General features: G+C 33.3%; 2 protein-coding genes and 1 long non-coding RNA gene across 3 annotated transcripts; 1 reads left to right on the top strand and 2 right to left on the bottom strand.

Annotated features, from left to right (window-relative positions):
- The first annotated feature begins 26,330 nt into the window (after window positions 1–26,330).
- Window positions 26,331–28,218, top strand: aos (protein argos). The gene is made up of 4 exons (XM_040717000.2): window positions 26,331–26,785; window positions 26,888–27,061; window positions 27,125–27,331; window positions 27,398–28,218. Exons 1-4 carry the CDS (start codon window positions 26,579–26,581, stop codon window positions 27,605–27,607), a joined length of 798 nt encoding a protein of 265 aa, XP_040572934.1. The 5' UTR covers window positions 26,331–26,578; the 3' UTR covers window positions 27,608–28,218.
- A 14,132-nt stretch (window positions 28,219–42,350) lies between these two features.
- LOC139905949 (uncharacterized) lies at window positions 42,351–42,618 on the bottom strand. The gene is made up of 2 exons (XR_011781112.1): window positions 42,568–42,618; window positions 42,351–42,508 (listed from the first exon to the last, which is right to left on the bottom strand). It is a non-coding gene; the product is annotated as an uncharacterized lncRNA (long non-coding RNA).
- A 6,554-nt stretch (window positions 42,619–49,172) lies between these two features.
- LOC121121836 (C-signal) lies at window positions 49,173–50,186 on the bottom strand. The gene has a single exon (XM_040716831.2). The coding sequence runs from the start codon at window positions 50,086–50,088 to the stop codon at window positions 49,321–49,323; it is 768 nt and encodes a 255-aa protein (XP_040572765.1). The 5' UTR covers window positions 50,089–50,186; the 3' UTR covers window positions 49,173–49,320.
- Between the last annotated feature and the right edge of the window lie 21,903 nt (window positions 50,187–72,089).

Below are 72,089 nucleotides of genomic sequence, written 5' to 3'. Positions count from 1 at the left end.
ACGTTCAAGTCCCACTTTCTCAATTTGAATGTCATCAAAAGATCTCAGGTTTGTTTTGTTTTGTAACTAATTATTTATGCTTTAATATATAGAAATATGACTTAATTTCAATAACTCAACTTTGATTAATTATTGAGTTAGTGAGGTCTCAGACTTCGATGGACCACTCGGTATACCTACCTACAGACCAATTTTTCATGCTAATATTTAAATCCATTATAGGACTTTTGTTCTAACATATTGGATTACTTAGAAAAACTAAAGTATTTAAGCCATAGATGAGAATATTTATATTATTAACGAGACTTAGATGATGCAACCTCTATTTTACAGCCAACACGTGGTTTTTTTCCTTCTCTTTGATGGTTCCGGACACCTCTGGTGCTGAGGTTATTATGTATTCCCCTCTGAAAAAAGCTCTGACCTCATTTTGTGATGAACACGATTATCAGGTTTTTTATAATCACATCCAGAATCTTCACGTTCCTTTCCGACTCTTCATACAAAAGACCTATCTAGGCTTAAGAAGTTTGCTATCTCAACTGTTGCGGATCCCAACAAGGACACTCTGCCTTTTCCACGATTTTGGAATAAATACTTTGTGGATCGATGCCACACTTCTGACTGGCTGTCAGAAACAAAAAACAACAACAACGTCATAACTGCTCATGCAAAGCTGATGCAGGGGCTCAAAAATCATTATTAAATAACAGCTATTCACTGCATATAGACCCCGATATCGTTTTTCAAATAAAAACTATTAATTGTTTGTTTATTTATTGTAACGACTAATTTTGGCATCTTCAAGTGCAATTTACAGCTCCTTCAACGACCTATTAAGAATAATTTGTTTATATAAATGGACACTAATTTGTCGAAGAAAACAACGTTCAACTTTGAGAAAAATCCTTTTGGTTTCCTTTTGTGTTTACGGGTCGCAAATTTTGTACACATGACGTAAAGTAAATGAAGTAAAAATTGACGTATTTTGAAGTTATCTCCAATTCTTTGGTAATAAATTATTATTTTTTGAGAAAATAAATGCAATACAATATGTCCACAAATTGATGATGGTATTAAAAATATCCGTTTTATAGTAAAAAAGAAAAAATTTGGTCGGAATAAATTTAAATTTGGCTGATACAATCATTAGACAATATTGAATTTTTCTGATACATCAGTATATAAGGGCTCAAAAAACACCACAGGATGTTAGTTGAAATTCAATACCGAAATGGTGAGAGGGCACTCTTGGGAGACAAGGGCCAAGGCTGTTGGCATGATAGAGGGTGGATCAAGCCAGTGAGACGTTGCTCAAAGGTTACAGATTCCTCTCAGGACCATTGAGAATTTGGTGTAAGAAAAATAAGGATGGACAACCCGTTGAAAATCAGAAGGGTTGAGGAAGGAAGAAAAAAATTAGCCAAGTTCCGCAACTGGTGATTTCAAAATCTTTGACCAAAAAGAGGCAATCCACAAGGAAACTTGCAGCAAGATTGACTTCAAAGGGCTATCCAATATTTAAGTAATCTATCCACAACTACTTAATGAACTCTTTGAATGCTTTGGCATACAAACCTCCTCTGCACCCCAAACTTTCAGAAAACCAAAGGAAGGCCCGGCTTCAATTATGTCATGAGTAGAAACAATGGATTGCAGATGACTGGAAATGTATCCTCTTCAGTGATAAAAGTCCATTTGAGCTATTTCAAGCCTCAAATCCCCAAACAGATCGGGGTTGGGCAAGAGATAAGGGAGATGTCAAACCCACTCAAACTGGGAAATGTCCTCTAAAAATGTTATCAGCCACCAGGCAGTGTCAGATCTTCACCTGATTCCACGAAACCAAACTGTAATGACCGAGTACTACGTAACATAGATCATCAGCAAGTCTCTGATTTCAGCTTTGTCTCGTACTGAAGAAACGGGACCTCCTTTGAAGAGGAAAATATTGGTTGACACATCAAGAGCCATTTTCCAGCAGGATGGTGCCTCAGCTCAACACTCCAAAAAGGCACCAAAGTGGTGCTCAGACAGCTTGAATTCCTGCCAACAGTCCTGATTTCTCTCCCACTGAAAATGTGTGAGCCTTGGTTCAGAAACTCAATGAAAATGCGTCAACAACTTCAAAGGATGAATTTTTTTTTAAATGACAAAAGTTTGGGAAAAAATTTCGCCAGATACTTTGAATAATCTGTATGAGGGAATGCCAAAACGCATAAAAAAATGTATTAAGCTTAAAGGTTTTCATATTGAGAAGTAAGTAAATTTTTCGCCAAAAAAAATCACTTGTTTAGGTTATTTCATGATTTTTTTTAAGACCACCATCAATTTTTGGAGATTCTGTATATTTTTCATCATTGTGTCTTAACCTAAAATATGGCGCACAGAAAACTGCACTTGAAAAATTGTCCGTGGAAGATTGCCAATTAAGAAAATTGCCCATATTTTGTTCAAGCATCATGATGAATAATAACACGTTATAAATTTACTTAATATTATTTATGACAAATATCTAACGAAATTTGTTTGTTCTATCCCCCAGAGTAATATTATTGCACTATCAAAGGAGGGGATGGGGTTTTAAATAGCTTAGGACCTCTTAAAATAGGGTAGAATACTCTCCTTGCCCTTAGACTGGCCAGTGTCGGGGTGGATAGTATTGGATTGTTAAAAACCACCGCCAATTCATCTAATACATTGAACCGTATTTTAGGAGGCCCTAAGCTATTTAACCCCCATCCCTTCCCCAATCCTCTCGATCAATTTCCTAGAAGATTAGATTAAATTTTTTTTTAAATGCAAGGAAATTGTATTGCAATAATATTACTCACGCTTGAAGGTACTCCCTTTTGGGATGGAACAAACAAATATGTTTAGATATTTGTCATAGATAATGTAAAGCAAATTTATGTATAATGTGTTATTGTTCATCATGGAGTTTGAACAAAATACGGACAATTTTCCTACATAACTGGCAATTTTCCCCTGTGAAATCTTCCGCGGGCAATTTTTCCCAGGGCAAATTCCTAGTACCCTAAAATTTATGTTGTATAAAAAAATATTAAACACCATTTAATTACCCAAAATGGAATTTTTATGGTTTTCCGCTACTTTTTGACGTATTAAAATTTGGGACACACCCCAAGGGTTAAAAAGAATAATTTATTGATAAAAATTGACAATAATTAGTCCAAGAATACAAATACAGTCATTAGTATGAAAACCTTTCTAGCTTTTTTTCATGTTGATGCCCCATATATGTACTCAGATTTGTATGTATATTTTTTAAGCTCTTACTTGATTGAAATACGTGATTTTTTTGAAGTCCTTATAAATGTTCTATTAATATGAAGAAAAAAAAAGTTTATTTTGTTTAAAAAAAACACAAACTCATAGTTGTTTAAAAGTTGACTTTTGGAAATATTTAAGGGCAGACATCTTTTTGTAGGGTTCATGTAGGAGTTATTTTTCTTATTCAAATAAAGACAATTGAGGGGGGAGGGGAAGTCAGAAAATAAGTCGGATTTTGTGACTTTTTGAAGATCTTCCCGTGGTATTATTTATTTCAAATTTGAAATGAATGAGCGAAATAAACAATTATATTAATGTTCTAGAATATGAGTCCATTCAACCAAATTATAATTACACAGGGGAACACTCATTTTGTACAAATGAGTTCAAGCCAATAAATGAATTTATCTTTGAGCTCAGAATTCAAAATTGATCTCAGTTTTTCTCAGTTATCTGGATTGTGAAATATCTGGGATTATAGTAATTCGCTAATTTTATAGTTCAGTGTCATGTTTTACAATTAAAACAATCCCCAAATTAACATAAGGATTAAAAAAACTTATGTAAAAAGTGTTTTATTGATTCTGGATCCTGTTCTGAACTCGATATATTTCCATTTTTAAGCTGAAAAATGATGAAAAACTACGCTTTTCTTTATGCCCTTATAACTTACTAATAATTAAGGTTGATAATTTCGGCAAGTATACAAAACCGTGCGAGGGGAAGGGAAGAAATACTTATGGTATCATTCATAAAAATAATAAACATCTTCCTCTACCAAAAAACGTTATCAATTCCTGCGTTTATTATTCGATATTAATATTATATTAGATACTGATAGTTGATAGAGAACTGAATAAAATGCCTAAAATAACGTCTTCTGTCTGAATTTCTTTAAAATGGAGGCTCGGCAATTTGGAAATACTTACTGGAAGAGAAACAGATCGCCGAATTATAATTATACAGGAGAACACTCATTTTATACAAATGAATTCAAGCCAAAAAATGAATTTCTCTTGAAGCTCAGAATTAAGAACGGATCTCCGTTTTTCTCTCAGTCATCTGAATTGTGAAATATTTGGGATTATAGCAATTCGGTACTATTATCGTTCAGAGTTATTTTTACTCTTAAAACAATCCTCAAATTAAAAGTAAGATTAATAAAACTTATACTTTTGAAAAATAGTTAATGTATAATTTACAAAAAATAAAACTCTCCGGATTTTTATTCCATTTTGTATTTTTTAAGTTATCACATTTTGAAATATAACTCCTCGTGAATGGATCACTTTATTGTTTCAATCCTGGTATATCATTCTCATGGAAGGAGTCCACTCTATTCCCTAATGAGGTTTGGTAGTTTTCGTGAGATGAATTCTCCACCCGTCGTCCCTTGTGAAATTTGGAATTTAAACATCTCTTCAGATGGATGATCAAATTAGAAGTATCTTCCTTCGACTGCCTCGATCTTCCTTTTACGAGGAATGACGTCATGAAATTGGCATTAAAATCGGGAAAAATATAATGATAATGTTGAATATTTGCTAGAACACCCCCATAAAAAATGGAATCACAACAAAATGGAACGAAAATCCTATGAAAGAAACACATAATCTTTGTTGCAGGATTCTTTTGACTGAGTCTTTTGGGTACTTTTGAACTCTTTTTTGACACTTTTCAGCACCCCACTGCCCTGATGCCAAGCTTCTCGACTACACCTTTTGTGTGCATATAAAGGTTGAGCCCTGTAGTGTCCTTGGTCCAAATACAGAGGTCATTCAGGCCACTGTTACTTAGCACTGGTACGTCATGAAGAGGACTACATTTGGGCTTCTACCGCCACCTGGAAGCCATCATTGTCACTAAGGGCGGATATATTAATGATTAAGAGAGTTCAAACACACATCCATTTATAGTATCAATTTTGTAGAAATTCTATGGTTAATTAATAAATTATATATTGTTGAAGTTTAAAATTCATAGAGTTCAGATTTTAATGGAACACTCGGTATAATAAAAAGATGAAATTGTCAAAAATCGTACAGTGGAAGAAATAAGTGTTCGATCCCTAGCTGATTTTTAAGGTACCCCAATGATAAATATTTTCTATGGGATTAAGGTTTGGAGAGTAGCTAGCCCACTCCATAACCTTGATGTGCTTCTTATTGAGCCACTCCTTTGTTGCATTGGCAGTATTTTTTTTATCATTGTCATGCTAGAATACCCATTACACGGCACGTTTCCAGTTCCCTGCCCTAAGAGAAGGAAGTTATCACCCAAGATTTTCAGGGCAGTGTCCATCTTCCCTTCGTTGCGGAGAAGTCGTTTATTCCCCTTAGCTGAGAAACATCCCCAAAACATAATGTTTCTAGCCCCATGCGATGGGGATGGCGTTCTTGAGGTTATTCTAAGGATGTTTCTACCTCCAAACACTTTTGTTCTTGTTCACATATAATATATTTTACTTCTGAAATAAACCTATCATTAAAATTATAGACAGTTTTTTTCTTTGTCGAAGGACAAACATACAAAATGGGAAAGGGATCAAATACGTATTGCTTTCAGTAAATATATATATACCAAAGGGTTATTGACAATTCGTTATTAAATATTATCCTTTTAATTTATGAATAGATTTTAAATATGTGTAAAAGTATTAAACAGGTTCATGAAAGGCTAAATATTTGTCCAAATCCTTTAGAGTATTATCTACAAGGCATTATCTTAACTAATACATTATATTAAAGTAATGATTACTTATTGAATTAGTCTAATTACATTTCAAGTATATTTCATGCTAAGAATAGTTTGCGCCATTACTCTTTATTCAAGCCTGATTGAATTATTTATTGTTCTTATAAGAATTGAGGCTGTGATGGTCAAGATTGATTCATAGCTACAGAGTGGGACCCAAAACTTCCAATAGCATTACTAAATTACGAAAAACTTGATTTTTATGAAATCAAGATAAGACAACTCAAAACCCAAATATTTAGTCATATTTTTGTATTCAATATATCCACCTTCTCAAGCCTTGAGTCGCCGGTGAACATATTGATAGCTCTTGACGGGGAAGGCCGTGTCCAAGGCGTACCAGGCTGGTATCATGAAAGCTCGGAAAAAATCCAAATGGGGATGAGAGTTGCAGTAGATATTTTTCTCAAGAATCCCTAGACTACAAGGACCTGGGGATTGATGTTAGGGTTTTATAAGTTTTGGCTCTTTTTGGTTGTGAGGAGGTGTAATGGACTTCTTGAGGTTGTAGGCAGTCCAGATGGGGAAGCCAACGGTCTGGGCAGCCTTCTCGACACTGATACTCATGCGAAAGAGATCCACACGAGTTGCCTTTTTTGTTGTTGCTACGGCATTTGTAAACCTAGAAATATGGGATCAAATCAAGAATTGCTTATTTTGTTTGAGCCATTGTTTGGTTACGTCATTAAATCTCTTAATTAAAAATCAAAGGGATAAAGAAAAATTAATTAAATGCTACATCATGTTTTGGGCATGTTGTCATTTAGCAACGTCAATCTCTACGGCTTAGCTTTTGTGCCTGATATTAACGTGTCTTTAAGATTTAGAACGGGACATCAAAGTTTTGAGACTGATACATTCGTGATATATACGTACAACTGGATACACTTTACAATAACGTAGAATAAGCAGACGAGATAATAATGAATTATATCTCCCTCAATGTCAGACATTGTATGTACATTCCCATATGTCATCCACGTGACTTTCCCACATTACTTAAGAATAGTGTACATTAGTTTGTACAAATACGTATTGAATAACAATCTTTATTTTGAGATTACATTCGTGGCTCGATAACACAAAAGCAAGCTAGACTGATTTTTCTCAAAATTGAGCCTGGAGTACATGTCTGTTCTTCAACGACAAATTATCGTCAATTTCAATCAACCCCTTTGATTGATTTGCAAATTGTACTTATAATAGCTAAAATTGAGCGTCCCACTAAAAGAATGATAAATTGATAGATTTCATTTGAAAGACCATATCGGGGCTAATATAAGATTCTTAAATCAAATGTAGGTTTCAAACTGTACCAAAACTTATGAGGTATCTGATCCCAGTCCACAAATTTGAATACAAAGCCTTAATTTTACTCGTATATCTATAGTCTAAATGTTAATGTCTGTGTGTCTGCGGTTGTCTGTCTGTGAGTCCTTCAATCACGGCTGAAACAATGGATTGATTTTGCTGAAATTTACCGATTCTGGTAACATTTTTTTGGGCCCTTGGGGCTATGATGACCTGTAAATAGCATTCTTAGCACTTTGCGAGTACAACCTAAGGGTCGGGCTGTATTTCAGATATTATAAGGTGCCATTGATGTTTAGGGAAGAGGGGGTTGAAGAATTTAACCTGCCTTTAGGACCAGCAACCCACAACCCCTGGCAGAGATGTATTCTTGCACATTTGAAGGGGTTTGGGATGCTTAAAAACACATTTAAAATGTATTTCGATCCAGCACTTCACTTCTACAACCTGAGGGGTGTATTTTGGATACCAAGAGGGATTGTTGATGCTAAGGGATATGGCCTTGGAGAAATATAATTTGACTCGCGCTCTGCAATTCACCTGTACAAACTCGGTGAGTGGGGTATATTATAGCATTTTAGAATGGTTACTCGGTGCATAGAAATATAGAAGTGTAAGAGCTGAAACTGTGTTTTGGGATATTATGAGTTGTTCTTGATGCTCATGGAATCTGTGAAAAAACTGTAAGTTCGGAGTGTGACCCAGAAATAGCAAGTACTTCCTCATTGCGTGAAAAGAGAGGCCTTATATATTAGTATACTAATACTCATAAATATACAATAATTCTTAAAATTTTACTACCTTTGTCTTTGGTTTTTTTTATTAAGCAAAAGAGTTCTTAATTAATTTGAACTACTAAATGTCCGATAGGCAACACCAGGCAAATCTACTCTACTATCCAATAAATATTGGATTGTATGAATAAGACAAAAAAATATATTGGGATTTTTTTCCTTTCACGATTTTTGTTTAAAATTGATTTCTGTTAATCAATCACTTATAAAGATGTCGACTTTTGATGCCATCAAATCTAATATTTTTATATGTAATATATATGACATGGCAACACAAATTCAAGCTAGAAAGATGTTACTCAAAAGTTGAATGTGGATTACATTAGTATTTTCACGAATTATCGTCCATTTCAATTAACAAATTATTCTAATCAACTTTTTGGAGGCTCCGCAAGATATACATTTAAAGTAGGAAGAATTAATCTTCACTATACAGAAATGAGAAATTTACATATTTTATTTCAAGGGGGACGAATGGGGTCTAATATACGTTCCTACAATTGTATAAAGATTTTAAACTATAGTAAAAATTCTTTGGTATCATATCTCATTCCACAAATTTGAATACAAAGCCTATAATTTACTTATATATATATATATATTTAAGCTGTACAGAAGTGTCCACAGGGGATGGACTGGAGGGGATGTAACCCACCACCCCTATAGAAGGAGTTTTTACTTCTTACTGGGGTTTTTTTGCTCAAGAGGAAAATTTTGCGCAAAAATAGGGGTAATTTTTTTTTTTTTTTTTTTAAATTTAATGTTTTGTAAAATGGTATGGATTTTTCATTCTTCTGAATTGCTATGGATTTTTTATATTTTAAATTATTTACTGTTAAAAATTTCATTTTTGACTTTTTTTTTTTTTCCAAAAAATGTAATTTTTGAAATATTGTGTGAATAGTAACTGATTTTTTTTTTTTTCCAATAAAATTATTTTTTTGTAAACACCTGTGGATTTAATATTCCAAATTTCATAAATTACATTTTTTCCCCAAAAAATGTAATTTATGAAATTTTTTGTGAACAGCAATTGATTTTTGAATTTATTATAATCGTGCGACGCTCTTTTTGAACGTATATACCTATGAAGTGATATTAAAGTGATGAATGAAATATATTTGGGTTTTCTCTTTTTCTTGATTTTTGTTTAATAATGTTTTTATGTTGACCCACCACGTTTATAAAATTTTGAAAAATTTTATTGTCTTATATAATATTTAAAAACAAGGTATACAACATTTCCATCTCATGTCAGAAATGAAGGATGAAAAATCACTCAAAAGCCTTACAACTGTCAAGCAATGTGTATAAATTCTTAAAAAATATTATAACGCATATCAAAGAAAATTCGAAACAAGAGGAAATGGTGTGTATAGTTTGTTATCAGGTGTTTAAATAAATGATTACATACATAGTTTCTTTTGTGATTAATGATGTAGAACCTTCAAAGATGTAAAATAAGAAGAAAAAAATGCGTACATTTAAGGACATGCGTAATTTATTATCCGTCTTTTTTTCTTCATATTATCGTGTAAGCGTTATTTTTATAGAGTGCCAAAATATTTGATGATTGTATTCTGATTTATGCGTAAATTACAACAAAAAAAAATTGAATGGTAGAAAAGAGACAGAGAGAAAAAAGCCTGTTACGGTAAAGTGCAATGCCTCTACGCTTTTCTCTTCTTCTTTGCCTTCATACATATATGACACCTCAAATTCCATCATGTCCTAAATTTAGAAGGATAATTAATATATGTGATGCGTCAACATAGAAGTAATCTTGAAAAAAATCAATAAAAAGAGAAAATTTCATTTTTCTTTTGATTCTTCATAAACATTTGAATAGATTAGGGATGAGACGATTTATTGGAATCAGAGTATTGGGTACTTTTTTTCAGGAATTGGAATCCTCATTGGGAAATAAGTTGTCATTTCCGATTCGCCTATTTTTATGTATTCTTAATTACAAGTGGTAGTACCCGGTATTTGACCAGAGTAATTAGGCTCGGCTACAGATCAAATTTTAATTTAATAATATATGCCATAACTCCTTAAGAAATCCTCAGTGCTATTCTTTTTTTTTTTCACAAGCACACTTACACGTAATTACTCGATACCAAGGTTAATAGAAATACAAAGTTATACCAATACGCGTGTACAACGGATGTTTGACGTCCACCACGCCTTTTAATATTGATGTCAAAGTGTATGAGTGGTTCCTTGTTTGGTCAAAATCTGTTTTTCTTGCCTAACAGTCGATACGATACATCAAATTGAACATTCCAGCAGTAGTTACGTCATAGACTATGATTGGTTGCGTGTTTAGTAAAAATCTGCATGTCTTGTCTAGCAGTCAGTACGATACAACAAATTGACAATTCTGGCTAGCATGATCACATTATGTTCTAACCTTGAATTTCTATTAACCTTGTTTGATACTTTATATCAATACACATCATATATGTGTCCTCTCTTCAACACTTGAAATAATATTAATATGTGTTGGAGGAAAAAATAACTTATGATGGGAACTTAAGTCCCTAGAGGGCTCACTAATACCAAGAAACAAACCAGTGGTCCTCGTATGCTAAATAAAAAATACGCACGTGAGTTTCTTCCATTTTACGTACTAGTATTTATATTTTATTAAAATCTTAACATATACTAAATATTCTCATGAATCCGATACCAATTACAAAAAAAACAAAAAAACAGTGCTAGATACGACTGTTTTGTTACTTCTTAGATCAAAAATAGTTATCACATGGACCGAAAAGTTCCTGGCTTAACAAAAAATCAGGTCTTTTTTTTCGTTTTATGGAATGGAGCCTATATAACACTTTTCAAGCCATTTTTTACAATCAAGAAGCACTGAAAAATTCAAACATGAAATCAAACATAAGGTGATGCATTAAAAAAAAGCACCGTCTATGCATAAAGCCTGGGGCTTTTCAGAACATCTTTTATATGGCATACTTAAGGGATCACTATATAGAGTGCTCCTTCTATACACGTTTGATCCTATATGCGCATGCCTGCAAAACCTCATACATACGACTCCATTGTTAATTTTTATATCAAAATATGTTTATGATATATATCAGGGGGCAATATATACATTACTTTACGTGACTGTTTTTCTTACAGACATTGCTGTATTAAGATATATTTATTACTGGTAAGTAACTATTTTTTACTTTTCTAAATTATGGGGAAAAAAACATAAAAAATGTCCATCAAGATATGGGAAACGACCATGTGAATTATTGACTTTGGTCTGATAGATTTATAAAATATCGTAATCAAATAATTTATAATAAAAAATGCTCGAAAACGGAGAAGAAACTAATTTAGGACAAACCGAGCGTAAACAAATTTCTTCTAAACACATGCGGTCAGTGCACCAATAGTTATTTTATGCAATATTTTTTTGTAAGGGTAGTGCATGTTGTCGTATATTTGGGACCACACCGAAAGCTTCTAAACGTGTATAATCATTATACTGTACCAGTTTACCCATTAGACTACCTAGAAGTGATGTACCGCCGGTCGACCTACAAGTGTATGAAGTGTACTTAGTACGCTCTAACCAGTGAATGTTTTAGGTTACTGTAAAAATATGATAATATGTAAAATTCATAGACACATTTGAGTCAAATATACCCTGATTATTCAAATCTGTGATATGAGTTAAGATATGCAAGAGTTGTTTTTATAGTTTAAAACACTTTGCAATTCTAGGCAAATAATCAAATTGGAGAAGAACACCATGAAATACTGTTGGAGCATGAATCATCATAAATATATTTATAATTTTTTCGGTAAAGTGTCCGTTTGGCAAAATGAAATTGGAAGGAGTGGCTTTCGGCAATGTGCCCTAGAACCTGAAAAAGCACCAATGAAAAACGTTTTATGTATTTTTTTGCCTCATGTGATTCATAAATGGTAATTATTGATATATATTTTTCAAAAGTGTCAACTGTAGAGGGAGGATCTTCTTTTAAAAGCTGAAACCTTTATTTGACTGTAATTATTAATGGGAAAATTTATGTGGTGAATGTTTTTATTGCACTTTAAGAAATGTTTCTTTCATTTGTGAATAAATAAGTACATGACAAAAACTAATTATAATTTCAACATAAATGACATTATTCATTGTTCATGTATGCTATTACAAGTAATAACGGACTTTAATTTATTTTGCCAAGTTGTAAGTATGCTAATAACATTTATAAGCAGAAATAAATCAAATTAGTAAATAAAGATAATAATGCAAAATATGTCAGGTCCATATAGGTATACTGCACAATAAAAAAAAATGATTTATTTAATTCATTTTGCAAGTCTGCCAAGAGGTGTGTCCGATTTAAAATTTTTGTGCATTTAACTCTACTACATGATATGTGCGTTTATATAATTTTGCCTGACGAGTGCTTGGGTTAACAAGTGTACATTTTACGTATGTAGGCCAATGGTTATAGTTCTTAAAAATATGACCTACAGGTTTGTTAAAAAAGGGAAATTAACCCTGTCAGCCTGACAGTTTGAACAATGTTTGGAAGAATGGCAGCATGGGCAGAAATTACTCGGATGTCGATCCTCAACTCTTCTCTGAGTCGAACAACGACTTACACTTATAACTAACCACAAATCAACAGTGTTACTGCTAGGGTGCCTGAAAGATTATATTTTGGAGAGGGCTGGTTAAATTTGGGGAGGGAAATTAATTCTTTTCGAAAACAAATTAAATTTTTTGTGAAAAATTTCAAAAATGCATAGCAAAGGAAATTAAATTTTTGGAAAAAAAATAAATTTTTGAAAAAAAATTGAAAAATTAAATAAATTTTTGGAAAAAAAATTTAAATATTAATTTTTTGGAATTGTTTTAAAAAACAGCCTAGTTATTCAAAAAAATTATTTTTTTGGAAAAAAAAATCAAAAATATACAGCTGTTTTACAAAAATTTCGATTTTTTGGTGAAAAATTTCAAAAATTCATAGGTATTTACAAAAAATTAAATTTTTCGAAAAAAATTTGAAAAGTTAAATAAATTTTTTGAAAAAAAATTTAAATATTAATTTTTGAGAATTTTATTAAAAAAACAGCCTAGTTATTCATAAAAAATTAATTTCTTTGGAAAAAAATCAAAAATATACAGCTGTTTTACAAAAAATTCGATTTTTTGGTGAAAAATTTCAAAAATCCATAGGTATTAACAAAAAATTTTTTTGGTGAAATATCAAATAAATTTTTTGAAAAAAACAGCCTAGTTATTCATAAAAAATTAATTTTTTGGAAAAAAAATTCAAAATATACAGCTTTTTCAAAATACAAAAAATTCGATTTTTTGGTGAAAAATTTCAAAAATCCATAGGTATTTACAAAAAATTAAACTTTTCGAAAAAAAAATTGAAAAATTACAAAAAAAAATCCAACTTTTTTTAAATATTACATTTTCTTGTAGAAAGCGAAAATTTCTTTTTTGGGGAATGGGGGAAGGGGCTACAGCCCCTCCAACACACCCTCGGTAGACACGATAGTTAGTATTTTCCATTATCTATACGCTGACACACTTTATACTTATATTTCCTCCTTAAGAATGAAAAAGTAATAATAACAACTATTGAAAATAAAAATAAAAAGTTATTGAGGTCGCAACTTCAAGAAGAAGTCTTGCCCTGGTTTAAAGCCATATTTTTTACAGCTATACTATGGTTCAAGCCTTAGAGCATTCAAAACGGGTACACTGTATAAGTTTGCTCAAACATCATAGTTTCTCCGTCTATCTTGAAATTGAGACAGCGAGTGCCGAATGTTGAAATTCAATTATTACAACCTTTAAATACAAAGGATATAACTTTACGCAGGGAAAAATATATTATAGGCATTAAAGTAGGAGGAGAGATGCCTCAACTTTTTGGAGATATTCGGACAATTAGCAGTTTGGAGGATCATGAATGTAGATGGAAGGTCTCATTAAGTGGAGAAGGTTATGAGTTTCTCCCTTACAGTGGAGGAAAAAGGGACTCGGATTCGATCCATAGACTGAGGAAACAGGCCGGAGGAGATCACATCGTAGAAATAGCCGTAGTACTATACGTAATGAGATGTGATCTCCTTATATAATATCCAGTTCGACTCCTCTCTTCTGATACTCCAATAATATAGTTTCCCTGCCTCTTCATTGTTATTTATTTATCATTAAAAGGTTTCGATACTTGAATTTCAACTTTTAACTGTCGTTGTCTCCAATTTTGAGATAGAAAGAGAAGCTATGACGTGCAGTGTACCCATAAAGACACCTATTTACGCAAATGATCGTGCAGGATTTTTGTCCTAAAATCCGAGATTGGTCATGTACCGTTATAATATTTTTTGGGCCGAATTAACTCAGTCCTTAAAAAACTAACAGAATATTAGCTTTGCTTGGTCTCATTTAAAATTTGGTCTAGACCGATTTTAAAGTTGAATTGTTGATGTATGCTTCAAAATTGTGGCATTGGCTCAATGAAGTGTCCAATGGAGTTTAATATGTTTTCAATTTCGAGAGAAAATTAGTCAATTTATTGAGACAGTAAAAATCGGTACACGGTTTAAAAACGATTAGACTTTGGTTACAGCCTATACTAAAATATTACTATAGAAAAAAGACCGAACCAGGGAAAAAGTTGGTCTTGGGCCGAGTCTCAACACTAGTAAATAGACGATTTTGAGAAAAGAATATGAATGAGATATAATCTGTCGTAAAAATAAATATTTTTGAGAACTTTGGAGTTAAGAAATTCCTTTCATTACATATTTATGTCCACATGAAATTCAGCTACATATAATATTAACGTAAAAACCTTCAATTTGATGCAAACTTTGTTCTTTACAAAAAAGTGTTTTTGTCTTATGTGCAATATAAAAAAACCAGGAACTGGCAATCATTTTATTCATAATGAACAACATTAATTCAACAAGCTAAAATTATTTTTCTGAAAATTAAATGTGGATTATATTTGTACTCATGAACGAGTAATTTTCAATTTCTATCAACAAATTATAAATATTAGCGTCCTACAAGCACTTGGTAATACAATAATTAATGAAGGTGGAGTAATTGAAGTAATTCATATTTTAATGGATCCGAAGGAGTTAAAGAAAACAGACCAGGCCAATCCCCTTAAGTCCATGAGAGCCCATACAAGAAATCTCATGATAGTACCCCAGACTCTACAGTCAGCTGTCAAAAAAGTGAGCGGAAAGATCCTTGTGAGAGTGTAGAGGCCACTTTTGACACCAGCAATGAAAAAGTCCATCTCTTTCGTTGCAAGACTCTTTTGAATTCTTTTTTGACACTTTTCCACCACTATAGACACGATGCAAACCCTTTGTAGTGCCCATCATCCAAACATTGATGCTAGAAAAAGCCACTATCAGCCAGTATTGGGATGCCATAACAGAAGACTACATCCTCAGAGGGTACCAGACCTTTCACCGCCGCCTGGAAGCCATCATTGCCGCTTAGGGTGGCAACATTAATGATTAGGAGAACTCAGACACACATCTATTTATAGTATTAATTTTGTTGCAATTATATTATTTATTAATAAATTATATCTTGTTGAATTTTAAAATTCAAAGTATTCAGATATTAATAGACCACTCGGTATGTTCAAGTATATGTATATGAAGTGAAACGGTGTATTGTGAATATCTCCTTTTCTTGATTTATGGTCAAGATGACTTTTATGTTGACCACAACATAAATGATTTATCTTTGACATTTTATGTTCTCTATGACGTCATGCATTCTTTTACCCATTTAGATATGCATATTCTATTTAGGTGTAAAAAAAAACCCTGGGTGAATTATATAGAAAACTCCAAAAGAACACCCCTTGGTAACCCCCCCCCTCCCCATCTCAAAAAAAGGAAAAAAAATATAGGAAAACAACAGACCGTTAAACAATAGGTTTAAAAATATGTACTTGAATATATTTTGTATTAAGTAGCCTGAAGGATCTTCCCAGATCCCTCCTTTAAATTGGGGACTCTTAAAAACAAAAGTAAAAACGCGTCTCTTGCAGTGAGTGAATCAATAGGGTAGGAAATCGTAAGCATATTTGGTATGTAAGAAAAAAAAGCGTTAATTAACGTGGTCATTCTGAGAACTTAAGGAATGTTAAGGAGGGTAGCAGCTTAGCTGTTAAAGCATTTGAAAACTACAAGCAGCTATGAGAAAAAAGGAAATTAGCAGTAGGTAATATTTCGCTTTGTATCTAGCAATTACGAGGGTCGTTTGAAAAGTCCGTGCAAAGTCCAAGAGATAGCACTACTTGGGTGTATCCAAGTTATGTTTAGTTAGTAGCATCTCTTGGAAGAGCACACACCAATTTTCAGCCAGATTAGTATATTTCATTCGGTCTGGCATTCGTTTCAATCGAGGGAGTGGAGGGATTTTCAAAAAATGAACGGAAAAGAATTTCGTGTGATGAATAAAAACATTACTTTATGAAAGGCAAAACGCCTCAAGAGACTAAAAAAAGCTTGATAAACATTTTGGACACTTTGCACCTTCGATGAGAAAAGTTTATAAGTAGTCATATGGACACAAGTGACGCAGAACGTACTGGACTTCCTGTTGAGGCGGCTACTCCAGAAATCATTGATGAAATCTATCTGGAAAAGGGCAAAACTATTACAGGTGCATATTATTCATCATTATTGGACCGTTTAAAAAACGAGTTGAAAGAAAAACACCAACGAATGGCCCAAAAAAAAGTCCTTTCCCATCACGACAATGCACCAGCTTACACATCAGCAGTTGTGGTCGCGAGATTAATGAAAATAAGGTTCCAAATCGAATTATAGCCTCCCTTATTCTCCAGACTTGGATCCCTCGGACAGATATTTGTTCCCCAATTTAAAAAAATGGCGGTGGGGGGGAAGATTTTATTCAAATAAGGAGGGGATTGCAGAATCGTATGATTATTGTTCAAATTAGATCAGCGTTGCACAAAGTGTATAAGCCTAAAAGGAGACTATGTTGAAAAATAAAAAAAAGTTTGCCCTGACAATTAAGTAGTTTTTATTTTTGTACAGACGCTCGTATATAGGGAAGAATTAAGGAAATACACTTATAACTAGAGTTGTAAATCTTAAGCATTTTTTACCGTGTCATTTTCCTTGTAGTTGGCAACTTAATTTTTTCTTCTATGGCTGTTATGATGGTTCTTTAATTATTGAGGGGAGAACATTTTAGTATAAAAAATCATATTTATATTTATCTGGAGTTATTCCAATGTCAGTTCTCAATTCTACTCTTAGTTAGTCCAAAAAGGACTTACTTCATAACCCCGCGACAAATAATCATTGCTACTTTACATTATCCATGAGCTCACGCACTTTTAAAAAAATGTTCTTTTCCAAACAAAGAATTAAAGAATAATGATGAGAGCATTAGAAAATAAAAACCTTTTCAGGTTGCAACTAAAAAAAGTATCTTGCTCATATAAAGGACATACTTTTTTTTACAACTATCGGTATGTATTAGTGTTGAATTTTGGTCTGATACTCTTATAATTCTTATGGACCGAAGTTATTCTATCCTAAAAAGAAGTTCGGACTGAACCGGTCTCAAAGAAAAATTTGATTTGTATCGATCGTACACAAAAAATCGGTCTCATTTAAAATGTGTCGATCCTCAATTCTAATCTGAGTGCAACAAGACCTTGCACTTATTGACAGGGTTCGACATCCATGCTAGCCTTTGGCTAGTAAAAAACCTGTCAAACTAGTGAAGGGTCACCTGTGATTAGTTCGTTTGGCCATGTAATGCCCTGATTAAAGACATTAAGAAAGAAGGGATCTGTGTAAAGAAAAAATTAAGTTTAGTGATTAGACAAGGAAAAATGGTTGTTGCTTCTTTCTCCTTCTTTTCATTATTTAATAAGTCGTCGTGATTTTAAATTATCCGTCTGTAGTATGTATTCTCACCTATCTTTGGTGTAAACTATTTTCAAAATGCATAACAGAATAAATATGTATGAATTTAAATATAATTACAAAATTTTCCCTGCAATAATATGTACTATTTTATTTGTGAAAGGGTTATCTCCTTATCGCAGTAAATCATTTTCTACCATCAAAATCATATAAAAGGCATATAACTAGGGTCATAATTTAGTAGTATCATATATTATCATATGTTAGAAATACTTTTTTATATTTTATTACATTTTATAGTTTGAGTAGTCAGAGAATATGAGTACAAAATTTGAGACTTATAGGTTGATCAACTTTTTTGTTTGAAAAAATATCATTTCAAACAAAAGAGTTGATATAAAATGTGCTTAATAGTTTATTTTGCTATTCTACATAGAATAGTAAATTTGTCACAGGTCTAGTTAATTCAAAATTACAGCAGCCTTGTTGGATAGTAGCTTATTTAAACGACAGTTGAGCCCTGCTTATAACTCCCAATCAATTCTTAAGGAATACTCTTTCCGTCATTCGTGATTCCTCGTGATTACACAAAATACTTTGATCTTCTCTCACAAAGAATAAATAATAATGAGGATTTTCGAAAAACATTTAACTCCTCTATACATGCCCTAAACGTAAAGGTACTGGATGACCCAGTATCCAAATTTACAAAAGTTTTTGTTCGGACTTTCCAAACAAAAGGGATCCCTGGAAAAGACGAAGGCGTTGGAATTAATAATATTGAATTCCGTAGCTCTTATTGCCAGCTAAATTACGAATAATGAACTATGAGCTGCTGTGAGGTGAGCTGTTATCCTCACAGCTATTGTATGTATGATGCCTTCTCTTTGGTTAGTAAGTATTACCCTTCGATGTCGGCAAAGTATTGGGACTCTTTAAAGTGGATTTAAGCTTTTGAAAAGACGTTGTCATACTAAGGAGACTTACGGTACTTTTAATTCTGAATTGCTTATTATATTTTATTTTCATTTACTTTTATTTTGGTTATTGTTGTATACTTGTATGTGTCGTCCCAATTCTGTTTGAAGTAGTTTCTTTAGAAGAGGGATAATTATAAACTATCTGTTTATTTACAGGGGTGTTCGCAGGGGGTTGATTGGAGAAACTGTAGCCCCCTCCCAAATAAGGATTTTTTGCTTTGTAATAGGAAATATAAAAATAGATTTTTTTTTTCTAAAAATTTTATATTTGACATTTTATTTAATTTTTTTCCTAAAAATTAGATTTTTCTAGAATAACTATGAATTTTTCAAAAATTTTCTCGATAAAATCTTAGATTTAAAATTTAATTTTAGAATTTTTTTCCAAAAATTCAATTTTTTGAGAACAACTGTGAATTTTTGTCATTTTTTCTAAAAAAATTGATCTAGTTTTATATTTTTGAGTTTGTTTTTGAAAAAGTGTTAAAAATTTTAAAAAAATTTAATTTTTCAAACTATTTTTAAAAAAAAAAAAAAAATTCTACAAACCAAGCAACGTCCCCACCCAAAAATATATATACATATTCCTGCTGAAACTCCACTTTATGTTATTTTTTAACGTGATCCCCTACCTTTCACTTATTTTTTATGTTATTTGTGCATAAAAAAAGAAAACCTCCATAATTATAAAATAATTATGATAAGAGCTTTAAAAATGAAGAAAACAATCTTCAGGTTGCAAATCACAAAAAAACTAGCACACTAAAAAAATGCTTAGGATTTACTACTCTGTGAATCACACAATTTTTTTATTTTTAATATTTTCTATATGAACATTAATTAATATTTTCTTTTTGTTAAAGGATTTTTTTTTTCTGCTACTATATTACCTGTTACTTATGTACTTCTGTCGTCATATTTCTCTTTTCGTTGTTCATTCTTCCTTCTGATAGAATGATAATGAACTTTTTTTTTGTGCGTATGTACACAATATAGAAGAATTGAAAGGCCAACACTGTAATTTTATATGTATGGAGGATTTTTTTTATTTTTTTCAGTGAAGAACATAGTAACACAATTAATGAACATAGAAGATAGAGAAGAAGAAAAAAACTAATTTGGAAAGGAAAAAAAAAAATGTTACCATTTTTTGATGGTTCTATGGACTGCTGACTTAAATTGTTATTATAATAGAAGGAGTCTAGGTTTTTCTTTATTGTTGTTTTTTGAGTGGTACCCAACAGTGTAAGGAAGAAAAAAAAGACGAGATTCATTCATTCAAAAAAATAAAAAAAGGGGGTTGAGAGAATGGAAAAGAAGAGACGAGGAAGACTAAAAAAAACCATGAAATGGTTTATATTAGGTTGGGAAGAAAGTAATTTCGTATTTCCAGTCCCTTATTTCACTTCAGTAAATCTTGTTTATTATGGGGCACATTGGATCATACGATAAGATGTTCTAAAGGTGAAAGTATAAACTACAAACGCTTTTTCTACAGTATTGCGACTAACTGGTTCAGTAGTGAATTATCGAGCGTCGAATATGGAGGTCTTGAAAGAAAAAATTCGCCATATTTTACATTTTTACCACCTGAAAAGGAAAAATGAGTCGAAAGCAACCAAGAAAAATTTGGAATGTTATACAAATAGTCCATCGCTTCGTTTAGCACAACTGTGATTTGAGCGATTTCGTTCTGAATAGTAGATGTGAATAATTCAACAATGACTGGTAGGCCCGTCGTATTAAATCTCGATAAAATCATTCAAAATATCGAGATAGACCGTCATGTTAGTATTTGTAGAATCGCCCAGGATCTGAACATCGATCATCAAACCGTTTTGAACCATTTGCAGATGGCTGGACACAAAAAGAAACTCAAATAAGGGAGAAATCGTGTTTGATCAAGACAATGCCAGGCCGCCTACATATTTTATGACGCGAAAGAAACTCCAGGAGCTCGGATGGGCAGCTCTTATGGATCCACCCTATTGTCTGTACCTGCACCAAGGTATGGCCCACATGCTTAGTGGCTTATTGGTTGTACGAGTTTATTACCAATAGGGGTAATGGCTTCTACAAAAAGTACATTGTTCAGTTGCATTCTCTTGGGTAACAGTTATCGAACAGAAGAGGGCATACTTTGCTTAAATCGTATGATTGTAACACTTCTTGAAGCATTGAAATAAACTGAAAAAGTATTTTTTCCCCATCCTGTTATTCATGTTGTGTGCAAGTTTTAACTTGAACAAGCCAACTATACAAGTTGAAACCAAAAAATGAGATGAAACAGAGTAAAACTTGAATGGGCTCTCCGTAGAGTTCATTTTTCCTCAATTGGATAATTTGTTATTTGAAGCACCTTTATTAAACTTACAAAAGGACACGGATTTGAGCCCTGTATGTTCCAAAGGTATTGTCGATCATGCACTGTTAATTAATTTTTTGTACATCCGTGTCCAAGACATAGACTTATTATGATTTAATGGTCGTTGACTGGGAATATTTATAATCTTCGTACTAAGTCAAATCAAAATCGGTCTGTGACTTTTGTCGTAATTCTGGTCACTACAGACAAACTAAATAAACTAAGTAAGTGTACATTTGTATTTGTGAATAATATACAAAAAATACCGTAGAAATAATCAGATTCTCAATATATATACAGTGGTTTCCACATGATTATATATATATATTAGATTAAAGTATTTGCAATAAAATTCAAACAATTTTGTTTTTGGGAAAAAGATTTAAAAAATCCAGAGTTGTTCACAATCAACTAAATTTTTGGAATAAAATTTCAAAAGTTATATTTCTAATATTAAATTTCAAATGTAAAATATTTTGCAAAAAAAAACTTCAAAAATCCACAGCTATACACAAAAAATTAAATTTCTAATATTGAATTTTTTGAAAAAAAATTCAAAAATCCACAGTTGTTAACAAAAAATCAAAATTTGGAAAAAATATTTTTTTTTCTGGTGGTGGCTACAGCCCATTCAGCCCACTCCTTGCTGACGCCCGTAATATATATATATATATTCTGTAATTTGTATCAACAAACTGAACAAATTGCAACTAAAAAATAAAACAAAACGTTTTAAACTAGAATTTGGTAACTCTGTGATGTGCAAACCTTCACCTCCATCCCAGAATAATCCTAAATGTTCCAAGCCTTTTTCGGGACAAGGTTGCTCTTTTGACCATTTAGATTCAAACGTAGAAAAGTTAGGAGAAAAATTGATCTGCTTATATACATCATCAGGGAATTCTTATATGAATTCCGAATAATAAAGTAATCCAGATATGTACTACATGCAATGTTTAAACACGCTCTCATGAATTGAATTACACTTCTCACGAGTTTAGAAAACATTTGGGGGGCGCTACACAAACCAAATCACAGAACATTAAAATGATACATTGTTCCTTCTCAATTCCTCATCAAAAATTTTAAATTCTCTAAGTACTGAGAAAGAATGATAAGTGTTTGAGAGATGGATAGTAGCAAAGATAAGAATTTTCTTTCTCCCACATTTTTAACTTTAGTAGAGTGTCCAATATGAACTTTGAAGAGACAATGAACAAATTCAGAGATTTTAAATTGATTATAACTCTCCAGGGTTTTTAATATTTACTTTTTATCGTAAAATGTCAGTACAAACACTGGGGTTTTTAATTTTCCCAATACCCAAGAAAATGTTTTACATTTAATTACAGAAGCTACGACCAGATGCTTCTCTAACTTCTGCATTTGATTTGGATTTTACGTAGTAATCTTAGACTTGGGACTTTTACTTAAAAATTGAAGTTTATACCCTTTCTCAATTATTCTCAGAATAAACCCACTACTGTGAATCAACTTCCAATATTATTCCAAATATTTATATTTATCTTGTGTACAGGTAGTTGTCCATTAAAGTCTGAAAAATTTGACTTTTAAAATTCAACACGATATAATTTATTGATTAACAATAAAATTTCAACAAAATTAATATTATAAATAGAGGTGTTTCAGCTCTCAATTAATCATTAATATAGTATCCCATCGCGGCAATGATGGTCACCAGGAGGCGGTAGAAGGCTTGGCAACCACTGCGGATGGAATCCTTAGTAATGGCGTCCTAGAGCTGGCTGACAGTGGATTTGAGGGATTCAGTGTTTTGATGACGGACACAAAAGGGCTTGCCATCTACAGGTTCCCAAAAGGTATAGTGGAGGGGTTGGCATCTGGGCTGGGGGGGGGGAGGGGGTCGAAAGTGTCAAAATACTTATTCAAAATAGTCTTGCGACAGAGGAGATGGGTTTTTGTCATTGCTATTGCCAAAAGTGGCCTCTCCACCGTCATAAAGTTTGTTCTACACACTTTTTTGATAGCTCTCTGCAAGTCTGGAGTGAACCCCTGAGATTTCTTTATTGGGCCCTCATGGGCTTGAGAGAATTGGCCAAGCCTGTTTTCTTTACCTCCGCCGGCTCAGTTTGACCTTTTTGACAGAGCCTTTCTTCCTTTCCAAAGTTTGGACTTGCTTACGGCGTAGATGGTGGTCCTGGAGACACTCAACTACTTGGAGTACGCTAATGGAAATTCGTCGATCATGTTCAAGTGTCATTTTCTCGACTTGTACCTAAGACGGAGAGCTAAAGTTTTTTGTTTTTTATGTTGTAAAAAATTGTTCATGCGTTACAGTATTGAAATAAAAATTAATTTCAATCGCACAACCTTTATTAATAATTGAATTAGTGACAGTTCTGATTTCAATGGAGCACCCGGTAGTGATCATGTACTTATGATTAATGTTAACGTGTGCGTTTGAACTTTATAATGTGCCACTGAATATTTATATTTCAATTATTTGTATTCAAATAGTCAAAAATCACACCATTAATATATTGATTATCCAAGGAATATTCAATTATTGCATAATTTTTGATTTAATATACATATTTATAGTGGATTTAATCTCTTTTTAAGACTTTAACGCCTAAAACAACAGCAGATGAAAATGAATGAAATATTATTATACAGGAACAATGATGTAAATATTTTTTTGCGACTTGTATAAATTGCTTATACAAGTTACAACTTGTCTGTTACATTCCTATTTTTTAATGAAATATAAATGGAACTCCGTTACAATATAAACCAGGCCTTCAGGCCGCATGGAAGCCATCATTGTGACTAAGCAAGCTCAGACACATATCTATTTATAGTATTAAAGTTTGTTGAAGTTTAAAACTCAAAGTGCTCCGATTTTAATAGACCACTTGGTATGTAATTTTAATATGCCAAAATTGTTCAATTTTGGCTATTAGAATGATTAATTTTGTCATTCAATAAGATAATATAAGACGAACAAATTACAGGTTGTACAATTTGCTTGAACAAGATGCAACTTGTACCCAACATGTATATATTCAAGTGCTGCTTCTTGAACAAAACAAAAAATAAAAGCTTGTCTCACAAATTCCCACACCGTCTCTATCACTAATTACCTTCTGTAAGAAATGAAAAAAAAAATAAGAATAACAAAAATTCTTTTTACAACCGTTGGTTCATTCATTGCGAGAAAGAAAGAGAAAGAGAGAAAAAAAAGAAGGAGGCAAGGGGGGAAATGTCAAAATATATATTTATTTATACATAATGTATCATTAGTGTAACTTGTGATTTTACAAAAAAAAAATATATATATTTATAAATTACATAAAAAAATCATCTTTACTTCATACAAAACGATAGTGTTTGATTCTTTCGTACAAGTCACTAAAAAAAAGACTTTAACGCCTAAAACAACAGCAGATGAAAATGAATGAAATATTATTGTACAGGGCTCGAAGATGTAATCCGCGCACTCTCTCGTATTTATAAAAAATAACATCAAAAACATAATTTTTATTTCAAATAAAAAGCAAAGTCATTGTAGATTCTGTGCCTTGAGGCTTACTCTATATATTTGCTCTCGGCCTCGATAAAGCCTCTGAAGTAGGATGATGATGAGGTTCCTTAGCATGAATGTGAAATGCTCCATAGTGGAAGCGCCCAGAGTTGCCTTGGCTGCGTGGGGACATCTATTAGTGCTACACGCAGAGCAAGAAGTAGTGTTTGCTTCGACACCCAGAGACGTCCACTGGCCACCTGGATGATCCAGGCAATCACTTATAGGTAGATGTTGGTGTGCACCCTCAGCCCGACCTCGAACTATAACGTTACCCTCGCTGGACACAACCCCAAAGACCATCAGAGTTGCTGGGAACTTTATCTTCATTACTCTGGCCACACATTGAGGCAGACAGTGATCCAAGGGCTTATGGCGGTTGTGCATATGTTCCTAGTAGAAATTTTTCTCATTTGACAAAAAACACCTTGGCGTGTTTTTGCTTGTTCAAGAGTTTGTGGTACTTTAACAGCCTCCGATTCATGGTCACTTGGGTCCAGATCTGGTGGGTTTGCATAATGGCTTTGAGATCTTCGTTAAAACATACCCTAACTGTCTGACTACTGACTCCAAGTTCCTTTCCAATTGAAACAAAGGACTTTGTTGGGGACTGGTCAACGATGCGCATCTTGTCTATGAATTCTGCGTCCCTGGTGTTCCTGGAGTCCTCTTGTGATCTCTACGGCCTCAAAATAGTCCTCAAGGTTCTTCAAACCCTCCAGTTTTGTCTTGGTATCCTGTCTGTTACGCATTTTCAGCCCTGTTACCGATGTATCAGTTGCTGATTTGTCATTGATTATTAATTAGACACATAACTTCGGAGCATCTCCGTTCCTCCTCATTGTACTAAATTTCCAGTAGCTCGTAGTATAGTTCTTCCATTGTGGCGAAATTAGACTAAATGAATGTATTTTGTGAGTATATTACGCAGGATTTAAAAAAGATAATAATATGACAAACCCAAAGAGGACGGGAATATCATCTTCGAGCCCTGTAAATAGATTCTCATAACGTCAATATATAATCAGTAACAACAATATTTGATTTTTACGGTTTTATTGTTATAATTCTTACTCATTCCTTCCCAGAGACAAGAGCCCGGGGCCATTCTTTGCTATTATGTTTTGTTTTGCATACATATCTACATATATAATTTTTTTTTTTTTTGGGGGGGGGGAAGTTCCTTTTGGTTCTTCATTTACGAATATACACATATTATTTTTTTATGAAAGCGCGCACAAGTAGACGGCCAGCTTTTTTGTCTTTTTCTTCTTTTAGTTATTATTTTTTAACTAAGAAAATTTGATTAGTTTTTTCTCTCTCTTAAGAACTTCATTCATTCGTATTTAAGAATTGAAGGAAGAACCACGGATGAGTTTCCTGATTTTTTTTATATACATACATAATAATTTATTTATTGAAGTGAAGAGTGTTTGACAGACGACTATTGTGTGGATTCCTACTATTTGTTACAACTTGTGTTATGATATTTTTTTAAAGGACTCTTCCTCCTTCAACTTTCTTATATATATATATATATTTTATTGAACAATATATACAACACCACGAACAAAAACACAAAATGAAGTCATCAACCATCATGGCACATACATCATCTGAAAGATCCGCTTTTCTATTTACTCTACAAGCCTTAATTGGACTTTCTGTTCTCTCAGACTTTGCATACGGTTATAGACTCCATGACTCCAGCTCTGATAACTCCTTACATCACGGACATCACAAATCCCACCATCATAAATCCCGGCTAAAGACTTTTTATCCATCAGGGGTAAGATATAAATAATTTATTTTTCCCCATATTGGCTTGCAAGTTGTACCTTGTAAGAGATTCTGATTGTACTTTCATTACTCATGATGTATATCTTTCCAGCATTCGGAAGGAAGTTTACCCACATGTGCTTCAAACGCTGTTTGCAATAAGTTAGACACCTATGGAGCACCATGGGTTGAGAAGCAGTGTCATTGTCCTGGAAAGAAGGGATGTTCTACTTCTACACATAATCGAGATGGGCATACGATTGTGGATCGCACACGGCAGTACAAGGTAATAGACACATTGCTAACTCTTATATGGGTCATAGGTTAACCAATCATTAACTAATTACAGATTTGCGAGCCAGTCAAGAAGTTGAAACGCTGCAAATATTTCCGTGACGTTACATGGACTTACATCAGTAATCCAGATAATTCCACCACACAAATAATGCATTGTCGTTGTCCTAAAAACTCGGTCGCGTATCTCATCAAAAGAAGAGCCTACGAAACAGCGACTGGCATGGGATTTCAGTACAGCTTTGCATGCTCTCCACAAACGGTGAGTTATTATTTATACCACATTTTAACCTTTGCTTATTCCGTAAATTCCCCTTTGTATTTACAGACTCTCCGATGTCAACGTAAGGAACCCTGTCGACTATTCAGTGTTCGAAATAACTCTGTCCGTCCCTCAGTGGACGAAGTCAACATGAGCACTCTTTGCCAATGTCCACATAAACGGAAATGTCCGAAACATCATTTAGAAGCAGGAGCCATACCTGGAAAGGCATACTCGGAGGATTCCATCCGTACATATTCTGGATATTGTGTTTAAGTGTTCGCACAAGAAATGTTACTTTTACAAATATTTACAATTTTTTATAGTGCTGTGATCCTTTCAATTATTTTTGAAAATTATATCTTTCACCTTTTTTTATATCAATCAAGTATTTCAATCCTACTACATTTATAGTTTCCCCTCTACATATTTGTCTGTGTTGTGTATTGACCTGTTTCTAAGAAAACAAAAACAAATTTTCCCATCAAAGACTGAAAAGTTTTTAAAAGACATTTTTTTTTTACAAAAAAAAAAAAAAAAAAACTCAGACTGCAAGCCCCTTTTTTAAGCCCCATTACTCCAACCTTCTTTTTTTTGTTAACTTCATTTTTTCCATTATTATATTCACATAATTACAAAAAAAAAAAAAACACTTTAAAAAAATTATTTAAACTAAGACTTATATATATTTTAAGAGCTGTGATTTTAATGTTATAAATTTTATTATATACCTATATCCTTTACATATATATTATTTTATATACCTATATATCACATTAATATTATTTTTATTATTTTCAACAACTCTAGATGTTTTTATTGTGTTATATTATGATTCATTTATACAAAAAAGAAAAAGAAATCGTGAAAATACAAAATTATATTAAGACAAGTTTTTTATTGGGCCGGAAATATGTTTATTTGGAAGGACTCTCAGAGAGGACTGATGCAGTTGAGTTGTGCTCTTTTACACCCCATTTATGAATGGGTATAAGAGTTAGAGAGAGAGGGGAAAAGAAGACAATCTTTAATCCTCAATTAATGTGATTGCCCATTTCCTGCTGTTTTTTTTTTTTTTTTTTTTTGTATCACTGTTAGTTCAAAAACAAAAACAGCTTATTTTTCCCGTCCGGTGAATGAGTGATCCTCATCCATTCATGACTAATATTAAATAAAGGAAAACACAAAAATATAAGCTTCACAAATTATTAAAATAATTTGTCTAAAGATATGACTTTATAAAAACAAATAACAATATTAATTTTCTTAAAAAAAATAAGTTTATTATTTGCTTTATTTTTGGATTATACATTAAGGTAATTTTTTTTTTGAATTTCGATAACAGCTAGTTCGGAAAAGTTGTGATATGTTAAAAAAAACAGCCTATACAAAATTTCATTTTCATATGATGTCATATTTAGGTAGCACATCGATTTCAATGTCATTTTTTTCGTAAATGATTATTAAAACAGCATTAATCAAAATTTTGGATTTGATAATTATGATCGACATTATTCTATTCTGTGGCAAAGATTTATACAGTTTTTTTGTGTTTTTTTTTTCTAAACCTACCCTATAGAGTAAAAAGAGAGACTAACATTTAAAAAACTCAACTTTCTTTTCTGAAAACGTAAAAAAAGGATGCGTGCTATACACGGGTCATTCAATTTTCCCATTTTTTTTATACCATTAGACAATTTTAGAGGGAAAAAAATTATGGAAACAATTTTTATAGGTTAAGAAATGTGCATCAAAATTACTTTATGTGAAATAACTAAAAATGTATTTTTAATAACTATATTTATTAAGTAAAGGGTATTTGCCTCTTTTCAAGCTTTGAACAAGATGTGCGACCTAAAGGTGAACTCGTAGGACAATGCAATTTTTCAAAGGAAATTATATGACCACTTTTCCTCAGTTTTGCTGATTTCCCTCTCCGAAGTGTACATACAGTAAATCCCAGTGGATTCTAATCTGGTGAGGAAGGGAGCCACATCTCTTTAGAACATAATCCAGCCATGTTATCGACACAGAACTTTTGACACATGGCAGACGTGTGAGTCTTGAGTCCACAGAGTCACCCCAGGATAGTTGGCCTTCAGCCATGGCAAGATGGTGTACTGTAACACTTTTTAGTAGGGTTCCTGGCCAATCTCTCCAACCTTGAATAAAAACGGAGTCATCTCCTTGCCATCAGATGCCACGATCCCAAGGACAATTTTTAGGGCAGATGTTTGGTACATTACACCCCTTGGAAATCTTTTTTTTTCCCCCAAGCCAGTGGTTGTTCCAATCTTTATAGACTTGATCAACTGAAGTTCTGAGAAGATTTTCACTGTAGACCCATTAGCTTTGTTCCATGATAGGATTTTCTTGCACATCTCCAGCCTCATTCCCTTTATGCCTCTATTATAAGGTGGTATGGGGTCATTAGGAATTAGAACAATCTCAAGTTGCCCTTTAGGGACCCTCTAATGGTCCTTGCTGGAATGGAGAAGTCTTTGGCGAGGGGTTTCATCGATTTGGAGGGGTTCTCCTTGATCTTCTTCTCCAAGCAAGACAGGCACTCCAGACATAATATACGAAGGATACCATAAACCAGAATGTCAAAATATAAACATTAAATCTATTTTTATTAATGAGAACACTATCATTAATATACGGCCCTCGTTTTGCTGCCCAACCTCGTATGTAGACGAGGGTGGCTTTTATTTTGTTCATACTTAAAAATCCATGATTTTATTTTCTTTCTCTCAACCACCGTCTTAATCGGTTCCCGTGAATAAAATTGTAGTATTAGGCTTTTAAACTTTTAACGAAAATTGTAAATTTCTCAACATTTGTGCACGTGTTTATTTGACAGCAGGAATGGAGCGTAGAACTACTGTAAATTTATGCTCTACCGAAAAGAGAAGAGTACATCAAATAATGTCATGGTTTGTAGAAAAAGTACTTTGAAATACAAACAAAGATTTAGTAATCTTATAGATGTTAAAAATGATTGAATAAACTATGGAACAGCATTTACGCCCTCCAGCTAAAACTCACATTTATTATTGTCCTTTAAGCCTTAAATACGAAACAACCATTAAAATATTCCAGAGTAGTAAGTTTGGCCTTTAAAGCCTCCTTTTAAAAATCCCGTTTTTGAGTATAATTTCGATTTAGAGACATATTTTAAAATGAAATAACTATAAAGATGGAAATTAAAGGTAATAACAATTGATCAAAAACATTCCAGCACTCAAATAATAAACTATTTATTAAGTTATCTTGAGTACAGTTCCTACAAAATGTATTTAATCATACAAAAATCTAGTAAACGAATGGTCTTATTTAGAAGCTATTATTTTTTATATATTTTTTCAATTGTGTTATATTATCGCTACAAAAGAAGAAATAGATAAACCTTATATTGCTACTTTAAAAAATTGATTTGAAAAAAACTTTGGTTTTGATTTATTTTTTTCAGTTTAACTTTTAATTGTCTTATATGTAGAATATTTATGAAATGGATAGTGCAAGGTTGCGTGAAAATATTTCAAAATTAAATGATATTAAGTCGATTATTTAACAAATTATAATAAGTAAATAATATTTTAGAGGGAAGAAGATTATTCCAAATTAAATATGTTTAATATCCAATGTATTTAGTTTGTATATATTACAGATTATGTCATCTAATCGACTTATTAATAACTAATTTCTGAACTTTTCCTGGCTCTAGAATATTAATTATTACTTAGTCAAATAATTACGGGGGAATTACTTCGATGTCAATCCTCAATTTTACTCTGAATCCAACAAGGAATTTCAATGATAACACATGGGCTGAAAAGTACCAGGTTTAAGAAAGAAAACACCTGTTTTTTTGGGGTTTTTTTGTTCAACATTGGGTTTTTTTTTTTTTAAACTATTATATTTTTTTACAGAATAGAGTCCCCATAATACTTTTCAAAATATGGCTTAGCTTAAACGATATTTTGTCCCATCAAGAAGCACTGTAAAATCAATTCCCGAAATTGTTATTATTATAAATAATGAGATCCACCTCTCTTGGTAGTATCGGCCACATGGTGCCCAAAGCTTTGGTTGGCCCCTATAACACCATGCAGATCCAGCTTTGCAATTGTCCAGGTAATGGACTTCTTCCGTGCCTCTAAAGACGAATCATATTTGGGACAGGCCTCATATTCGACCCTCCCCAGACATAGAAATCGTATGGTTTCGCGTCAGGGTTGTTTGCAGCGCAAAAATTCTGGGATATTTTCTGGCCAAGACATCCAGCGCTATTTTGGCCTTGTTGGAAGGTGAAATTTCTTCCTTGGGATATTCCATCCATCCAGGGAATGTAATTAAAAGTGCAAAACCAGAAACTGTACAATGGCAAAGATGGGTCCGCACGAGGTCACCAGGGCCTGACAAAGCTTCCGGAGTCATGTTGCCTAAGCTATCAAGAAATGACGATTTCATTATAAATAATTGAATACAATTAAATGTAGCTTCAAAAAATAAAATATTTATATGGTTCAATCCCATGTAGTTCGTTCGTTATAATCCACTATAGTTTTTTCCAATTTATCTGGACCACCCAGTTCTATCTGAAAATGAGATGAATTATTAAAAAAGCAGCGCCATCTATTTGTGAAAGTTGGAACTTTTCAGCTCATGTGTTACATTAAGTATGTAGTAGAAAATGCAATACATAGTTGTTGACTCCTCGGGAATTAAATAATGATGTCAACAGCTAAGGAAAAGAAATTTTCCTCTTCAGATGTCTACTCAAAAAAATGAATGTGCAAGCTAAAAAATGGTTATATCCATTTTTTGCCTTGCTAATTTTTCAATATAGGGCAAAACATTCAGACGCATAGGATATTATTAAATATTAATTATAGTCAATAATATTTTGCACATCGAAGTTTAATTATGTAAGGAACAAAACGGAAGATTTGAGACAAGTAAAAGGTAATATTGATATTTAAGGGCCACCCTAATGCTCATATGAACCTGTTCGATACACTTAAGTATGTAGATATATTAAATTAATTAATATTGATTTTTGACGTTTGATTCAAATTGATAATTATGAATATAAAGGTTTAATAAAAATCTTTTTTAAGGAATAACGTTAAAATTTATTGAGAAAGTTTATTTTGAATGAAAAAAGACGGATTTATGTATAATTAATTAATAATTATATACGTCAACATAATCTTAGTTGTACTAGAAGGACAAATATTTGATAGTACTTTATAATTGAAAATAACTTTAATTTCTTGTTATTCGTCTTCTCCAAAAAGGTCTTAAAAAAATAGGATTTGTAACCAATGCTTAATCTCGTCTCGGCTCGTCTCAACATTGATATGTATATCCCATATTTAGTATAAGCCCATGTTTGATGAATTTAACATTACATTTAACAAGGAAAAGTTTAATTCATAGCTTAAGGAAGAATAACTATTGGACCTATTACCACAATATTTTATGTCCATTCTATGAATGAAATACTTGATTAAATTTCCTATGTTATAGATTATTACTTACCACATGTGACTCGTCAACATAAAAGACGAATTATTCTTTTTTTTATAAAAAAAAAGTCTTGTAAATTTCACTTAAAGTAGGTAAAATTGATCGTCACAATAAAAAAAATAAAGAGAAATTGAATAGATTTCATTTGAAAGGGGCATATCGGAGCAAATATGTGTCTCTTACATCTAATAAAGATTTTAAACTATTGCTTAAACTCTTGGGTATATCACCTCATCCTACACATTTTAATGGTAATCCTTTAATTGTTGTTTAATATGTTGATGAAATATTGGTCTTTGTGTATATATGCAGTAAAAAATATATTGGGATATTCTTCTTTACTTAATTTTGTTAAATATTTTATTTATTTTGAAGCATCACACAGTTAATTGTGCAGTATATATAGCTTTCAATTTGAAGCCTCAAGTCTTTGAAGGTCAATTCATGAATAATTAGTTATTGAGTACAAGTTAATGTTTTTAGACAGAACACATCAAATCTAGTCACAAAGGGCTTATAGTTATATGACTATTAGTAAAGAGTTTTTCCATTAGGGAAACTTCAATTTTTTCCCGGTTAGGGAAAACTGAAGCAATATTTATTTTCTTCCTTTGACATTTATAGACATCATTAGTATACATTTCATCATGGAGCAATATAAAGTTGATGATCGATTGTAAATTATCCAAATTTAGTATCAAAATAACCGTTCAGTACCATTGCTGATTTTCAGTGCAAAAATAATCTTCAGTGACGAAGCTCATTTTTGGCCCAATGATTTTGCTAATAAGCACAATATGCGTTATTGGTCAAGCAGCAATAACCAAGTTCTTCACGAGATATCATTGCTGTTTATTGTGGACCTCATACTAAAGGGATCAATAGCCCAAATTGTTTCGTTGATGATGATAATAACCACGTTACTGTAAATGGAAATAGCTATCGCACCATGATAGCTGATTTATTTAGCCCCAAATTGCAAGGTATGGACTTGGCAAAGATGTGGTTTCAACAAAACGGTGCCACTTGTCATACAACAAACATTACAATCGATTTATTACAAAGTAAATTTGGTAAGCACGTTATTTCGAGAAATGGACCAGATGATTGGTCGCCTCGATCGTATTTTTAACGTTTTTAGATTATTTTCTTTGGGATCATGTGAAGTCATTAGTCTACACCAATAAGCAGGCGACATTAAAAGAGCTCAGAAAAATATATAACACTTAATTGCTGCAATATTAGTGAATTTATTTGAAAAAGTAGTGGAAAATTGGGTTCAGGGATTTGATTTCTTTAAACGTGCTTCTGGTGGTCACGCTAGAGAAATCGATTATTATACATAAATCAATATGTTTATAACTTGTATTATAAAAATAAATTTGGCAAAATCATTCACCGCTTGTGCTTTATTCATGAAAAAAGTTGAAGCACTCTTAATAAAAGTCAATTTATTAACACTTAGTCCAAAACCGAATTTGTATTTTAGTTCGGTCTGAAATGATTTCTTCTAGACGCATTTGAGTAGATATTCTTTTAAAGAACCAAATTAATTTAATCCACTCAAAATCATAACTTTTTTGGACCGGTGTAGGATTTTCAGACGAAAACCTAACAATAATACCGGGTGGTCCATTGAAATCTGAACTTCTACTAATTCAATAATTAATAAAGGTTAGATAATTGAAATTAAATCATATTCCGGTATATTCAAGCTTACTCTCTAACTTACTTTCAAGTCGAGAAAATGACACTTGAACGTGATCGACGAATTTCCATTACGCACTGTAAGCAGTGGGGCGTCTCCAGGACCATCCTCTACGCCGTCAGTAAGTCTGGAGCGCATGAGAGGAAGAAGAGCTGTCAAAAAAGCCAAATTGGACCTGGAAGAGTTAAAGAAAACAGCCAGGCTAATCCCCTCAAGTTTATGAGGGCCCATGCAAGAGAACTCGGGGTTTCACATCAGACTGGTAGACTGGTTAAAGGAGCTATAAAAAAAAGTTGGTCGAAAGAGCTTTGTTAGTAAAGAAGGCCACTTTTGACACCAGGAATGAAGAAAAATCATTCTCTCCATTACAAAATTGTAATAATTTTTGGTATTTAACATATGATTGAAAGGCCTGATAAAGTAAAGACGAGCGCTAGATAGACCTACTTTTTGGCATTGGCCCGGGGGGCACTTTTTGAAGACTCTCATGGAACATGAAAGTTTCTAAAAATTACACAAATGAGCCGAAATATAATTAAATTTGATCAAATAAGGCTAAGTGGTGTAATTATTTCGTTAGACCCGGTCTTTGTGATTTTTATAGCGTAGCTACAACACCATACATATACAGTAGTCATAGAAAATGTCCTATCCTACGCAAACCACTTAGTATGATGCATACCTTTGCTGTGTTAGAATGTGCAATTTATTTATTTGAATTTTCATGAACTCTTTAAGTGATGTCTAATCATCATCATCACTCATTCAAATATTCTCTTTCTCTTTATGCCTACATACAGTACTATTCATATTCTACTTCATGGGAAGTGATTACTTATTTTAAGGCGGAAATTCCTAATCTACGAAAAAAAATTTATGAAAAATGATACTTAAAATCTAGTAAATGAGAAGTTAACTTACATTCATCAAAATCTTTAAGTGTATCATAAAATAAATCTGCAAAAACCCTTAATTATGTGGTGTGCAAAACTTACTCATTACATTATTTTTCAACTAACAGTACTACCTACTAATAATCACTTCAAAGTGAAGGATTTTTTTTTTCTAATTGGCAATCTGAAGAGTGTTTTTTATCGAGATAAAATCTATAAATAGGGTAATCACTTGTGCATAATGTGCTCATGAAAGACCGCGTGATATACTCAGTCAATGTCATTTTTTTTACAATACCAATTGTAAGTACTGTTTTATTAAATATGACCTTCCGCTCTGTAAAAATATAAGAAACTGAAAATCAAAACTGTAATCCTGACAATTTGAAGAATATTTTGGAAGACTGTTAATTTATTACCAAGAGTTGATTTAATATATTTGAGGGATTTTTTTTTGCCAAAATGAGCAAAAAAAGAGTGCTAAAATTTTGAAAAATGAATGACCTCAAAATATCTTCATTAAGCAATTTGTATTAATAGAAAAATACAGTTTTATAATGATGATTTAAAGAATGAGAGTTGTTTTATAGTTATCCTAATTTAATCATAAATTTTGCTATATTAGTACATCCAAAGTTAATAGAAATACAAGGTAATACCATAACGCGTCTACTACTGATGTTTGACATCCACCACGCTTTTGATATTGACGTCACACTGGATGAGTGGTTGCGTGTTTTGTCAAAATCTGTTTTTCTTTCGTAGCAATCGGTACGATACATTTAATTGAAAATTGTAGCAATAGTGACGTCATATAATATGAGTGGTTGCGTGTTTGTTTAAAATCCGCCTGTCTTGCCCAAAAGTCGATACAATACATAAGATTGAAAATTCTAGTAAGCCCGATTACATGATGGTCTAACCTTGTAGGAAGTAGAGGAAATGGTTTGAAACGAGATGAAAAATTTCTCAAGACCCTGGAGGCCAAGATCAAGGAAGATCCAACAACACCACTGCATTGCTTGACTGACGATTTCAACGTGGACTAGATCACTATCAGGAAGCAGTTCATGATGACCTCGGCCTTAAGAGCTTTGTCAGGACTCCAACACATCTCCTCACCGACAAGATGAAGGCCTTAAGGGTTGAGAGATGCAAAAAAGTCCTTAACTACTCGAAGAGTCATCTTTCGATTGTGAAGATCTTCTCAGACAAGAAGATCTTTACAGTCTACCAGGTTTTGAACTGCAGAAAGTACAGATTTATAGCAGCATTACCTGAGAAAGTCCAGGCACATTCAGAACAAAACATCCGGCCCAAACAATGTACTTGGTAATTATGGCCTCTGATGGGAAGACAATGGAGCCCTTCTTCTTCAAGCCCGATGAGAAAATTGAGGCTGAGGCTGATTTCATACCAGTTTAGAAAGGTGAATGATTTTCACTCAAAAAAGGATCTAAGGAGCAGTTTTTTCCAAGAATAAGGTTCTGAGGTGGAAAATCTTGCCCTGTCTGAAGGCTAATTATCCTGAAAACAGCTATGTGTGGGCCCCAGATGGTGCCCCTAGACATACAGCCATGAAGACACATAACTTCTGCTAGGAGCACTTTGCTGACTTCTGAGACAATAACTTTGGCCCTCTTCCAGTCCTGATCTCAATCCCTTCGACTTCAGTGTGTTGAGCGTCTTAGAGAGCAAGGTTGGGAAAACATCACACCGAAATATGCAGGAGCTCAAGGCCAGCATCAAGAAGCAATGGCCCAACATGTCCGCTGGTTATATTTTGGTGGCCTCATTTGGAGGCTGTGATAGAGTCTGTAGGCGGGGATATTGACTATTTTTGCCAGGATTGATTGCTTAAAGTTTTTCAATATACTTTTCTAATAAAAAGTAATCAAGATTTTGGTTTAGCTTCTTCATCGTGGAAAATTCCCTTGTCGCACTCTCAATGTTATCAAATAATCATCAAAAGCTAATGTGTTATCTAAATAGTCTCTATTTATTTCATACCAGTTTAGAAAAGCGATCAATTTTCACACAAAAAAGAGTAATGAAGTTTTAATAGATTCGCTGCTAGTAGCTTTGAGAGAAAGGTCCCAATACGTAATAAGCAAGGACATTGTCAATTCTACAATTAATCCAATAACTCGCCAAAAAATCTTTAGTAATAAATATTTGAGTTTTACAAATTATGACCTAAACGTGAAGAAAATGTTTTCTTTTTTCTAATTGGCAATTTGAAAAGTTTTTTTTAAAGCTTTTTCTTATAGAGAGAAAAACTAAATATAAAGTAACCACAAGTATATGATATACTCATAAACGAAAGAGTGTTAAACTAAGGATTTGATGAGGGATGTATGTCCTAAGACATACATCCACAACAATAAAGGAGTGGCTAAAAAAGAAGCACATTAAGTTCATGGAGTGGCTTAGACTAAAGGCTGAAGTGGCTGTAGCCCTTTCCCTCCCCCCAACAAAAACAAAAAATTAACGAATTTTTTTCCTTATTAGAAAATGTAATATTTGAAAAAAAAGATTCAAAAAATTTAATACTTGAAATTTAATTTAATTTTTTTAACGTTTTTCTCCGAAAAAGGTAGTATTCTAATTTTATTTTTTTCAAAACAATTTATATTTGAAATTTTTCCCGAAAAATTTAATATTTGAAATGTAATTTTAGACATTTTTTTAAAGGAGGGATCAAACCCCATGTTTTTGTGTGAACATATTTTACTCTGAGACCTGTCTTTACAGAATTAATTTAATCTTACAAAAATGATATCGTCTCCAACAGATCTAGGATTTCCATACAGAAACCCAACTCTAGTAGTTAGGTCTTCGAACGGGGGAAAGATAATTACTTGAGTTGGCTCGTATGATCCAACGTCACCAATAATGAAAAAGATATACTTTATTAAAAAAGAGACGGGCAATACGAAATTTCTTTTTTGCAACAGTTTATTTAAATTAATATATACTTGCTCATTATTGGTAAGATTGGATCATACGATAAAGTGTTGTAAAAGTCTGATTGTATACTATAAACGCTTTTCAGACAGTATTACGCTTTGACGGTTAAGTTTTAAATGATCTTGCGTCGAGTATGGAGGTACTAAAGAAAGAAAAATTCGCCATATTTTACATTTTTACTATCTGAAAGGGAAAAAAGTGTCGAAAGCGACCAAGAAAATTTATGATGTATACGGGGCCAATACTCTTTCGTTTCGTGATGCAGAACAGTTGTTCGAGCGATTTCCCCCCTCAATTCTGCTCTCTATAGTAAACAACTCGACAATTTTTGACTGGCAATCGAACAAAGACATTATCAAAACAACGCCAGTTCTCGCACATCTTGGATGAATCCCCAAAAGTTCCGGGAACTCTGATGGGTAGTTCTTATGCATTCACCCTACTCTCCAGACCTGGCACCAAGGGGCTACCAGATGTTCTTCACTATAGCTTACACACTAAGAGGTACAAATTTGGGTTCGATAGAGGCCAGTGAAAATTGGTTGTCCGATTTGTTGCCAATTGTGACATGGGTTTCTACAAGAAGGGCATTATGAAGTTAACAATAATTCCTTGGCAACAATTATCAAACAGAACGGGGTATACTGGGCTTAAATCTGAGGATTGTAACACTTTTTATAAAGCATTGAAATTTCGTCAAAAAATACGGGATTACTTTTTGTCCAACCTATTATACGTATATAAATCCAAAATGGGTAATAACAGGGTTTTATGATATGATTATTTTGACATAATTGCTTTAAAGTTAAATGAATACTCTATATCCTTAAACAAAAAATCAAAGCCCACAACTCCACTATTAAGACATTTTGTCATTCTAGTAATAATATTATAACTTTTTAGCATTTTTAAGCTTTTTGGAAGACTTAACACTGCGAATTTGTTACAGGGTTATGAGTGTAAGTCATTGTTGGACCTGGAGTAGAACTAAGGATCGACATAGAAGTAATATCAAGGCTAGACATTTGAGTGGGGCTTGTGTTTCTTTCTTTAATCTCATATCTATTATCAGCTAACTTAATAAAACGCCATGAATTCCCACCTATATTAATAAACCAATTTCAAAGAAAAACAAAAAATAAAAGTCGATTTTTTTGCATATATACTTTCTAAAACTGACTGTTCCATCCTTCCACATTATTGTTTGTCCCTGGTTAGCCTTCGTCTGTTTGATTGAACAACTCAACGATCATACACACGCTCCATTGCAAACTGTGGCACAATTGACCATTATGACAACCAATATTAAAAGATAGGCTCAAGAAAAAATGGATACTTCACAGGAAATTATATCCAAAGAATTAGGAAACGTAAATGACCATGTTGCAGCTAATATTCCTACAATTGAAACGATATTCGAAAAATTATGGAAAGATATGACCTACCCCCGAATTCAATGAATAGGCCAGATTTAATGGTTGAAATTGGTTTACTAATGTAGGGGAGAATTTTTCAGGAAGCCCTCAAAATATCAGGGTGTCGACGTTGTTATTTGGTTCCTTTCTTTTAACATACCGTTGGATAATAATATCTGCATATATGGTTATAAGTGAATGTCCTTCTTGGATTGTAAGAAGAATTGATTATCGACATCGTAATAATTACTGTCTATGGATTTTTTGATAGGGAGTGTGATTTTTAGGGATGTACAGGGTCATATAAATTGGGATATTCTTTAAAGGCTCATAACGAACGAACTAAATGAGGTAGAGAAATATTTTTTATACTATTTGAAGCCTATATTCAATTATTCATAATAAGATCCCCTTCTCTTGATAACCTCAGCCATATGGTGACTTAAGCATTGGCAAGCCAGGGCGACCACGTGCAAATCCGCCTTTGCCTTTTATACGAGTACTGGACTACTTCGAATCCTTCTCAGACGAATGATACTTGGCACAAGCCTAAATCTTGATCATCCCCCAGAGATGATAGAAATCGCATTGGTTCAGGTTTGGGCTAAAAAAAAACTAAAATTTGAGCTCTGACAGTAATTATACTTTGTAGCCTAGACATCCTGCCATTTTGAGCCTTGAGGGTTGGTGCAATGGTTTGCTGGAAGGTGTAGTTTCTTCCTTGGACTACTCCATACATCTGGGAAAGTTATATCAAAAGTGCAAAGCCAGATCCAGTACAATGGCAACGTTGAACCTCACGAGGTAGCCTGGGCCCACCAAATCTTCCAGCACCGTGAGGCCGAGGTCATCCAGAAAGACGCATGTCATTAAATGCAGCTTTTCAATATTTTGTTTTTTGTTCTACCCTATGTAGTTCGTTTATTATAAGTAAACTTAGGATTTGTGAGCGATCGCTCAATTGCTCAAAAATTACCTATTTTGCGTTTTTTGTTTGAAAATAGCTCATTTTTCAAAACTCGTATGAAATAAATAGATATGATTTAGAATCGAATTAGATTACAAACAGCTTTGATGATATTTTTACAGGGAAAATGGACATGCAAAACCCTTCCTTCATTAGGGGGAAAGCAATAGAAAAAACACCCTTCAAAGTGAAATGGAATGTATTTTTATTATATTCAGTGGTCGTGATAATGAGATACCTTCGTCTAACATGACTCCTAAAGATATCGCCAACTTCAAATTAGCTCCCATTACTAATGTGGATGTTAAAGGTTTTTTTAGTATGTTTAAAACTAAAAATACAGATCGAAGACAAAAATTTACGGAAGAAAATCTTTCAAAAATCTTAACTTTTCGTTATAATATTCAAAAATTTATGAATTAATTATCATAAATATAAAATAACACCGATTACTCTAAATTATCCATGTAAAACTGTATTTTTCTTTCATTTCAAAAAGATAAATTTAGTATTTTTGGTATTCATTTTCAAATTTTTACCACCCTTTCTTGCTCATTTTGCCCCAAAAATCGCTCCAAAATCCTAGTCTAGTTATGAGCCTTTAAAAAATTCCCAATTTATAAGGGCCACCCAGAAAATTGTATGTATTTTTGGAATATAAAAAGAGAAATCGAAAATTTAAATGGTAAGCCTGCCAATCGAAAGAATGCTTCATAGAAGAGCCGCTTAGCTATCATGACGTTTCATTAAATCAGGTAATAAACACAAATTCCACTCAAGTAAAGAAATAGGCAGAAATTAATACATTTTTGATCATTGAGTCTACTTTGAGTCAGTCCACCAGGGACTTCATATATACTATAACTAAATAATATTTGAGTCAACTATAGGCTTTGTATACAAATTTGTTTTATGAGTTAAGATATTTCAAGAATTACCTTATTGTCTAAAATCTTTATTCGACAAAAATGATATGAATATGGTATTTAAAATATGCTTTTTATTATACTATTGTACATCCAATTTTTGCTACTTTAAGAGTGCAATTTTTCGACACAATCAAAGAGTTCATAAAAATAATTTGTTGATACAAAATAACGATAACTTGTCAAAGAATCCAAATAAAATTTGATAAAAATCTTTTTAGCTTGCTTTTATGTAAACGGGTCAAATTTGTATTATCATGGCCCTCTACAAAAGTCCCATAATAAATAATTTATAGTCGAAGTTACATGAATGAGTAAAAAAAAATATTTTTGTTTGAAGTTGAACGCAGGAAATGTTTAGCATCTGTTCATTTTTTTGTTACTCGCCAGGCTTATGTAAAAAAATTAGTGATTCATTTTAGTTAGGAGAGTACCGATGCATCCGAGTCGGCAGGCATCTCCTGTTATTGAGTATTGGAAATCCTAAATAATGCCGATTTCACTGATACCTATGTATAATTATTTATATGGATAATATGACTTATTTAAGCTTATTTTTGGATACAAAATTACGGCTGCAAATTAATAAAATAGCTAGACTAGACTACGCTGTTCAGACAAATTTAAAAAAAGAAAGCACATAAAAGGATTATACATACATACAGGATTGTACAGGAAATTTACTTGAAAGTAATAATTTAGAAATAACCACATTTATAGTACCCCCATACATTTGAATTGTATCACGAGTAGTTCAAAAAGTCTGAAACGATGAAAGTTGGGTTAAATAGTTTACTTTGAATCCATATAGTAACTTTTTACCGAATATTTCTTTTTTGTATGCATGTTAAAATATTATTGTTTATAACATAACTGAAGTTGAGTCCATATTGTCTGAGTCAAAATCGAGTCGTCAGTATCCATCCCTGGTCCATTAAAAAAAGATTTGAGCCCGGACTCAAGCACTAATTTATACATATTTCCATTCCTATGACAAAAGATATAAAATTCAGTTAATAACTGCATACAGTAAATTTGATTTCAGGGAGCCCAACCAGTAAAATAACAGAAAATCTTAGTATCGTAAGTTATTTTTTTAGCAGTGCAGCTGTTGAAATTACATCAGAGGCCGAGGAGGGAACTCCCTAATATGAGGCAACCAGAAATTAATTAACTCCTGCAAACTGAGAGTAGTTAGCTTTTTTAAATTTCAAAATTTATTAATAACTAATTATGATAGATAAATTAATGTGTTTGATTCCTTTCCGTAATTAATAGACAGTTAAATATTTAAAAAGTAAACAATTTTGTTATTTGTTATTAAATTCCTGTATCAATAAGAAGGAATCGGTATTGTACGTAGAGACGATATTAGAATCGGCTTAAAATTTGGTATAGGTACTCCTGTAATTTTAATCAAACTTGGTACAAAGATTATACAGGGTCGACACGATATTTTTCACACATTTCAAAAATTTACAAAACAATTCTTAAAATCTTTAATAATTTATTAAATCCAAAAATTTAAAAACTATTTGAAAGGTGTGGCTTCTGGCTTCGAACTCTACTCAAAGTAAGTACCCTCTGTGGCTATGACCTTCTCCAGCCTGAACCTGTTGCAGACACCCTAAACCTGGTCCCTGGGGAACTTGTTGAAAATCACAAAGAAGCACTTCTTTAACTCGGCTACCGTGTAGCACGAGTTTCGGTTGGTGTCCCGTTCAACTGAACCTCACAAGTAGAAGTCACAAGCATTGCAGTCGGGGCTGTTGGGAGGCCAGACGTTTGGGGGGCGGGGTCTTCGAAGTTCTTGGACAGTCACATCTTGGACTTGTGGCTTTAAACAAAATGACAAATGGCACTGATGGTCTTCGCTTTGTTCCTCAACATGCAGCACCCTTCATGATGTAACAGTCCTAAAAACCTGAACGAATCATCATAACAGCTGTTATTCTTTTCCACTGTTTAGACGGGTTAAATTCGTTGGATTCTATTGACGTCAGCACCACGTTTTCTGAACAACTGACCAATATTTTGCAAAAATGCTACAGCCATTATGTGCAGTAATATCAATGTCAAAAATATTGCGTCGAACCCTGTATGTAGTCACACTAAGAGAGTATAAATTTTGAGATGTCAAGATCAATGGTCATGGTCCAGGAAGCACAAAACGTAAAAAATACATAATCGACAATAACTTTATAACAAATTGAGATATAATTTTCGAATATGAAGGGAAAATTAATCCGACTTTTTGCCAAATAATAATATATGATGAGGTATAGCACCCCCCCAAATTAAGGAATTTTTGATATTCTTAAGTGAAAATTTTTAATATTTTGAATTTAATTTTTGAGAATAATTTTTGAAATTTTTATTCAAAATTGTAATTTGATTTCATAAATTTTTTCCCAAATAATTTCATTTTTCAACTTTTTTGATTTTTTTTTTCAAAAATTCTATAAACCAACCCTCTATAATAATAATACATATATATATATAATCCTGCGGACGCTCCTGGCTAGGCAATAATAAAAAAACAGTTCCTTTACTTTTGCACATTTTCACTCTATATATACAAGAATAGTAATTACCTCTTCAGCATATTTTATAAGTGATAATTAAAAGGATAAAAAAAGAATCTTTGACACATTCCAAATTGCATTTTATTTTTTAATTTTATGCTTGTCTATTCATGATATGATGCAATTCTAATGAAATCGAAAAACACTTAAAAATGAAGGAGACCACACAGTATGCTGCCTTTCTGTAGATACAAATGTGAAGTTTATTTTGGGCGCAGGCATGTGTTTCATGTTCAAATACATTTTATCAGATAGATCTCATGTCATGAAGTTAATTCACTTCTGCCTCAACATAAAACACAGCAAATTTTAATAGTATATCGATAGTTGTGTGGTGTTTTTTTTTGTTTTTTGTGGATGTAAATATGTGATACGTCAACACCAAAACAAGCTAGACTGATTTGTCTTCAAGTTGAGTCTTGATTATTAGATTAGCTGAAGGGTTTAAAGCAGGGCTGCCAATTGACGTCTCAAAAAAGACAATAAAAATAAAATAATAAATATGGGACTTTACTGGGTTGTCCATTGACATCTGAACACTTACTAATTCAATTTTTAATTAAGGTTGAGTGTTTGAAATTAATTCATATTATGATATATTAAAGCATAAAAAATGGGTTACAAAAGAAAATAAACCTGAGCTCTCTAGTTTACGTATAGGTTGAGAAAATGACACGTGAACATTATCGACGAATTTCTAAGTACAAGACCACTATTTACACCGTCAGCAGGTCCAAAATATTGATAAAGAAGAAGGGCTCTGTCAAAAAGGCCAAAATGGACCTGGATGAATCAAAGAAAACAGCCAAGGCCAATCCTCTCAAGTGTATAAGGGTCCAAGCCAGAGATCCCAGGGTTTCAAATCAGACTGTTCAGAGAGATATCCAAAAAGAGAGTGGAAAGAGCCTTGTGATGCTGGAAAATCCAGCAATTATAATCGCTGTTGATGGTAATAATTAGTAATAATTGTTACATAGTATTGTTGGAGTTTTTGAAGGATGAAATCAGGAAAAACAGACCCATTTGAAGAAGGGGAAAAACATTGTTATGTAGTACGCGTGAGGACGAGTTGAATAAAACATCTTATTTGAATGTAGTAAGTTGGATCTTGTATTTATTTATGTTCTTAAATTTATTTATATACGACCTTTTATAGCAATTCTTTTTATATATACAGTACTCTAAAATACTTCCGTCTTAATAAGAAAAGGTTTGATTAATAAAGAAAAAGGAGGATGGGAGGAAGACAATATTTGGTGATGGAGCTGGTTCGCTACAATTACATATATCAAAACAATGCACTGTGTCACAAATAATTGAAAACGATGGAAAAATGGCATGGATTTGCCTATGAATTGCTTCCACATCCATTGTACTCTCAATATATGGCTTCTACTGACTTTTCGTGTGTGCAGATCTCAAAACACTGTTCGCTGGGGAAAAAATCAGAGGTAATATAGAGGTTATCGCACAAACTGAGGCGTTTTTTGTGACTAAAGAAAAATTGTAATAAATGAATAATATAAAAATGGCATGGGATAATTGTATGACCGCTATAATCGTAGTTTTACCATTCAGCTGACCTGTTACATTTGTATTCTTCGACGAATTACGAAATGAATGATGCAATTTTTTTGTTTGATGACATAACTTTTTATTGTAATGATTTTTTTTCTATTTTTTATAAATAGAAACAACTGAGAAACAAGTTTGAAATTTAATCACGAGGCCTCCAAATTGTCAAATTTATATATTTAGATAATTATCATTGTATCTTAGTGGGAAAACTATGGCCAACAGGCTGCATGGGGCTATCAAAAAAAGGTTATATAATGCAGATTTTTGGACTCTTTTTTAAAATTCAGGGCAAGTTTCTACATTGACATAGTTTTATTATAAATTAATAAGCACATAACAATTTTATTGTGTCACACAACCTTCCTTGCTAAAAGTAACTTTAAAAAGGCCCAAAATCAGTTGGTAGACATTAATAATTATTTTCCAAGAAAATTGTTCATATAATTTAACAAGAGCACATTCTAATTCAACCAATCTACCTTTAAAACACTGATAAGGGAAAAAGGAGTAGAAAGATACACAGCTGACAACAAAATAAACAGTTTATTTTTGTATTAGTGACGTAACTCCGTCTTATAAATCTTTGTATACCTCACTAAACACAAAAATTTTCTCAGTATTGTGTAGTGAGATGTTATTGTTAGGAAGATTTAGCTAAATGCTACCAACTGATTTTGGGCCATTTTTTATGTTTATTTTTGAAAGAAAAGTTGTCATATACAATAAAACTTACGACGTGACATAAAAAATACTTTCAAATGCATATAACGTCATTGAACCGATTAATAATACAAAATTAAGAATTTTACCCAATATGGGCCTTCAAATAAAGGGTAGTTCTTTTAAACCTTCACAATTTTCTTTGGCCTCATCCCATCTCCATTAAAAGCGGTTTTAATACAAACTAATGGAGATTAAATCCGGTACGAATGTGACTCTACCACGTCAGTTGATCCTTATGCTTCCTTATGACTGTATATCTCCGCCTTCTTATAATAAAGATAATAGGATCAATAATCAAGAACAGAAATTTTGTGTGCTTTTGTATAATTTGAGTAAATTTGTCAAATAGTATATCAAGGTCCCACTGACGATGACTTCTTGGAATCCTTGTGATCCGAAAGGTCTTGCTTTTTTGAAGAAAATAAAATATAAAACCCAGGCCAGACAATGAATGCAATTGCTGTCAGTATCGACGTAGCGTTCTATTAAATTGTTCATCGTACTATAAATGAAGGCCTAAGATACCACAGCTATGCACCTTGCAAGGGACATCTTTCAACCCCGTCAAAAAGGCAGAAAAGAGCCACGCAAAACAGTGCTTTGATCAAACTAAAACGGATGCATTCCGTGAATGATCTTTTCTGGTTCTTCTCAAATGAGGAAAATTTATATCAAACCCAGAAGCATAACTCAAGGAACAATAGATGGTTTAAAAAAGCCTTATGAAGTTCCTTGGATAAAGCTTGTGAATATTTGACCAAAAAGGCTGACTCGTGAAAGTTATAAAGTCAAGATTTATCGATTTTATCCTGGGATAGTAATATTAGGAAGATGAGCGTTTAAAAAAAGATGGATTTTTATTAAAGACAAACTTGACAAGCCTCATCTCCTGGGACTGCTAGTTAGGACTCTCAGTCATTGGATACTAAAAACACCTGTAAGACGTCCCCAAGGCTCAATTTACCTTCTTTAAACCTCTGTAAGTAAACTGGGATGTCCTTATTTCGGACTGAAGACTGCAGTCTCGGTACAGTTCATTCCTTCATATCAGTCCTAAAACTTATTAAGTCTGGTCCCTGAAGACGTTATTTTCTTTCTGCTTTAAATAGTTCTACTTCTTCTTTTATTGGGATAATCAATTTTTCTACTTTATGTGCAATTCGCAGCAAACTTAAAGGGTTATTAAGAATAATTTGAAGTAGAAATTGACGATAATTTTTATACCGGATGGTCCATTGAAATCTGAAAACTTACTAATTCATTAATTAATGAAGGGACTGAAGATATGTTGGCCTCCTTTGCAAATGTTCAATTGCATAAGAATTCTTTAATCCTCAAAAAGAAATGTGGACTTAAGTTTACGGCTATATGTTGTAACTAATCGTATATGATCACGAATAGATCTCATAACAAACAAATAATAAAATAATAATAGCTAAAGAAGGTTGAGTTACCTAATTAATTCATATTTCGATTTATTAAATCGTTAAAATCTGTTACAAAACAAAACAAATATCAGCTCTTTAACTTACGTGCAAGGTGAGAAAATGACACTTGAGCGGTTGACAAATTTTCATTCGCACAACCCAAGTAGTTTGGGGTCTGCAAGACCACCGTCTACGCCGTCAGTATGTCGGAAACATTAGAGAGGAAGACGATCCACATCAAAGACCAAACCTGACCCGAAAAATTTAAAGAATACAGCCCAGGCCAATCCCTCAAGTCCATGAGGCCCATGCAAAAGATACCGGGGTTTCATATCGGACTACCCAATGAGCTATCAAAAAAGTGGGTGGAAAGAGCCTTGTGAGACTGAAGAGGCCACGTTTGACACTAGCAATGAAAGAAATCTATCTCCTCTGTTGCAAGACTCTTTTGAACTCTTTTTTGACACTTTTGGCCTGTTACATCCCTGATGCCGACCCCCTTAACTTCACCTTTTTGGGTGCATGTCGAGGGGAAGGCCTGCAGTGTATGTCATCCAAACACCGAGCCCATCAATGCCACTGTCAGCCAGCACTGCTAAGCGATGACAGAGGACTACATCTGTAGCAGCAGATGACAGGCCTTCCACCACTGCCTGGATGCCATCATTTTTACTAAAGGCGGCTAAATTAATGATTACGAGGCATATATATTTATAGTATTAATTATGTTGAGACTTCTATTGTTAATTATTAAATTATTAAATCTTGTTGAAGTTTAAAATTCAAAGCGTTTAGATTTTAATGGACCACTCGGTATAATCATTTACTTCTATCATTCTAGCTTGATTTTGCATTGACGGGTTAGATATTAAGCATTTATATTTTAATAAAATACAACTTGAAAAAATTTGCGTATTTTGAATGCAACTCATTAAAAATTATAATTCCCTTTCATTTGACACTTAATTCCCAGTCTATTTGTAAGGATCACAAAGTCTTTAGTAATGCAGCTACTGCATTTAATAGACGGTATCTTATTCACAACATGACATTAATACAAAAAAGATTTGCAATGAAACGAGAAAAAAATAAACTACTCAAATTGTAAAAAAAATGAATAACTTGTTTTTTTTATTTATTTATTTATCATTCATACAAATTGTATTTGTCAAAATTGTCTCATGAGTAGGAATAATATAATATATCTAAAAGGCTTTTGGCTTATATAATGAATGCATATACTCTATACCTTTATTCGTCATTCACCACCTCAAAGCCTCATTAGCATAGTTCAAAAAGGCTCCGCGGTCCTTACTTGACAATTGAAGAATCGTATGCATTATTTGTGGAACGGCCTCACTCAATTCAAGGAGAGCTCTTGGCCCACCCATATCACTTTTAATCCACCCAGGATGTAGGCTCATGATGGTAACGCCTTCCTTCTGGACATCATCATTGAGTAGGATCATGGACATATTCAAGGCGGACTTACTACAACAGTAAGAGTAGCAGCCAAAATGTTCATTCTCGGAAATGGACCCTAAATGCGAGCTCATTTGTACGACAACAGCCTTTTGGCTTGGATTGGGATGAGATCCTTTGGATAAAAGGGGTAATAGTTCTCGAGTAAGTAGTGTGGGCCCCACACAATTGACTTTGTAGGTTAGAAGCATAGTCGAAGGAGTAAGATCCCTCAGTGTTCTTCCATCTTCAGGGTGAATCCCTGCGTTGTTGATGAGCATATCAAGTCCAGAGTCCCCTAGTTCATTCTGAATCCTTACTCCAAATGTTTTATAGCTATCAAAGTCCTCTACATCAAATTGAAGAGCTGTTAATGAGTCATACTCTTGGGCGAGTGAAATTAATTCCTGGGAGGTTTGAGGATTTCGATACGTTGCAAATATCCTTGTTCTACGTGGTGAGACTTTTAGAAATTCCTTTACTATTGCGAGTCCAATTCCACGGTTGCCTCCGGTGATTAATACAGAGTTGGGGACTTGAGTTGAATTCATGTCTGATGTGGAACCCATGGCGGGTGACTGAGAAAATCAAATGGAATTAATCATCTATACATACACTAGAATAAATGTGAGGCGTATCAAGTCTAAATAGTGTGTACCCAAGAGTGTACAAATAACATATGTATACATCGTTTCTTGTTGCCAAGAAAAAAATTTCCTCTATGTGGAACAAGTTCCTTACATTATAGGAAGTTCAATATACAGGATGGTCCAGATAAATTGGGAAAATATTTAAAGCCTATAACGAACGAACTAAATACAGTAGAACCATAAATTATTTGAAAGCTATATTTAATCACCTTAAATTATTCATAATGGGATCTACCTCTCTTCATAACCTCGGCCACATGGTGCTGGAATATGTAGCAGGTCCAGGCGACCTGGTGCCGATCCAGCATTGTCATTGCACTGGTTCTGGTCTTGAATTTTTAATTTACATTCCCTGGATGGATGAATTAGACAAGGACGAAATTACACCTTCGAGTAAGATAGTGCACCGACCCACAATCCCAAAAAAGTGTAGGATGTCTTGGCAACAAAATGTCTTCATTTTTGGATCCTGATTTTTTGGCCTTCAAACAGCCTGGACCTGAACCAATAAGATTTTATTTAAGTATCATTCGTCTGTGGAGGCTCTGAATAAGTCCATCACCCGAAAATGGCAAAGCTAGATCCGCACAAGGTCGTCAAGTAATAACAAAACTTTTAGTGTCGTGTGGCCAATGTTATGAAGAGAGGCGGATCTTATTATGAATAAGTGTATTTGATTAAATTTAGCGTTCAAATAATAAAAAAATATGGTTATACTCCATCTAGTTTGTTTGTTATCACCCTTTAAATATTTTCCCAATTTATCTAGGCCATCCTGTATTAATATGAACAGAAAGAAAGAAAAAGCAAATTCATTATGCATGTTGTTTTTTTGTATCCATTAAATAACACAAAACGTTTGTTTTTAATACATTAAATGTTCAAGTGTATATTATTTCAAAGGTTCACTCTGTATCATAAATCAAATGTGTGGATTCAATGTATATGAATAGCTCGCTAGTTCAAATACGATTGAATTACAAAGTTTTTTTGATGTATTTTCTGATTAGAAAATTATTTCTAGAGATATAAAAAATGGTATTTTTGAAGTGCTTTCAATTAAATGCCTGTAGAGTCTGTCGAACCACAAAATCTTTACTAAGTTGATGCGTGATCCTGGTGTTTCAATTTTTTTAAATTCGAATCTTTGGCATTTCTAAGAAGAGAAATCTTGTTTCCTTCTTTAAATTGGTCAAAATCAAAGGCTAGAAATTGATATTTTTTATTACTTCAAAGTAAATGATTGAATGTTTTTCTGATATTGATAAAAATGAATGATTTCCTTCTATTATTTAATTTTTAGAAACAACACATGGTTTCAGCAAATATTTTGACGAATCAATATATTTGCAACGCTGAAAGGCGGTCAAAAGTAAAAAATTTGCATTATCTTATGTTTAATAGTCCATTGGTTATACAGTGTGCAGCTGTTGTTCAACAATAGACTTTAAACGTATGTGCAGGAAGGACGTTTTTTGTTGTTTTAGGGTAGGGATGTCCAATCTGTGGGCCAAGAGTCACATTGCGACCTACTTAATGTTAGAGTATGGTCCACTACTTATTCTCACTTCCAGTAGTATTTTTTAGGAAAATTATCAAAAAATCATCAAAACGTGTAGAATGCACATAATATTTACAAACATTAAAAATAATTTCTAAATAAAGGAATTTTTGAAAAATTATCGCTCTGGGATTTTTTTTTTTTTTTTTCATTCAACACCCTCCCCAAATATAATAATGCAGAATAGTTGTCAGAATGTCCTTTTTTGAAGCGGTTTGACCTGGAAATATTAGATTAGGTCTCTTTGAAATAAATATGTGGTAGTAAATAGTTTTGTATTATTAAGAGATTTTTCATGAAATTTAATTTAATAGGTTCTTTGGCCAATTAAAATATTTCAAGTTGCAGTGCCGCCGCCCATTATATTAAAAAGTTGGGCATCCCTATTTTAGAGGAAAGCCAAAAATGTTTAGTGTCAGTTAAAAAAAACAGTATGGACCAACAAAGTATTTATTCCACAGTCGTGGAAAAGGCAGAGTGCTATTTTTGCAATCCGCGCCGGACGAGACACTGTCGAGATTGAAAACTTCAAACAATTGGACAAGTTCTTTGTCTGGGGAGTCAGGAATTAGTTGGAAGAGTATTGAGGGGATTCTGAATCCAGACCAAAGTCACAATGGTAAGAAAACTTGGTTGTCATAATTTTTGTTTAACTTTGTTTGGCCTCCCAACTCATCGGTCCTCAATCCTGTGATCTTATTTTTGTAGGGGACAGTTAAGCAAGACACTAACAGACCCTGCTACAGCGTAAAATTGGAGCTGATATCCAGGATCCAGGATGAATTCTGGAATCTGCTAAAGGAGACCTGTTCCCGTTTCCAAAGTAAAGCCGGATCCATTATTATCACCAAAGGCGATTATATTGAATAATAATAGTTTTTTTTATTATTTAGAATTGATTTGCCAATTGTTTTTATTAAAACCAGATTATTAATTTAGAGAATATGCATTTTCTTTTAAAATTGAATTGGTTATTTGATATAGTTTGCACTCTGTATTTTTGCAATTGCTTCCTTGAATTTTTTAATCCTCCATCCAGGATAGCAGGACGTCCAACAGGATCTTCAGGTACCCAGCTGTGTTGATTTTAAGTCCAGCTTCGATGAAATATGGTGCATAATGGAACCACCGCTAACCACAGCTCCAAAAGCCATGAATTTTACTAAATTTATGGACTCCAAAACTGGTGGGACTTCAGTCAGATTACAATGATGACTCTTGCATTTTGTCGATTAATTTCAGTCTCCACCACAAGCTCTTTCTCATGGATGTCCACAATGACTTTTGAGCCCCTGTTGTGCTTCAAATAGTTCAAAAGCTTTGGATAGTAGTAAGCTGTTATGGCCTTGGCCTGCTCTTTAAAAAAAAGTTTTATATGAAAGAAAGAATTCTTCAGTTGTAGAAAAGGATTTTTTAGCGCAAAATTCAAAGTGGGAGCCGAGATATAGACATTTGAAAAAATCGTCATTTATCTCCAAAGCCCTGTAGAATCTATGAATCATCCCAACAGAAGTGATATTGCATCAGACTTGGTTAGTTTCTGCATTTTTTTTCCTTTAAGGATGACATCTTCGTTATCATTAATAATGACACTTGAAGTAGTTTAGATTCTTTACATATTGCATATAAGCATTGTGAAGAACTTGAAGGAGCTTCATGTTTTCCACTTGAGAGAATCCACTGATTAAAAGAGCCTTTGAGGATAAATAATAAAAAAACTTGGAAATGTATTTCACATATTGTATAATTTGCGAGATAAAATTCGCAGCATTGTAACAACAAATTTTCAAAAAAAAAAAAAAAACCTATTAAAAATTTGTAGACGGACAAAATATACAAATGCTAATTGAAAAATTCCTTTATAGTTGAGGGAAGAAAGGTATTCGATGCTTATTTATGAAATATTTTTTTTTAGTTATGTTCATAGAATAACAATGAAATGAAATCATGAGTAATACTTTGGGTATGTCACTAACCAATATGACTGCTGTATACCTATTTAAGTAACCCACAAATCATTTAAGGCTTCTTTTTTTTTTTCATCACTCAATTTCCGTACAAATATTTGAAAAAAAATAAATAATTGAAGATAAAAAATACACTTTTTTATATATAAAAAAAAATCCAAGTTTATTACGCATAATTATAGCGTTTAAGTATGCACAAGACAAGAAATCACAAAGCTGTTATACAGGGTGGTGCATTGAAATCTGAACGCTTACTAATTCAATAATGGAATAATTAAAAAGGTTGAGTTATTTGAATTAATTCATATTTGTACATATAAAAGCATAAGCAAATAGTTACAAAAAAACAAAACAAAAAACTAGAGTTCCTTAACTCTGGAATGACAGAAAGTGTAATACACGAACAATACCAAAGACGGAAGCAAACCGGAGTAAAGTCAATAAGAACACCTTTGGATTGGGGGTACAATCATACACTAAAACATATATTCTAAAAGAGATTACATTTAAAAGGATGTACATACATATGACTATTAAAATATACCAACTCGAAAAACACAAGGTACATTACTATCTATTTAAAACAAATCCCTACGTCATGATCTAAAGTAAATAAAAGTCAATACATAACAGAAAGACAGTTACTAAACCCTTGTAGATATAGATGAATAAATAAGGACACAAAATACCACAAAGTGACCCTGCCTCTACCATGTACATGGGCGTTGTGGTCCCTGACGACAAGGCAGACCTTTGGTGTGGTTCCCAGTCGGTTACAAGTTCACGGGGTTTGAGTATGTGACTACCTTCGCCTTTAACCGTGGATGCACGCAAACAATCCTGCTGAAAATATAGTTTCCCAGTAGGATGATGTTGTGCCCGCTCACAAATAAAAAAGGCCCATGAATGGTTAGTCAATAACATTGACTTCTGGCCTAAAAACTTTTGGCCCCCCTACAGCCCTCATGCCAACCCCTTGGACTACACCTTCTGGGTACATAACGAAAGGAAGTCCTACAGTACCCTTCATCCAAACACCGAGACCCTCAAAGCCACTGTCAGCCAGCACTGGTACGCTGATCTAAGGGCTGGAACATTAATGATTAAGAGAGCTCACATACACATCTATTTATAGTATTAATTATGTTGACATTCTATTGTTAAATAATAAAGTGTAAAATTCAAAGAGTTAAGATTTTAATGTATGTACTTCTCAGTATGGAGTAAAATATCTTATATCTGTATCGTATTGGTATCGGAGAAAATTCTTAGAAATTTTAGTATTTGATGCAATCAGAAAATGGGAGGGAATTCAAAAAAAATGATTTTTCAACTTTTGTAGCCAGGGAATGTTTTACAGAGCAGCGGTGCCAGAATGTATTTTCCAGTGTGGGTGAAGTCAAATTATATAATTGCGTCTTCAATGTTTTTTATAGATGACAAATATTTTTTTTTATTATCAGAGACAAAACACAAAAAATTAAAATTAGAGTTTTATTTCTTTAAAAGGTTACATGAAACATCGGGTCACTTTTTGAAAACGAATTCAATTAGGCTTGAGGTCTCAGATCGTAGGCAGTACCAAAATATTCGTGCAAATCCGTATAGAAAAAATCACTAAAGACTCAACAAGGAAGAAAATGCATTCTAGGACCGAGTTTCACCACTATATGGCACACTTGTCCTCAAAATTATCCATAACCTTGTTAATTTTTGTCATTTTTAATATTTCCAACTTTTCTCATCTATATCATAAGACGGTTGACCAAAAGCTGGGACTATGCTTCAGATAACCCTTTAGCAAATGCCAGGCGAGCGTCTTCATGATTTTTCCTGAGCACCGGTGTCTTCCGTAGGCTACGCCCATGGATACCTCCTCTGTACAAGACTCGCTCGTTAGTGGCGCGTGACACCTTTGTCTTGCCTAATCAAGCGTTCCCATTAGGGTCTTAGTTGTTGTCTGGGGGTTCTTGTTGACCTCTAGGCATAATTTTCAGGTAAAATTAGGGGACTCCCTACGCTTCCTGCCATGCCCGCTAGGATTTTTAGTAGTGTAGAACCTTTTGTGTTTGTTAATTATGCTCTGGACTGTCTCACATGAACATCACACTCCTTTGAAATGGCCTTGTAACCTTTTCCTTCACTGTAGGTATTCACAAGACACTGAGCTCCTTCATCTTGACCATGATGACCCAAAATTGAGTTTGACGAGACGCCTATAACACTATTTATACTCATATATACCATCTATTGAATCAGTCTAAACTGAATTCGACATGAACACTATTCAGACAGATTTGTTTGGTCATACACAGAATATATTGATTTTTTTCGGTCTCAATCAATGGACCGATTTTCTCCAGAGTCCTGATTAATATACGACATTTAATTTCATATGACGTCGTGGTAGGTCAGATGCACAATTTTAAGTTACACATGATGTCATCATCAACAATTCATCTATAGAAAATTTTGAATTTGAAAATAAATAGATTCAGACCAATTGTTTTTTTGATATCAATCTAGATGGAACTTCTTTAAAGGACCAAATTAGTTTGGTCAGCTTAAAGGCATAACGTTTTGAGACCAAAATCCGACACTAATACTTACATATATAAACATACATGACATTACTAACAATCCATCTAAACCGAATTAGAAATGAGACTCTTACTCAGCCAATTTTTCTTACAGAATGATATGGACCGAACTTTTTTAAAGGAATGAAATGGTTTGGTCCATTTAAAAGCATAACACTATCAAACCGGTCCCGGGTTCTTAGACCAAAGCCCAACACAAATACCTATCTATAAATATATTTTATTAAATATTTTTTTGTGCATTATCAAACTTTCATTCATTGGGCCTGTAAATTGTAATATTATACATACATAGAATCAAGGCCCTAATGAATGAGATATTATTTTAATAACTTGTTTGTACTGCATATATGTAAGTGCCTTAAGGAATACTACAAAGGATAAGAGAAAAATTATTCATGTAACATTTTGCAGCAAAATAATGTATTTTTGCATAGGCAGTAAAGTTTTGCAGAGAGATAATTTTCTATTAACATACCAAATTAAGAAAACGACCATCAGCTCTCACTTGATAAAGGACTTTAAAAGTTCGGATGCTCAAAGGCAAAAGAAACCTTAGAAAACAATGACAAACAAGGCGCTCATCAAACCATAAAAATGAAGCAAGTTTCATCACAATTTTCAAAACAAAAAAATAATACTCTTTTATTCTTCAAAGAGTAAAAAAGGTATGTTTAAAGAGTGGGTGTTTAAATGAAGAAGAGAAAAATAGACAAATATACCATCATCTACCATTCAAGTTTATTTTTTGCATTCCTTCAAGTAAACTTTAAATTAATGTTTTTGTATTATTCTTCGTATTTTAAATTTTCTATTTTGTATTTGCTGAAAACGTGATGTTTTTTTCAAAAAAATTGTTTATAGTTACAGAGACAACCGTATAAATATTTATAAGTAGTTTTGATCAACGGAACATTTAAACGAAAAAGTTGGCAAAATACATTTTTAGTGAGGACTCAAAACTTGCATCAGCCTTTATTTCCGCTTTCATACCGCTATTTTCCGCAGCCAAACGAGAACTATAACAAGTTTTGCTTTTATCATACGTCTCAAAGTGTAAAAATATTGAAGCAACAGCGAAATAAAACCAAAAAAAACGCTTGTCCGATCTCCTCCGTACCGGAGTCTCTGCCAAGAAGGGTACAGAGACTGTTGGCATCTCATTTCGGACTGCCTATAATATCAAAAAGTCCATTCCCTGGCAATAAAACGGTGGACTTCTTGCCGTCCGCCAGTACTGGCCTTATCCTCAGGACTTTTCAGTTTAGAGCGTCTTAGATAACAATGTTTGTTGCACCTTCCGTCCAAATTTGGATTCATTTCCTATCTTCCATCAGGACAGCGTGGTACTCCATGGGAACGGCCTTCATCGTCAAAAAGCACCCAATCTGTTCCCCTGAGTGGGTAGGCTGTTATTGCTTGTAAACGATGATATTTATTGAGTAAAAAATATAACTAAATACGGTATTGATACATATCACAAATTGGTTATCAGTCGTCTTTTCTTGATTTAATAAAAATCACATGTTTCGTAATTTAGCCATGATACTCCAAGTTTTAAGTCCTAAATCTGTACGTGTGTACATTTAAAGGTTTAGGTCTTAAGAGAGTTGATTTCCAGGATGGAGTAAGGATATTTATGTGACGGTAGTATTGTTGATGCGCCCACCTATGTTCAATGGAGGTGTCTTCGCTATTTATTTGAAATGTACAAAAAACAGTTTTATCAACGAAAAATAATATATTTTACATATAGGTTTAATTGCTAGAATTGAAAAAAATATGACCTATTCATATGTAAAAATAAAAGAACCTGAAAATGAACTTTGTCCTCCTAAAAATTCGGAGAAGGTTTGGAAGATGAATATCTTAGCTGTCATGACGTTTTATATAAATATTATTGTCCAAATTGCGCAGGGCGCCCACGTCTGAGGGAATACCATAGAAAATATGATAACATTGAAAGACGTCAACAGGGTTGTAAGCCGTAAGAATTTTCAGTATTCCATAGTATGCCATTGGTATATTGACTCGAACAATTATCGAATGGTTTGGACACAACTTGAGTCGATGATTTTTCGACTTGACTCAAATTCAAAAAAAAAAAAAATCTGTGTCGACTTCAAATTCCAATGAATCGGCTTGATTTTAAGCAATAAACCTCATCAACTGGTACCGGGTTGTCCATTGAAATCTGAACACTTACTTATTCAATAATTAGGGAAGGTTGAGTCATATAAATTTATTGATATTTCTATATATTAAAGGATAAAGAATTAGTTACAAAATAAAAAAACCTGAGCTCTCTAGCTTACGAATATATCGAGAAAATGACACTTGAAGGGGATTGACAAATTTACACTCACTCACTCCAAGCAGTTGGGCGTATCCAGGACCCCTGTCTACGCAGTCAGCAAGACCGAAACGTTGGAGAGGAAGAAGGGCTCTGTCAAAAAGGCCAAACTCGACCAGGACGAATTAAAGCCAACAACCCAGGCCAATCTGATCAAGTCAATGAGGGTCATACAAGGTATCTCGGACTTTCACACACGAATGTCCAGACAGCTATAAAAAATGGATGGAAAGAGCCTCGTGAGGGCAGAGAGGACACTTTTGACACCAGCATTGAAAGAAACCCATCTCCTCAGTTGCAAAACTCTTTTGAATTAGTCTTTTGAACACTTTTTTGACACTTTTGGCCACCATACATCCCTGATGCTAACCACCTCGACTACAAATGCCGAGGGGAAGATCTGAAGCTTCCGTTGTGCAAACCGTTGTATATCCATTGCCTATCTCAAATGAGATGAGAAAACCCTCAATACCGTTTGATCCATTAAAATCTGAACACTTTGAATCCAAAATTTTAAACAAGACATAATGTATTAATTAACTATAGGATTTCAACTAAGTTAATACTATATATAGATGTGTGTCTGAGCTCTCTTAAGCATTAATGCTCTTGGCAGTAGTAATGATTTCCGTACGACGGCGGAAGGCAGATGTAGTCCTCGGTCATGGCTTCCCTGTGCTTGCTGACAGTGGCCTTTGAGAACCTCAGTGTAAGTCTAGTCATTGGGGTTGATATCAGGGGGGCAAAAGTATCAAAAAAGAATTCAAGAGACTCAGTCAAACGAGCCTTGTAAAGGAGGGAAAGGTTTCTTTCATTACTGGTGGTGTCAAAAGTGACATTTTGAGCCAAACAAGGCTCCTTCCACCCATTTTTTTTTTTGTTAAGTTCAAAGTAACGAAACTGTATACGTTTTGCCACCGAAATAAGGACCTACACATCACTACTCATCGGTATTAAAATACCTTGGGTTTCCCCAATTACCCGTGTCTACTCAGTTCGAGAAGAAAATAACCTCCCCGAAACCTATCACTTACTATGAGCAAAGTATATTTAATTAAAAAATATATCAAAAAAGTGTTAAAAGTAGAATCGGACCATATCTATTGATATTACTACTAATATATGTATTTTTGTTGTTTAACTATTTTTTACCTTTATTTGGAATTTTCTTTACATTCTACAAAATACTTTTTAATTTATACTTTATATTATGAGGCATCTTTTAATGGCATTATAATTGAATTTCAAAAATAGTAGTGGAGAATAAAACGAAGGCAAAACTTTACATTCAAAAATTAAAACGTCATCAATTAATCAAAGAGTAAAAAAAGACCACTTAAAAATGTTAATTTTATTAAAAGAAACATCAGAGTCTTATTTAATGAATACTTCACCATGAAGGATACCTATAATATTCTAAGGTTAAGTTCTATACATAGAAGGGCTGCGAAGTTTGTATGTAAAAATCCTATACACAAAAAGGGTTGTTCCCAGTATATGTGACCAGTTAACACAAAAGCAAGCTCGAAGGATTTTTATCAAAAAACTATTCTTTTTAACCCATTGGGCATGTTGCAAGTTTATTTTAAAGTAAGAAAATATGATGGTTACAATAAAAGAATGAAAAATTCATAGATTTTATTTTAATGGGCATATTGGGCCAAATATAAGTACCAAGTTGTCCATTAAAATATGACCACTTTGAATTTTAAACTTAAAGAAGATATAATTTATTAGTTAACTAATAATTTCAACAAAATTAATACTTTAAAAAGATGTGTGTCTGGGCTCTCTTAATCATTAATGTAGCCGTCCTTAGCGGGGTTAATGGCTTCCAGACGGCGGTGGAAGGCCTTATACCCGTTGCCGATGTAGTTCTCTGTTATGGCGTCCTTGCAATGGCTGACAGTGGCTTTGAGACCCTCGGCGAGCACTGCAGGTCTTCCCCTCGACATGTATCAAAAGGTGTAGTCGTGGGAGCTGGTATCAGGGGTGTAGGAGCGTCAAAAGAGTTCAAAAGACTCATTAAAAGAGTTTTGCAAATGAGGAGATGGGCTTCTTTCATTGTTGGTTTCATAAATGGCCTCTACACCTTCACCTTAAGAGTTTGGTGTGTAGCCACGAGATCTCTTAGGTGGGCCCTCATGGACTTGAAGGGATTGGCCTGGCTATTTCCTTTAATTCCTCCGGGTACAATTTAGCCTTTTTGACAGAGTACATATTCATTTTCCACGTTTTGGACTAGCTGACAGAGTATAAGGTGGTCTTGGAGACGCCCAACTGCTTGGAGTACATGAATGGAAATTCGTCGATCATTTTAAAGTATTATTTTTCTCGACTTGTACGTATGCTAGAGGGCTCAGGCTTGTTTTATTTTTAACAAATTGCTTATGCTTTAATATATCAAAGAATTAATTAATTTCAATCACTCAACCTTTATTAATTATTGAATTAGTAAATGTTCAGATTTTAATGGACCACCTGGTATCTTCAATTAAATAAACACACTAAACTATAGTTAAAAGATTTTGGTATCCTAACTCATTCTTGTAATTTGAATAATCAGCTTATAATTGACTTAAATATGTCTATGAAATATTAGGCTTTATGTACCGGGCTTTGCAGATGGGGTATTTTTCAAATTTCCTACAATAAATTTCGCACAAATAATTCCATTTCTTGTGGCTGGAAGAATTATTTCTTTCATATGATACTTGTTGTTGTACAGAAAAGGCAAAGGCCATATAGTTGGCCACTTTGCTTTTGAACCTTAGAAGCAGAATGAGGCTTCAAAAGTATTTCTGCACGTATGTGAGAAAAAGTTTGTGGTGGACGCAGAACCTTATCATCAAAATGTAAGAGTCATCACCTGTTATCTAAAGCTGAAGTCCCATCAGTTTTGAAGTCCAAGAATCAAGGCGGAGTCAAGGCTTTTGGAGCTGTTCCCTGTCATTGTTTGATCATGCTACCTCATTTCCTTGAGTCTGGACTTAAAATAAACACAACTGAGTAAAAGTAACCACCTGTGATCCCACTTCAGTCCCAAAAGAATCCGGCCAAAGTCATGGTTTTTGGAGCTGTGGCCAGCGATGGAAATGAATGAATGAAATGTTCTAGCATGATGGTTCCATCATTTCATTAAGGATGGACCTCAAGTTCCTACAGTACGTCTTGCTACCCTGGATGGAAGATAAGTATAAAAGAATAACTGAGTAACTAATGTGTAATAACTTATTGTAATAAGTTGTGGGAAAAGTAATTACGTATTTTTTACGTCCTTACTTGACGCAGCATAATTCACGAATGAACCGACCAAGCGCAATTCTGTCCAAAAAAGCATTATTTATTATATTATTACATCACAGTTTAACCATTGTATCACCAATATTTGAGTCCTGATTTCTTTTTTTTTTAATTTGAACAGAATTTGTTGTTGGGTTTTACCGTTGTGCCGTGATTATGTACTTTAATCTTTATATTTTTATCATTTCACTCAAGATATGGGCGTGGCATAAAAACTCTTGCTTGCACTGTCATTTGAAGGAGTCCATTTTCTCTAAATGCATTTAATAGTGACATGTCCTGTTAGACGTCTATTTAATAAAAAATTTCCTACGATTAGCAACATCCACAAACGTTTGATACAATAAACTAATACTTGAAATGAAGGAATTTTATCTTGATTTGAAAACAATTAATCCTAGAGATATACTAGATATTTCCCAGACATTTTACTTTTCAATGAATTCATACAAAATAGTAAAAGTAATTGTCCTTTTAAAAATAACCCAAGGATTCCTTCAACAGAGGGTTTTTGGATTTGGAAATTCTGATGAGATCAGAAGATTGATCTAACTAAAAGAAATTTTTGAAATATATTAAATTATTTCTTAGCCAAAGCAACTTTGAAGTATCAATATAGATGGCATGTGGGAAATAAATTTATACAATACTACATCAGTCCAAAAATATCCATAAGTCTGTCTCTTGAAGGAGTTGAAACACGATTTCGCTAAGATCTGCAAGGATGCTCCCGTGATGCAGCACAAGTTCCCTTATTCGGTCGACGTCATCTCGAATGTATTCCTTTAAATATTGTATTTTATAAAATATATATGAGAAGATTTATTTTATATATATAAGTACGAAACATCCTAGAACCGTTCCAGATGCATTTAATTTAATTTCTCACAAAAATACTCCTAAGATATGGATTTATTAGAAAAATTGAGATCAAATCTAATTTTCTCATTTTCATACATTAGCACTCCCCAGAGTGAACGTCACCTATTACACACATCAAAAGTTCAAGAGCTCTTTGTTTTGACGATTAAAAATAAAAATATATAATTAATTTATCAAATAATTAACAATAGAAAAACTTAATTCATTCTAATTTTGTAGCATCCTTCAAATAGGTAGCCCTTTAATCTATAAATACTAATATAAGGGAGTGCTAATTAATTCAACCATTGATGAATAAATGACAAATCATCAATCAGAGTAACAATTCAATACTTATATATGGGGTGTGTTAAGACAACAACCATATCGAATAAAAAAAAATTAGATGTGGAGAAAAATACAAAGAATTTTTTTACATCACATAAACATACAACTTATTATGCTGTATTTTGGTCAATAATAAGTTTTGTACTCGAATTTGTGGGATGCATTAAGAAACCCAAGAATGCTAACTATAGATATGAACCTTCACTGAATGTATGCAACTTAATTTGTAGCCGATATGGGCTTTCAAATAAAGGATAGTTCTTTAACGTTTGCCGTTTTCTTTGGCCTCTATCTATCCCGCTAGCATAGTGGTTTCAATACAAACCCTTACTAATGGAGAGTGAATCCGGTAAGAATGTCACTCTACCACGTCAGCTGCTCCTTATGCTTCCATATTTCCGTCTCCGTATAGTCAGGAACATAAACGTTGAGTGCTTTTGTGATATATATATGATGAAATAGACAACGCGTTTTTGGCCAAAATAGTCAGGTGCATCAATTTGTCTAGAAATTCAGAAACCGTGTCAAACAGAAGTATGTCCCGGAAGCGGCCAAAATCATCCAAAGTCCTGATGTTTCGAGGAAAATATACAACAAAATTGAGAAGAATCTACATGAATACGATCACTAACAGATTCAACGTTGCGTCTTGTTCAATTGTGCATCGTGTTATCAATGAAGACCTACAGTACCACAGCTATGCATGTTGCAAGGAACAGCAAACAGTCAAATAAGCGGAAAAGGGGCGCCTATTAAAGCCCTCTATTTTTTTTTCTTGTTCTTCTCAGAATAGAAAAATTTATGTAAAACCCAAAAGCATATTTAGATGAACAATATATGAATTTCGAAAAGGCCTTTTAACGTTCCTAGGATCATGAAGGCCAAGTACTCACGGCAAGTTATATTTCTTGGCGTTGTTAGCCGTGAAGGTCACTTTATGCCTCCCTTCATCTTCAAGCAGGGCCTGAAGTTCAACGCCAAGGTCTACATCCGTTTTCTGTGCACCAAAGTATTTCTCTTGATCTGCACCATCTTAAAAGACCGACCTTGGATCTGGCAGCAAGACGGGGTACAAAAACACTCGAATTTCTTGATTCTGATAATGGGATATATGTTTTGGGACTCATAACTAGGCCAAATTGAGCTATTAGAAACTTTTGTCTGGGGCAATGTTGAACAGATTTCTTCTGAAGGTCCCAACCGCACCATAAGATCCCTGAGACCTGAGGGCATTCTAAAGTTTACCTAGTGGTAACGGTCAAGATAGCAGAGGCACATTTCCAGGTACGTTGTGAACTTGTGATCCAAGCTTACGGCAATTTTATTAATTGAATGTAAAATTTATATTATAATGTTGATTTTTGTGAAAATTTTAATTAAATCGTTTAAGAAATAAAGTCACAATGTTATTTTTTTCTAGGCTTGCAAACGTTTAGATGAACCACCCTTTAAAATCTACCAATTATTTCATTATAAAATCAATTAACCCTATTGTAAGTGCAATTTGAAGTACCTGCGAAGGATTAATGATAAACTTTGGAAACAAATCATTCTAGCTTGCTTTTGTCTTAAAAAGCATATGTATGATCAAGATTAAACTTTTGAATCGAAGACCTACTCATAATCCAACTTAATTAGTTATTATTGAATAATGTTGGTCTGTATTTATTCGAAGTAGTTCAGTACAGTCTTAGGACTGATCCTACCATTCTTTGGGAACGAACTTTAGACCTTCAGTACTTGGGACCGGTGCTTAATGGTCGGTCCTTGGAATTTTTCCTAAAATTGTCGATGGTTTATTAATGCAAATATATATTCCGATCCCTATTTTTCTAAGTATTTGTTTTATTTTCTTATAATTTGTTTGTTTCGTTTGCATCTTGTTTTAACCTTTATTGGCTAAAGCTTTACTTGATCTAAAATGCTGACTATCGATAGTTATAAAATAAGAGTTCATCGATTTGATCCCAGTTTAGTAATATTAACAAAAACTATTTTTATTAAGGACAAACTTGACAACCCTAAAAGGTCCAAGGACCGGTCCTTAACTGTGACTCCTATGAATATTTCCTAAAAATGTTAATGATATATTAAGACAAATAAGTTATCTGATATATGTATCTATAAAGAGCATTGCATAATTCTTCCAAAAAAATATTCATTTTTTAATTGTAATGTAATATAATACGTGCAATTTACGTTTATACTTATTAGTTATATAATATTTTAATTTAAAAAAAAGTAAAACACCTGTAAGACGTCACGAGGTATCGATTTTACCTGGTTTAACTCTCCGTTAGTGAATGGGGGTACTATATACCCCGAGATTTAAAAGATTCCTTTGAGTCTAAATTTTATCGTGAATACTTTTTATCCTCAAAAAAATAAATAATATTTCATACAATTCTTTATTTCTTGCTTGTTTAGGATTTATTGGTATAATTTATTTGTTCATTTTAACCAAGGTTTGATTAATTTCGTAAACTGTTTTGCTTAAAAGTCGTTTTTTTTAATTTTCTAGATAAATCTTTTTTTAGATGTGAGAATTGAGATATGCCAGGCCATATTTCGGACTCAAGACTGCAGTCTCGGTCCAGTTCAGTCCTTCATATCAGTCCTAAAACTTATTAATTTTGGTTCCTGAAGACGCCATTCAACTTTATTTCTTTTTTAAATCAGTTTTAGTACTGATAGTTCGAAGGACTGACTGACTGTATTAAGGGCCGGTCCCAATGACTGAGGACTAACACAATACTACTGAGGTATACTACTGTATATAAATATAGGTAATATTGTTGCTATTAATATATATAATACATGCAATCTCCCCAAACCTAAAAAATTTTTTTACTGTTTTAATATATTTTTTCTTAAAGTCTTATATTTATACGAGTACTTTGAGCCTTTTAATTAATAATTATGAGTGAAAAATGGATAGAATAAGATCCACATGCATGGAATCAATTATAATTCATTCCACGACTCAATGGATGAGATATCTTTAATACATAATATCTCTATTGACACACAAAATTTCTTTTTAAAATGGAGTCATTCAGATAAAATATTTTGATGCTCACGAAACTTGATACTATTTTTTTAAATATATTTTAATAACATTTATCATTTTCACGGCAAATTAATTTTGAAATATATGTTTTTAGAGCTATTAATTATACTTCAAGTGTTTTAGCATGTTTAAATAAATATTATAAAAGAGTTGTAAATATATATCTTGAGATGAGAGAGAGAGAGACGATTTTAAATCCAAATTTTAATGTATTCTGCAAAATGATGATCCGATATTAATTTGGAATAATTAATGTACTTGAAAAGGAGAATTGATTATTTACATGTTAGTTTTATGTTGGTCCTTATGTGTAGGACCACGGTTTGGTCTAGTCCCACTTGTCAGTCCTTAATCCTCCGTCGGAGAACATCCTTTTTATAAGTGAGTAAAAATAAAACGGTCAGGGTGGTACAGATAAATCGAGAAAAATATAAAGGCTTACAACGAAATTCAATTTTGTATAATGAGATCTGCCTTTCTTGATAACCTCAGCCAAACTGAGTTAGAAGCTTTGACAGACCCTGGCGAGCATGTGCAGATCTTCAACAGAAGAATGATACTTGGTACAGGCCTCATGTTCGATCTACCCCTCCTAGAGATAGATGGGTACTTGTCTAGGCTGTTTGCATGCCAAAAATCCGTGCTTTAAAGGTGATGAACACTTTTTGTGACCAAGCCATCTATCCCTTTTTTGGCTTTGTGGGCCGGTGCACTTTCTTGTTGGAAGGTGTAATTTTCATCATGGGCTACTCCATCAACCATGGAATACAAATTAAAAGTGCAAAACCAGAAACCAATGGCAATACTGGATCAAAGCCTGTCAATGCTTCCTGCGCCGCGGTGTCAAGGTTATCATTAATGGCAGATCTTATTATAAATAATTGAATGTCATTAGATGTAACTTTCAATTCATAATACGAGTAAGTTTTTGTCCCATCTAGTTCGTTTGTTATAAGCATTTAAATATTTTTCCAATTATTCATGCCCAGTATATAATTAGTTATATAATAAACAGTTGAACGATCATAATAATTACATTATTTAAATGATGTATTGCCTACAATTTCATAAAGTTGTCTCTCAGGAAGGCCGTAGTATTAACGGTGTGATGAAAGGGAGCTCCGGCTTGAGTGATGACAAAGTTGTGCCTGAACTTTTCTCTGGCCACAGGTAAAACGTTCTTATCAGGAATTGCATGTAAGCGTCTAACTTGAACTGCTCATTCCTCTCAACAAAAATGGATGGGCAGACTTCGCCTGTGCTGGTCACAATGCTCAAGACCACAGTGATGGTGAATAAGTCCTTTGCATGATAAAAAGTGGTACGGCTGCACCTGAACTCCTTGGATATGGCCATAAGGGATATGCCTCGTGAGATAGGCTTAAAAATTTCACTCCTTTTTGCTCCATTTTAGACCTTCTCTTTTTTTTTTTTTTTAATTGAGTCGAAACTTTACATAAGGAATCTTGAATCACAAAACCTATATTTCATCGAGTTTGAAATTTAATCGTCTCCAAATCATGAACCCCTTTCTCCCCCATTCCGTCTGAGCTATGGATTGTACAAATATGATTTATACAACACATTTAACTTCATATGACGTCATATTAGGTACATGTTCAAGTATTTGAAATACAGAGGACGTCATCAACAACTATTGTTTATGGACTCTTTAATGTGCTGAACGACTTGTCTGTAGCTCCACAACGCTAGTATTGAGGTAAAACTCAATAGGATTTTAAACGACCACTATGAATGAAAAGATTATGAAATGGGACAAATCACAGCTTAAAGAAAAGTGTATATCACAAGAAAATGATTCCACGGATTAATTTGAACTTTTTGACTTCCTTTTAGTGTTTAAAATTTGTGATCATATTCGGTTTTGGTTGGATAGAGAGCGGCCTAGTGGTTATTCTTGTACATGAGACATTTCTTATCGAATCGATCTAAACACAATTTTTAATGAGACTGATACTGTTCGAACTTTGCTTTCAATTAAATCTCACAGCATTATGTACATACCTCATTAACACAAAAATATACATTGTGCTTAGTTTTCAGCTGTCAATGTTTTAAATTATTTCCCCTCGTCAGTGTTCTGAACGTTGATTGGTTGAATTAAAATTAGCTCTTGTGGTTTTATACACACTTATCAACAATTATTGAATAATAAATTAATAGTCCAGGGGAATAGGTCCAGATTTCGCCAAATACCCACTGATCTAGGACTTTTTTTTTTTTTTTTTTTTTGTATAAGAGGTTGTGTGTTACAATAAACGTAACAATGGGATATAACACATAATACTAACAACGAAATGTAAGCTGTAATTTGTTGTCAGCTGTCAATGTTTCTAATTATTTCCCTTAATCAGTGTTCTGAATGTTGATTGGCTCAAGAATACCTCGCTCATATCAAGCTACTGTGAACATTTTCCAACAATTATAGAATTATAATTCTATTGTTGCGAAGATTTGACTAACTACAAACTAATTTTGTTCCTTTTCAAATTTTTTTAGATAAAAAGGTTGTAAATTTTTTGCAAAGTAAATATTGTACATATATTTAAATACAATTATTATAATAAAATTTCTTTACCAAAACTGGAAACATCTTTTGGTTTATATAAATTTTACGGTTAGTCTTGATTTATTTTTGAAAAACCAATTTAGACCAATACTTTGGTGCAGACCGAGAACGCAGACCTTATGGAGAATACTTAATATTTTTTTAAACCGTGGACCAATTAGGTCCAGCCTCAATCACTCACTATCCGTCTGATTTACGTGTTATATAAATATGATTTATTCATCACATTTCGCTTCAATTGACGTTATTGTGCCGATATTCACAATTTAGAAACACAATTGACGTCATCAATTTTCAATTGGATAAGAATTGCCTTATTAACAACTGATTTGGCTTCTTACTCTTTCCATTTCTTTTCGCGTGAAAGGTTGCGTGATATGATACAGGTAAAGACGTTATTTCTTAAGAAAGGTGACGTCATACAATAAAGGTAAAGACGTGATTTAGGGCCAACTTTTTTACATATAGGAGGCAACAGAGAGATAATTTTCATCTTGCTGGTATATATACATATATTGCATTTGAGTGTGTGTAGGGGGAGGATTGTTCCAAAGTTCCATAATTTATAGCCGATTTTTGTTTGACAAAATGATGAAATAAGCATTATTTACTTGTATTAGTTTTTAAGCGACAGAGAGTGGCGACTCCTTGTGGAATAATAACCCTACTCCTCAAATTAATATAAAATATAGATGCATGTTATTTACATAGATAGCGCTGGAAAATTTTAAAAAAATAGCAAGCATCCTGATCCTTGAGATGATTATGTGGGGTGTAGACAAAAAAAAGTTTCGGAACTACTGATTTAGAACATGATTTATACTGAGAATGGTACACTTATTTGACGGAACCCAAGAAATCAGTTTTCTAAGAAGACTGTTGGCTCAAAAAAATGACTTATATTTCATGTGCCTGTATTTTTAGAACATTGGTTTTTTTTGGTTGGGGTACACGTGCTCCTTCTAGTGGTAAGTGCAGGAACGTCTTGTTTTTATTTTATTTTTCTTCAAGTAACACTTACCTATTCTCTTACTCACCTTTTTATTTGAATAGATTTTAAGGTTTGCGTCATATTATTGTATCTCTCAACATTTCTTTCAAAATGAAAATGAAATAAGAGTCCTTAATACAGAAAAGCTGTCGATTTTTTTATTAACCTTATCTCTTATTATTGGTTGCAACAATAGAGGAAGAAATACATAGAGGGAGCCAGATGCGGCAATGGATTTAGCGGTCATACATTTATTCCGTCTAGTTGACCGTAGGGGGGCATTAGGGGGAGGTAGGGATATGGGATATTTCGGAGTTCACTGCATTTAGAGCTGATAACTGTTTCACTAGTCTACGAAACATTTAAAAGTAAGTAATTGAGCAGGGGGCGTCCACAAACGATGGAATTTTTGTACTAAAAAAATTTGTTTCGAATAAAAAAATTTATGAAAAAGTAGGGATCCAAATTTTTTATTTAAATTTATTATCTTAACAAAAGGATATTGTTATTCAACCATACTATGCAACCAAGCCTCGCAAATACAGACAGGGGGAGATGAAAATAAAATAAAGGACATCCAATCCGGGGGGGGGGTGTAACATGTTTTTGACAAATACAGACAGTGGAAGGGGGACAATGACTGCAATGTCGATCCTCAATTCTACTCTGACTCCAACAAGGACATACAATTATAACTCTTTCAGCACATGCAAATGTTCAATCCAGTTTCGTATACATTTATGAAAGCTTGTATGTACTGAGTAGTCCATTTAAATTTAAACTTCAATAAGATATAATTTATTAATTAACCATAGAATTTCAACAAAAACTATCTAAAACTATCTTAATCATTAATGTAGCTGTTATTAGCGGCAATGATGTCCTTCAGGCGGAAGGGCTGGCAGCCCCTGGCGGATGTATTCCTCATTCATGGCGTCCCAGTGCTGAATAACAGTACCTTTGAGGGTATCGATGTTGAGATGACGGGCACTGCAGGACTTCCCCTCCACATGCATTCAAAAGGTGTAGTCGAGGAGGGTGAGGCCAAAAGCGTCAAAAAGGAGTTTAAAAGAACTCAAAAGAGGATAGCATCGGACTAGATGGTTTTTTTTTTCATTGCTGGTGTCAAAAGTGGTCTCTCAGCCCTCACAAGGCGCTTTGCACCCAGTTTTTGATATCTCTCTAGAGGGTAGTGTGGGAAACCTCGATATCTCTTCCATGGGCTCTCATGGACTTCAGGGGATTGGCTTGGTCTATTTTCTTTAACTCCTCCGGGTACAATTTGGCCGTTTTTACCGAGCCCTTCCTCCTCTCCAACGTTTTGGATTTGCTGACAGCGTAGACCGTGGTCGTCCTGGACACGCCCAACTGCTTGAAGTGCGCGAATGAAATCACGTTCAAGTGTCATTTTCTCGACTTGTACGTAATCTAGCGAGCTAAAGTTTGTTGATTGTAACGAATTGTTTACTTTATAATATATCGATATATGAATTATTTTCAACAACTCATACTTGATTAATTATTGAATTTTTGTGTGTGTTCAGATTTCAATGGTTCATCCACTAGTAGAAAAGAAAGGTAACTTCTTAGGAATTGTATATAACAGCTTAGGAAAAGAAAATCAATTCTTCAAACTTACAAATCCCTATTAGTTTGCTCCACTCAAAATCCTACAGGTCTCGGACCGATCTAAGATCTTCAGACTGAACCCTAACACTAATAATATCTAAAACCTATATAGCCAAGCAAATCGAAGAAATTTATGTAGCGTGAGGAAGAAAATATAAATGCAACCGATTCGTTCATGTGTGTTTTATTTGTCTGACTCGAAATGGTGCGGTTATTTGCACAGTGTAGATATTAGCTAACAAACAATTTTGTAGAGCTTAATTAAGAAGAGAAAATCACGTAGTTTATTCATATGTGTCTATACAAATGGAAACTGGATCAATATAATAGTGCAATCATAGATGATCGGACCTTTTACGAAAAAGAAAAAATACTTTACATGCGTCTCACTTCCAAAAAACCACATCATATCGTTATCATGATATATATCTGCATTATATATTTTCTTTATAATTAATCATTTTCTCCACCACGGAAGTGATTATTATAGACATACTGTACATAACATGCGATAATCGTTCTTCTATTTGCTAATACATATGTGGTTGTCAACATAAAAACAAGCTAGAACAAAAATCAAGAAACGGAGATATACGGAGCCAAATATTTCATAGGGATATCATGTTGAGGGAAAAAAGGAATTTTGT

Source organism: Lepeophtheirus salmonis, chromosome 7 (assembly GCF_016086655.4).
Source record: "Lepeophtheirus salmonis chromosome 7, UVic_Lsal_1.4, whole genome shotgun sequence".
Classification (NCBI taxonomy): domain Eukaryota; kingdom Metazoa; phylum Arthropoda; class Copepoda; order Siphonostomatoida; family Caligidae; genus Lepeophtheirus; species Lepeophtheirus salmonis.
Note: the sequence above shows the minus strand (reverse complement) of the source record. Positions and strands in the feature narration are given on the sequence as shown.

What these genes read in the sequence shown, in the direction of transcription:
- aos (XM_040717000.2), top strand. Translation starts at nt 26,579, where the DNA reads ATGAAGTCATCAACCATCATGGCACATACATCATCTGAAAGATCCGCT. An exon ending in AGACTTTTTATCCATCAGGG is followed by an intron (nt 26,786 to 26,887) that starts GTAAGATATAAA and finishes ATATCTTTCCAG; the next exon opens with CATTCGGAAGGAAGTTTACC. An exon ending in TTGCATGCTCTCCACAAACG is followed by an intron (nt 27,332 to 27,397) that starts GTGAGTTATTAT and finishes TTGTATTTACAG; the next exon opens with ACTCTCCGATGTCAACGTAA.
- LOC121121836 (XM_040716831.2), bottom strand. Translation starts at nt 50,088, where the DNA reads ATGGGTTCCACATCAGACATGAATTCAACTCAAGTCCCCAACTCTGTA.